General features: G+C 41.6%; 1 protein-coding gene and 1 long non-coding RNA gene across 2 annotated transcripts; both read left to right on the top strand.

Annotated features, from left to right (window-relative positions):
- The first annotated feature begins 19343 nt into the window (after positions 1-19343).
- LOC110121527 (uncharacterized) lies at positions 19344-60953 on the top strand. Its single transcript, XR_002309000.2, has 5 exons — positions 19344-19743; positions 35335-35438; positions 54674-54761; positions 56219-56370; positions 58070-60953. It is a non-coding gene; the product is annotated as an uncharacterized lncRNA (long non-coding RNA).
- SOX2 (SRY-box transcription factor 2) lies at positions 31296-34593 on the top strand. The gene has a single exon (XM_020868729.2). It carries the CDS (start codon positions 32526-32528, stop codon positions 33486-33488), a length of 963 nt encoding a protein of 320 aa, XP_020724388.1. The 5' UTR covers positions 31296-32525; the 3' UTR covers positions 33489-34593.
- Positions 60954-72089: the final 11136 nt, after the last annotated feature.

Here is a 72089-nt window from a genome sequence, read left to right as displayed (position 1 = left end):
TCCTAAAACACCTTTATCCTGCCTTAAAAGACAGGTGGGACCTCTAATATTATGTTTAAGTGGTAGTGAAAATTGTACACATCTTTCTCTTGCTCTTTGTTTCAATGGAAATGCCTCTAATTTATTCCAGTAAGTTTTCTGTAAATTGTCTGAGAAATCCTTTGATATTCCTAATATTCTGTTAATATTTCATAAATAAGTATTAATACTTTATTCTGCAACTTTTATCATAGATAAGATGTTTTTATGTGTCTCATGAAATCATCATGTATTTCTTCTTTGATCTAATACTAAAGTGAAATACATAGATACAATTTTTCTGACACTGAACTATCCTTTCATTCTTGGGATAAATACTACTTAATCAATATGTACTTTTTAGGGAATTCCCTGGCAGTCCAGTGGCCAGGAGTCGGTGGTTTCACTGGCAGGGCCCAGGTTCAATCCCTGATCAGGGAACCAGCCAAAAAAAAAAAAGTACTTTTTAAAACATACTATTGGATTTGGTTAGCTAATACTGTATTTAGAATTAGTGCACTAACATCCATAATGAAACAGATATATGCTTTTCTTATCTTGTATATTCCTTGTCTGTCGTATATCTTCAGTTTCCTTATCTTGACTTGATAATCAAGAATATAAAGCTTTGTATAAAATGAGCTGGGCAACTGAGCAGCTCTTCTCTTGCTCTTTTTTTTCATTTCCTGGAGCAACATATATAAAATAAATACTAAAAAAAAAAAATTAAAAAAAATAAATAAAATAAATACTATTTGTCCCTTGAAAGTTTTTTAAAATTCCACTAGAAAACCATCTAAGTGAGGGAGCCTATTTTGGTAGAGAGGTTATAATTTCTTTTCTTTTAATCATTACATATACACTCACATACTTTATAAACCTTGTATTATATGAATGTAACTTATACAGAAAATCATACACATACCTTTTAAAAAAACACAGAAGACACCATTATGTTTTTAAATTCATACAATGCAATCTGTACCGAATATCTTCCATTTGCCCATCCAGATCCTTTCCCACCCTCTTCTGCCTCAGGAGCCTGCCCCATATAGACATGTTGCCTAGTCTCTAGCTCCCTGACTATTAGGCACTCTGCAATGAGAAATCCGAGAGAGGGAGGAGAGCATTTACGCCCCTGCTGGGCTTGTTGCCCCCCTGACCAAAGTCACAGCCTTTCCCAAGGTAGCTGTCCCTCCTCCACTCTGTCTCTGCATTCCAGAAACTGCTCCTTCTCTTCATTCTTCTCGGCCTCAAGGTGTGAACAGTCCCTGCTGCTGCTAGCCCTGGGATACTACACTAATTTTTGTGGTTTTCCAACACCTCATTCACATGTTTGTAAACAGTCTCTTTATTAACTGTTTTGATTATCCTAATTTGGAAGTACCATCTGTTTTCTCTCAAGACCCTGATACGGACATGAAAAGAAAAATCCAACTCCAACTGATTAACAATTATTAACAGTTTGGTGTATATCCTTCCAAACACAGAACATATTTGTGACATATATAACACCAAAAGCATGCAGATAGACAGTTTTCATTCCAATCCCAAAGAAAGACAATGCCAAAGAATGTTCAAACTACTGCACAACTCCACTTATCTCACATGCTAGCAAAGTAATGCTCAAAATTCTCCAAGCAAGGCTTCAACAGTATGTGAATCCTGAACTTCCAGATGTTCAAGCTGGATTTAGAAAAAGCAGAGGAACCAGAGATCAAATTGCCAACATCCACTGGGTCACAAAAAACAAGAGAATTCCAGAAAAACATCTACCTCTGCTTCACTGACTATGCCAAAGCCTTTGACTGTGTGAATCACAACAAACTGTGGAAAATTCTTCAAGAGATGGGAATACCAGACCACCTGACCTGCCTCCTGTGAAACCCGTATGCAGGTCAAGAAGCAACATTTAAAACCAGACATGGAACAACAGACCAGTTTCAAATTGGGAAAGGAGTACGTCAAGGCTGTATATTGTCACCCTGCTTATTTAACTTATATGCAGAGTACATCAAGTGAAATGCCTGGCTAGATGAAGCACAAGCTGGAATCAAGATTGCCAGGAGAAATATCAATAACCTCAGATATGCAGATGACACCATCCTCATGGCAGAAAGCAAAGAGGAACTAAAGAGCCTCTTGATGAAAGTCAAAGAGGAGAGTGAAAAAGTTGGCTTAAAACACAACATTCAAAAAACAAAGATCATGATATCCAGTCCCATCACTTCATGGCAAATAGATGAGGAAACAATGGAAACAGTGACAGACTGTGTTTTCCTGGGCTCCAAAATCACTGCAGGTGGTGACTGCAGCCATGAAATTAAAAGACCCTTACTCCATGGAAGAAAAGCTACAACAAACCTGGACAGTGTATTAAAAAGCTGAGACATTACTTTGTCAACAAAGTTCTGTATAGTCAAAACTATGGTTTTTCTGGTAGTCATATATGGATGTGAGTTTGACCATAAAGAAGGCTGAGCACAAAAGAACTGATGCTTTTGAACTGTGGTGTTGGAGAAGACTCTTTTGAGTCCCTTGGACTGCAAGGAGATAAAATCAGTTAATCCTAAAGGAAATCAACCTTAAATATTCATTGGAAGGACTTATGCTGAAGCTGCAATACTTGGGCCACCTGATGTGAAGAGCCGACTCATTAGAAAATGAGTCTTTCCTGATTGGGAAAGATTGAAGGCGGGAGGAGAAGGGGGTGACAGAGGATGAGATGGTTGAAGAGCATCACTGGCTCAACGGACATGAGTTTGTGCAAGCTCTGGGAGATGGCGAAGGTCAGGAAAGCCCGGCATGCTGCAGTCCATTGGATCGCAGAATTGAACGCAACATGGCAAAGGTCAGGAAAGCCCGGCATGCTGCAGTCCATTGGATCGCAGAATTGAACGCAACTGAGCGACTGAACAACTCTTCTCTCACCATCTTATCTCTCTGAGACTGTATTCCCCACAGAGCTTCAACTATAATTACAAGGCAAATGATTCCTAGATCTGTCTCGAGTCCCGATTTCTCTCCCAAGTCCCTCTATTTTCATCACTCTCTGATAGCTATCTTCATTCAACCTGAGGAAACTAACAATTCCGATACAATAGGATCAAAACTAAATTCACATCTTTTCCACTAACTCAGCTCCTCCACCTGACTTTCCTCTTTCTACTCCTAATACCATCATTCTCCTTGTCATCCCAGCCCAAAATTTGGTGACATACTTGGTTCTTTTTTATTGCTTTCCACCACTTCTACTTTGACAAATTTTAGCAGCTCCTACAGTCATACTATTCACCCAATATTAATCTCCTTGTTTACCGTCAGAACAGCCAAAGTCCAGTATGAGCCTCTTATCCTGGAATCTCATCACAGACTTCCAACTTAGCTACCCACTGATAGTTTTTCCTTCCCTCATACCTAGCCTTCCAAAAGACTGACAACCTAATCCTCCTTAAAAAAACACATTTCTATTTTCTAAATTAAAAAATAACTGCCCACTATTCCCTGAATTTAAGTATGTATTTCATAGTTTATACTCAAGTGTCTCTACTATATGACCTTAAACTGATACAAGCCTTCATTTCAAAACTTCCCCTAGACTTCTATCATGGAGCTTTAATATGCTCTTTTCTCTGCCTCACATCTTCTGCTGTTTTAAATCCTTCAAGGTCCAGCTCAAACGCTACTTCCCTAATGTGCCTCCCTTGAAACATTAATCATATTAATCATATTCTGCTTTACATTGCATATGTACTGTCTTCTTGTTCACCAGATTAAAAGTTCTCTGAGAACAGGGACTATTTCTTAACCATTTTGTTTCCCTCATAGCACCTGTATAACCCCTTTACTGTATTGGCAGTCAATAAATAGCAACTCTTATGTTAAATCAATGAAACCAAATCATCAGAAACAAAAAGTTTTCTTTCCTTTAATGAAGACTTAGAAACCACTTGCTTCATGGTTTTTTGGTTGCTGTTTTTAATAGTTTTTCTTTTTAAACTTTATTTTTGGCTGTGCTGGGTCTTCATTGCTGCATGGGCTTTCATCCAGTCGCGGTGCACAGGGCCTACTCTCTAATTGCGGTACTCTGGCTTCTCACTGCAGTGGCTTCCCTTATTGAGAAGCATGCTCTAGAACACAACAGCTCAGTAACTGAGTTTCCTGGGCTCTAGAGCACAGGTTCCATAGTTGTGCCGCACCAGCTCAGCTGCTCCACAACATGCGAGATCGTCTCAGACCAGGAATTGAACCCATGTCTCTTGCATTGGCAGGCAGTTTCTTTACCACTGAGCCACCAGGCAAGTCCAATAGTTTTTCTTTTCAAATGAGTACATACCTATACTCTGTAAGTTGTCTATTCTAAATTTTTAAAAGATTATAAATTCTATAAACTACATACAAGAGACGAAATCCCACATAAGGTACGATTGATCACAACGTGATCCATTTGTTGCATGTGTGTGTGTGCTTAGTCACTCAGTCTTTGCGACTCCATGGATTCCTCTGTCCATGGGGATTCTCCAGGCTAGAATACTGGAGAGGTTTGCCAGGCCCTCCTCCAGGCCATCTTCCCAACCCAGAAACTGAACTCAGGTCTCCTGCACTGCAGGCGGATTCTTTACCATCTGAGCCACCAGGGAAGCCCAAAATTGTTGCATGATCTCTAACCAAAATTAAGTGTGACTTTGGCACAGGTCAATCTTTCTTTAAAGAAAGAGTAGAATAAGAACTCTGGACCTTCAACTGAAAGAGTATGTGGTTACTTCCTCTTTAGTAATAATACCATCCAAACCTACTTGAATGGAATTATTCTAATTGTATTTTTGTAGGTAACCAGTGCAAACAAAAAATAAATAGGGGTACTTGTGGCTGTCAGGAACTGAAAGTGTTGAGTGACCAGCTCAGCTTAAAAGCTACATTATGAAGTGTTATATAGTATATATATAAAAGAATAACTTGTAGCATCAAAGATGGAGTGGCACAGGTGGCTGAAAAATCTGTTTATTACTTCAGGGTGAAGAAACGATTGAACATTTTCCTGACTTCCTTCCATCCTTCCTTCCTAAATCCATCCTACACGCTGATCATTATGGTAGACACTAAGGGTATCAAGTAGGATAAAGACATGAGCCCTTCTTTAAAAGAGAGGCACAATTAGAAACAAATGATGAGAAAATAATCTAAATGTAAAGTTTGTGCCAGGTATAGCAGCAACACAGAAAAAGAAAAAAAAATTGTTAACAGTTTTATCCTTTACAGCCTTTGCTAATCTAGTTTTTCTATAAATTACTATAAAAGATCGCTCACCAGACAAAACCAAGGAAAAAAGAATATTTTATAAGACTTCAGTATTTGAATAATGGCTATATTACTCAGAAAACTTCAGTTCATTTAGGCAAATGATGAGATCACTGATCTCAAAATTGAAGAAAAGTATATAGCATTGTCGGAGAAGGCAATGGCAACCGACTCCAGTACTCTTGCCTGGAAAATCCCATGGACGGAGGAGCCTGGTAGGCTGCAGTCCATGGAGTTGCTAAGAGTCGGACACTACTGAGCAACTTCACTTTCACTTTCGTGCATAGGAGAAGGAAATGGCAACCCACTCCAGTGTTCTTGCCTGGAGAATCCCGGGGATGGGGGAGCCTGGTGGGCTGCCGTCTATAGGGTCGCAGAGAGTTGGACACAACTGAAGCGACATAGCAGCAGCGTACAGCATTGTAGGGCCTAAAAACAACATATAATTCCAAGTATTTAAAAGTGATGGCTAAACTAATAAGGACCTATTTACACCACAGGTAACTCTACTCTGTAATGGTCTCTATGAGAAAAGAACCTTAAAAAGAGGGGATATATGTATAACAGATTCACTTTGCTGTACACCTAAAACTAACAAAACACTACAAATCAACCTTGCATGCATGCTCAGTCACGTCCAACTCTTTTGCGACCCCATGGACAGTAGCCTGCCAGGCTCCTCTGTTTATGGGCTTTTCCCAGCAAGAATACAAACAATCCTCCTCCAGGGAATCTTCCAAACCCAGGAATCAAACACCTCTCCCCCATGTCTCCTGCAGTGGCAGGTGGATTCTTTACCACTGAGCCGTCTGGGAATCCCTGTAAATCAACTAGATGCCAAGAAAAATTTAATAATTGTACTTTTACTATTAAAAAAAATTATTATTTTTTTTAATTATTTTCTGTAGTCGGGAGGAAAAAGGCCTGTTTACTTCATATTTTAACAGAATACTTACCTGCCTGAGATTTCTTATCTCTGAGCTAAACAAACATTTTAATTCCAAGCAAAACCACAAAGCATTATTTCTCAAAATATGCATTTAATTAACTGATTATTTACTGGGATTTTTCCTCTCTAAACTGTGAGCTTCTTCTAGGACAAAGACTATTTCCTATTCATCTTTATATCTAGGGCCCAAGCACAATTCCTGGCACATAACAGGCAATAAATACCTATTAAATGAAAAGTGTAAATACAGACCTTTAGATCCTTTCCAGCTCGCAATATTCAAGTTTTTAATGCTTGTTTGCACACTTTTTCTTATTCTCCTTCTACTGATAAAGACAAGGGGGATATTTCCAAACAGCCTAATTTGTGGTTTACTGGTGATTCAACAAACTAAAGCCCCAAGAATTACTGTGTCTGCGTTCAGTAGCTAAGCTGTGTCCAACTCTTTGCAACCCCATGGACTGCAGCCCTCCTGGCTCCCCTGTCCATGGGATTTTCCAGGCAAGAATACTGGAGTAGGTTGCCATTTCCTCCTCCAGGGGATTATCCTGACCCAGGGACTTAAATTCTCAAAAAAAAAAAAAAAAAAGAAAAATTAAAAAGGAGAAAGTAGGGATTGGAGGGAGGGAGAAAAGAAATCTATTTATATTTCAACTCAAAATTGTACGCTTTCTGAAGATATTCATCTTGCTAGTTATCTGAGATAACTTGAGCAAATAGAAAATGGCATACATGGCCCTAAACTTCACCTAAAATAATTGTATTTATTATTTATATTTTTATCCTCACTTTTGCTGTAGCTGCTATGAATGGCTTGGAACATGCAAAATATGCTAAACAAGAAACACAGCCCATACCTGAAGAGTTAGCAGTTGAAAGGCACAAAGAGGTACAATGGATTTAAAAGCCTCTTGAAGAACAGCCTTTTGCTGCATAGATGCCAGGCAAGACAGTATGTGGCAGGAAAAGAGTTGGGGAAACTGCTTTAAAAACCTATTAGCTAGGAATGTGAAAAAAGCAGGGAACAATTGGGAAAGGAGGGAGGTGCTCACTGCTTAAAAGGCTTTTAAATGTGACTATATTTTTGTTGGCTTTTTGCCTGCAACATAAAATGAGGATGGTGTAGGGAATAGCTAGATGGCTGTTGAAGGTGGAATGAATGGAAGCTAGGCTAGGGAGTCAAGGCCGAATTTTGAGATGCCACTATGGACCGTGTGCAGCTTTCAAGACCACTGTCAGCAATGGCTTAGTGAAGTAAACACAAAATTCGGTCAGCCGGTTCAATCACCCTTTCATTCTTTTAGTTTTCTTGATCCTATGAATATTTCCCTATGCAGTCTTTGCAGCAGATAACAAGGAGTTAACAAATTAGGCAGCCAAACAGGCAGGAATGGAGAAAAGCCACAGAACTTAGAATTGAACAGCTGACAGCAGATTCTGCAGGTGTGAGATGAGAATCAGCTCTGCATTTTGCATGTAGCACAATTTTCTCTGTCTGGGCTGTGGCCTGATTTTCTGGCCCCTTCAGGACAAGCTGAGTTATAAGGGGGAGAATTCCAGAGGGCTTTGTTCTATGATCTTATGAACTCTAACTTACTTTAAAAAGGAAGTAATCTCCTATGTTTAGACTGATAGTATTACATGTTGTAAGATGTTAGTTTTATATTAGGGAGGAAAATACTCTAGCTGCCATCCTACTTAAATAAGAAATGGTGGGTTAAACTGCATAGCACAATGAATCATTCCCTGCAATTGGGAGTCAAGGGGCAGCCCACGCATACACACACACACACATGTAAGAAAGGGGATCACTACATGCATTTGCTGGTAATGGACATTCAAGGCTAAACTCCACACTGTGGCAGTTCTTCTAAATCTTTTTGACTAATAGTGGTAAAATACACACACACACACACACACACACACACATTAATTACATAACACATGAAAGTATTCAATATGATGCCCTGCTTAACAAAACATTCCACTATTTCTTTCTGGGGTATCTGCAAAAGTGATTGTGACTGATCAGATTGATAATTAAATAATTAATTTCTCTTTACACTGGTGAACATGGCCTACCAATCCAAACCGTTTTGACCAAACTCTGCTTTTGGAATAAGGATAGAAAAACTCAGCAAGCTCAGGCTTTTTTCTAGATAGACTCTGGGAAGGACAGGTAAATACCTTCAGTTATCAACATTCAGAAGTTGATACCTACTATTAAATCTCATTTTGGATCTTCTCTTTCTCTAAAACCTACTTTATGTCCCTAAAATCTTATGTTTCTAATTTCTTCTTCTAAAACAGAAGATCCTATGATTTACACCATAAAAAATTAGCTGCTTTTCAGATACACTGCCCTTTCTGAGCTCTAAAGTCGCCCCAATCCAAAAATACATTCCTTTTTTTGTGAAGGTATAAAATTTTATCATTAGAGATTTTAATATTTAGGGAAGTCATTGTCCCTTCCCTAAATGACAGATTCAATTTCAAAAACAAAAAAGTAAGCAAACATAAAAATAAAAAACTATGTGTACTACAAATGTAATTTTTAATTATCTATGGGCAAAGATCAGAAAGGAATACAGAAAATTTAAGTTATTTACATTGTTAGGTTGTTGTATTATAGAGGACAGTTTCATTTTAAACTTTCCCTTTAATGTATTTTCAATAAATATCAGTAAGGAAAAATTAATATCACTTTTAAAGACTAATTCTGCTTGATTGCTATATCTAACTGTTGGAGCCTAAAAAATAAATACATAAAATTTAAAAATAAAAAACATAAGATTAGTCTCAATTATATACAACTAGATGTGGGGAGAAAAACATAAAGCAACAAATATTCATTTAGGAGTTAATGTATATTTACTATGGCGAAAACATTAATGAGTGATACTCAGATACAAAAATGACTCTAAGATCTCTGCCCACCTTCTCCTTCAGTAACGAGCAACTTTGAAGAAAGAACACAATGTTATTACCAGTCATTAGTATATTAGGTTGAATCTATTGGCCATTTTTTTCAGATTTTGAAGAGCAGAACGGTGGGGTAAAGCTGGGACATTACCTAGTAAAGATCAGCCAGGATTAAGATACTTAATGAAGGAAGATGAGGGCAGTGGGCACAAACAGGGGAAGCGATAGCAACAAAAGAGGGAAGAAGATGAGAGCATGCTGACAGCCTACTCTCTATTTCAGAGGGTTGATCAGAGTTAGCTGTGACTTCGAGCAAATAATTTTCAACATATAAAATGGACCCTGAAAATGTATTATTCCTATCATTCAAGGAGCACCAAGTAATTGAGGGATATTTAAACACAAATATACCTTTATATTCACAATATAAACTCTGAAATCATGTGTATTTCATTTAAACCACAACTGTAGTGAAGACTCTTTTAATCCAATCATTTTGAAGCTCAATCTGATCTGATGTTGCAGATATCCTTGTTCTACTATTCTGTCCCAAATGTACAAAGCATGATGGGGAAAAAAGTAATATCCTTAAGGAGGAGAATTCATCATTAAAAATAAAGTATTTTCCAAGTTGTTTGGGAAATGGATTACTTTCTCTCCCCCTCTCATTCCAGGCATCAAAATACATTGACTTTTCCTCAATGATAAAGAAATATGGAATTAAGAAGTGTCAAGTGAATTCACCCTAAGAGAGTTCAAAACAATACTACTAAGTAATTGTTTTTAAATGTTTCTCTCTCCAAGACTAAGTTCTTACAGCTGATAACTCTCTTTAGGAAGTGCTGACACTCACAAGGCCCTAAGTTTTCATTTGGTCCCTAATACTCTATTTGCTAATCAATATCCTCTTTTACTCTTCCCAGAAACCCCATAAGTCTTATTCTTCATCAGTATCACATTTTTCTTGTCATTGTCTTTCATTTTTAATCCTTCCTTTTGGGCCAAGTTGTCTGCCTTTTATATCTATATTTATTTTCCCTTCTCTTTCTCATTTGACCCTTTTCAGACCTTTAGATTATAAATGCTGACATTTGTGACTCATTTTTTGCCAAGGCGGCCTTTCATGAATAAAATTTCCCTCCTCCACAAGACTGCTCTAAGCAAGCATAATTTTAAGCATCCACAACTATCGTCCAAATAGAGATTCACTTCATTTGATTCTTCATGTGCTAAATCAAACATGTTTAAGAATATAATTTCCTACTCCTGTTCCTTTTCAATATTTTCTCTGTGTCTCCTTTATTATATCTTTCTATTGCCATGTGGAAACTTTAGCTATCCATGGTCTAGTGTGAACTGTACATGGGACAGTGATAATGACCTTCTGACCCTACAGTTCTTCCTGGCTGTGGGTAGAATTGATAGCACTTTTTCAATTTCTCCCTTGTCTTTGCTTGAACATACTGGAATTACAACCTCTGACAGAGGCAACATCCCTTTTGTAGTGGAAACAAAAGGAGTGTGTAATGAATTGGTTAAGATTACATTGCATGTTTAGATGATGAAATCCAACTGCAGCTCAATTCCTTCATTTTCTCTAGCTGGGCCTGGTCTTTCAATAAGACATTATTGACTGGCATCTTCCCCAGAACAGGTGCTTTGGAATACAGTCTTGCTGCTTCGAGTTCTTTAGACTGAAACACAACAACTGCACAGGTCAAGGGAATCAGATATGAGACAATAATTCCCAGTATCTTATGATGAGCACTGTAGATGATCCATACCCAGGTGGCATTAAAAGAATGAATGGCCCTTGAATTTATATGACGTGCCAACCCTTTCAAATTAACTTTAGTTACTAAGATGGCAAGATGTGAATTTTAGTTTTATAGGCCGTTTCTCTGCAAAATTCTAGGACAGAGAAGAAGTTCTAGAGCAAGGAGAGCGGAGGAAGGCAATTTTTATAATTCATCAACACAGATTTTGCTATACTGACATTATAAAACAAATTAATAATCTTTATGACTATGGAATCAATATCACAATTACGTGGTATTAAAATCTATCTTTTTACCACAAAACATATAACACCTTTGGCTGCTCTGAATAGCAAATTACTGGCCTCTTTCTGCCCTCCCTCTTATTTAACTTGTACTTTTCTCTTTAGTACTTTTCTTTTTCTAACTTAATCTTTTAAAAAAAAAAGCACTTAGAATTTTTCTTTTCTAAATGGCATAATACCAATATTGGCTGCAGAAAATATTTAAAATGTGTGTTTTTCAAATGATCAGATCACTTATTCATTTGATAAAAATGACTATATTTATCTCAATTATTTTTGCCAAGGACTGTAACACTAATTTTACTCTTTCTAAAAATTAAAATGGCAAACAGTTTATATAAGGTGTTGATAATTACCTATATTATTGTACTGCTGTGACAGATGTTGGCAAAAAAAGCCTAAAATGCCTACAGCTGTGCACTCCATGACATCTAGTTTATACTCAGACAGAAGGCTAACAGATGTTCTGAACTGTCACTTTGCCTAAATGTTTTTAAAGTCTAAGGACCTGCTTTATAATTCACCAGGGTCTGGTTTGGTTTCACACAGGTCCTCAGAATTCCCATCTGTGACAATTAGTTTTAAAGACATTGACAAATCAACCCTCGTGTCTTCCCTCCTTTTTAACAAACAGGCATCAGTTTATATATGGACTGTGGATTGTAAAAGCTGTTTTTATATACATCCTAGTTGTTAAGTTCTTTCCTTAAACATAGATTTTATTGGGCTACCAGAATTCATGAAGCTCTATTTTGAGCTGAGTAGATGGAAAGAGCCAGGAAATCACCTATTCTTTTCTTTTTGCTAAATTTGATGCACCATGAAAGTAAAATGTTAACTATTTCCAAAGACAGTTTTATTTTTTCTAGTGATAAAAGTGTTTTGTTATTTTTTATTTCAGTATTTTAATAACTCTGCTCATAACAATAACTATTAATTGCACAGCCTGTTAGGATAATGAAAGAATAAAATAAATGGCATTCACAAAGCATACAGCACATCTTCCCCTGCCTGACACCCTAATACTTCCTCTTCCCAAACATACCTTCAGATCCTTCATACAGAATTACTGCCCCGTGCAAAGGCCATCAATGCCTTATTTGCTGTTGCTCTTAATTTTAACAAGCTGGATTCCTGTAGTACACTTGCTTAATAGTTTAAACATTCTGTTAACAATCAGGTGTTTGGCCTATCCTGTTTCTCTCCCATTCTGTATCGAAATATAACTCCAAATAGTACATCTTTCTGGGTTTGTTTCTAAATTAGTCCCCACACTTAATTATGAGGATGAGAGGGATGCCTTATTCCTCTTTGTTATAGGCTAAGCTCTCAGTAATCCCAAACAAAAGAGCCAGTTCTGGAAGATATAGGATTTGCTAGCAGGATTATGGTCTCATAGATAATGATGTGCAGTCAGCAGAAGCGAAGCTTTATTTTAATTCAAATAAGCTAGTAAACAAACCACTGACAAGTCTGCTGGTAAGAGTAACTGGCTGCTGTTGCCACATTGGCAGCTAAATTATAGAAAATCTATTATACCCTGTTCACCATATGTTTAATTTAATACAAGATACAAATTAAACTATCCACAGTGCCTATTAAAATAACAATACTTTTTTATATTTGAATGTCTTAAAATAATTTCTACTGACCTTTTAAAGGGTGGTTTTGATATAGGTGATTATCTGGGGGGGAAAGGTAGTTAATAGAAGGCAAAAAAAATTAATTGCCTTTGAGAAAATAAAAATATAAATGTTCACTGGCTTGCAGTTGTTAATAAGGTTAATTAGCAGTCATGTGTTCTGTTATTACTATATTTCCCTCCCACCCTTTTCGTTTCTGAGGCTGGAGTTTTAAGAGTGATACTTAGTTTGACCTGAGTCTATCCTCATGAAATCATACCTTGACCAAGCCAGCCTATGGGTAGCCTTACACCTGATTCCAATTGAGACCTAAATGCAGAAAACTTGAGTTTAAACTCTAGGTTCAACTTTGGTATGGCACAGGAAAAAGACACAGAATTTTATATCCCTGCTTCAAATCAATCTCTTCATAGCCAAAAGATCCTAAGGAGAGCCAGAATTAAGACCTTGCCTTCTAGAAAAAGGAGAGGGGGGAAGAAAAAGACAAATGATGCACTGTTCACAAACAGTTTCCACCTGAACCTGCAATAATAATCAGTAACCAATGGTGCTTGCTTGAGTCTATTTAGACTCAGTTAACCAGATTCTAAACACCGAGCTGGGTTTCACAATTATAGAGCTAGATTTCAAACCTATATTAACTATTGCCACCTGTGTGACCACAGATATTTAAACCAGCTGGATCTTTCCCTTTTTTAAAGACTAATAATAATTCCAATTTTATAAGATTATGAAAATTAAATATGAGAAAGTTTCTAATACATAATAGATGTCCACTAAAGGTTAGTTAGATCCTGTCCTCTTATTACCCTCAAGCAAATAGAATGTTGCTCTTTTTTCAACAGTGAGGGAAGAATGTTAGAAAAATGGATTGGAAGGGAAGATATAAGTAGGAATTCTGCCTAGAATCAGTTTCCTTGGATCATTAACTGCTTTCCACAGGCAAAACTTCAAATGGGATGGTCCTTTTTTCCCAAAATTCACAATTTTTACTCTCTTTAAGAATGTATCAGTAAATGAACTTATTTACAAAACAGAAACAGACGCACAGACAGAAAACAAGCTTATGGTTACCACAGGGGAAGGGATAGGGGATAAATTAAGAGTTTGGGTTTAGCAAATATGCACTGCTACATATAAAATAAACAAGGACCTACTGTAGGGCACACACAACCATATTCAATTATCTTAAACTATAATGGAAAGGAATATGAAAACATATATTTATATATATAACAGAATTTACAGAATATCAGAAACACACCACTGTAAATGAACCCATTTAAAAAATATATATATATACACACAATAAAAAAAGAAGGTATCAGTACTCTACCCATACCAACTGCCCATCCTTGGGCCTCTGAAATAGAGAAGCAAAGAATAATCACCACATTCTGAGATACCTTTTCAAACATTTATGTACATACAGCTTTTCCACTGGGTCTTCAAGGGTGTTATGGAGCCGCACTCTACCATTTCAGTTCAGTTACAAGCCTATCAAATCCAACTGCGTACTGGTAGTTATAATACTGAATAAGGTATATGTGTGGAGAATATCCTCAGTTTATGTCATTCTTTAAGTCCAGTAGATGGTGATAACATTTGAACTAAAACGCAAGTTACTTTATCTTGGGAGCATAGTACTAGCATGAATATGCCAAAGGGACACAAAACAAATATTCCACTACCCTCAGAGGTTGAAAGACCAGAGACATTTTCCATTTATTGAAACTCTAAAACTGATCAAGTAAGAAATTTTTTTCAAAAGTCACAGATGTGTGGCATATCTTAAATGTTCAACACTTCTAAATGCTAACACATAAACACAAAACATATCGACTGCATGTATAATTTCATTTCATGTACCTCAAGAAAGTTTGAGGAGGCCATTTATGAATGCTACTCACAGGCCTTACTCCTACCTCCAACTTGCCTCTTAATTACAAAAACACATCCTTCTTAGTCCCTTCTTAACGTAAAACAAAGATTGCGGGATCCTCAGAGAGTTCCAGAAGTTTGAACACGAGTGGGTAGAAAGACCACGCCTGGCATGTGACCAGTGAGGAAGGAGGCCGCCTTGGTGCCTGGAGCCCCGGCTTCTCACCTGGGCGTCCCAGGTCGTGGCCGCGAACCCGCGAGCCGCCTCCCCTCGGAGTGTCGGCCCTCAGCTCCCGACTAAACAACTAAACGTCCCTGAATCCCTCGAGCCGTCGAGATGCCCACAACCCAGGCCCGGGGAGGACACCCGCTCTCCACTCTTCCTGGGCTGTGCCGGGCTCGGCCTCCACACGCGGCGTACTGGGAAGAGAACCAAGCCCGCCATACAGTGCGCTCAAGTATACGAGCGAGTCCCAACAGGCTCGAGTCTAGAGCCCGGGAGGCAGGCGCGCCCGGCCGCGCCTCGGGGCGCCCAGCGTGGGAAGGGGTGACCTGGAAAGCAGGCCTGCAGGCGACCCGGGACCCAAGCTTCCACTTACTCGGTTCGCGCCGCTTGTCCCTCGGCGGATAACCTCCGCCTTCCCTCTCGCAGCCTGAGACCGAGCGGGACCCGGAGGCGGGGCCGCGCGGGGCCTTGTAGGCCGCGCCGGGAAGTACCGGCCGAGAGCGCGGGAAAGGCGGCGGCGCGCGAGGGACGCCGCTGCTGCGGGGCGGGGGTTAGGCAGCCCGGCCGGCCGATCGAGCCTCGGCTCTGCAATGCGAGCGCGGTCGGGTCAAGCAGACCGGTCCCGCAAGGCCCCGACCCGATGAGACTCGTTCACCCACAGTCCCGGCTGTCCTCGGGAGGAGAGGGAAGCGAGAAGTTTATTCTAGAGTCTCTGAAAACCGAGGTTCCCAGCCTCTTCACACACTCGCGCGCGCTCCCGGGTTAGAAGCTCAAGAGCTTGGATTTAAAACACGTTTCTCCCGGAGTCGTGTCCGGCGGAGGGTCTGCCTGGCCGCGCTACCCTCTCCTTTTTAAGTACGCATCAAGTGGCAGGTTGGTGTGGTGGTTTATCTAAGTGAATGACTGAATCATGTTGGGCGAGTTAACGGGAGCAACACGTTCAGAGTCCCCTCGTGATTTGGAGGCACTCGCGGCGGTACCCTCTGCAGGCTGGGGAGGCAATCGCCCTCCGATCTGGAGCGGGCCGCTCCCACCCAAGCCCCGCTTGGCCGGCCCTCGGTCGCCCGCCCGCGCGCCCGCGCCCGCGGAGGGTTCCCAGACCTAGCCCGCGCCGGAGGCCGTCCGCGTCCGACTTCTTTCCGTGTGGAGTGGTGGAGCGGCCAGTTAGTGACTGATGGATTGCCTACGAGAGGGAGGCTAGTTTTCACGGTAGCTGATGGCTAAAGCATGACACTGTGCCATCTCTTTGAAACTCGCGATTTGTAGGGTCATCGGTTCGCTGGAACACCCAGACCCTGATCGTGCGTACAGTGTTTCCTTCTAAAAAGCACTCGCCAATTTAAAACCAGGTCCCGAGTGCCCCTCTTACTAATCCCCTCTGCCATTAAGTCCGATTAAATCCTCTCTCTTTTTTTAAATCTCTTCTCTTTCCTCCTTTCTTCCTTCCCTTCCTTCCTTCTTTTTCTTCTTTCTTTTCCTCCCTCCCTCCCTCCATCTGAGTCGTTCTTGCTGAATGCAGCCTAGTCTGGTAGTGGGGGTGGAATATCCCCCCTCCGCATCTCCTCAGTAGGGCTTTCTGCTTGTAAAGTTGAGCTCATTTGGCCCCAAAGCACTTTTGAATAGTGAAGTTTCCAATTCAGAGGCACCTATAAACGCCCCTAAATCAGTGTACACGGATTCCCCACCCCCGTCAGAAAGCCGGTCCTGTAACTTAGAGTCGTTTTTGAGGTGTGTGTTTGCTCCAACGAGAGGGGAGATGACTAGTCTACTTAGTTTGTGGATACAGACAGGTTATTTTGCTTTTTGGTTTTTTTTTTAAAGCAGTTTCCCAGTTGAAGGCAACTGGTTCTTGATTCCCTCACCTACGAAGGCAGTTAGTCACTTTCCCTTCATCGTCACCCACTCCACATTTTTTAGTCATAGGCTGAAGTCTCCCCGCATGTCAGATAGAATGGATTGCATTACAGCTTTTTAGACAACTTTTGGAGGCTTACCTACAAAACTGTCCTCCTATCCTTAACCAGAGAAAGTGAGACCACCTGAGAGATTTTAAACTTCCTTTTGACTGGGACTGAATAGACTCAGTTGATAAAATGTGTAAGGTTTAACTCACCTTTAGACACTTCAGGGTACTCAACTGATGCCTTCATAGCTTACAGACAAACCCAGTCCCAAACCCCTCCCTTGGTGGAAAAAGGACAAGCAGTTCAGATTCTTCTTTCAGTTCATTATGAAAAGGAAAATAGCTTTCAGCAGGTTGGGACCTCCTTTATAAATTTTGACATTCAAAAGAATGTGACAAGGGAAGTAGGAAGAGATCATTCCTTTATTTCAGTGGATTACTTTTGTAGTGCAAAGTTATGAAACCCTGGAATAAACATTTTACATTTGCCCTCTCCCACTCCACCTTAGTTGGAGGAGGTGTTTCTACTATTGACTTTCAGTTTTGCATAATGCCCCACACATACACCTTTACCCTGGTGAGGAAAGTAACATTCCTCAGCCTATTTTATTAAAGGTCGCTCTTGATTTATACTCTCCACTTGCTTGCTTCACCAAAATACACTTATACAGGCACATTTTTCTTCATTTCTTCATTCAGAGCATGCAGAAATGTACATAACTTTTTAGTATTGCCTTGACTTTCATTCCTTTCAAACTGATATTAAGGTGTTCATCCTGAGATATAAAATGAATTTTTGAGAAACAGCCATGTGGAATACTGTTTAATTTTCTGTTTTATTGTTTGTTTTTCAAGTTTTGCAGGAAAGGCTTTAATTAGTGTCTAAGTAATAGTCCCCAAGAATTCCTTATTAGATTATTTCAGACCAGTTGTAAACAAATAACATTACAGTTTCCAAAAGGGAAAGGAGAAGCTAAGATCAGTTCTGTCAAGAGATTCATTTGAGTATTCATCTTTTATTTTGAATGGTTTGTAGGAAGAAAGGGAGAACTGAATGAAGCAGGGGGCAAGAGAACCCAATGAAAACTTGTTTTTAAGACTAAAGCCATTTCCCCAGACTATTGTCTTGCCACAAGTGACAATACACAGAACAGAAGTCATGAAAGTGGATTACTGTCACTTTGGACTATTGGAGGCCCAGAGAGCCCTGGCATTAATTCCTATAGAAAGGTAGAGGAATCTAGCCATCTTCTCCTGCACTTCTCCTGCGGCACCCTCATTGCCTTAGGGTTCAGGGCTCAAAGTTGATACAAACCTCAGCTGAGTCTAGGTGGCAGGGCTCCCCCTGTGAGGGGAAGCAGATGTCCTCTGTGGAACTGAGGGGGAAGCAGGGTGGTTATAAGAACCCTGAGGGCATGGGGCACTGCAGCAGGAAGGCTGTGGCCAACAGTCCCCTTGCAGTATAGCAATCCATGAGTCAAAGCTAACTAACAGTAAATGAAAGAGAGCCAAGAGTAGGACCCTTTGGGTGCTAAAGACTAACCTCTAGTTTGTTCTAGTCCTCCCCCTGGGATCCCATCCTAGGTTTTCTGTGATTGGAGATCTACCTAGAGAAGAGGGGAAGCATAGTAGGAAAACATGCCTAACCCCTGTCCAACATGCATGCACGGGTGGAGCTTGCAGAGATCAGCAGACACATCTCAAGTCCTCAGTGATCTGTGTGTCTGGCTTGTGCAGTTATGCATGGCCAACAGGGGGTGGGGGTTGGCGGGGAGGAAAGCCTGGTCCCCCCCCACCCCAGTCACTCTGTCTGGGGCTGATGTGTTTCCTCTTCCCCCAGCCCTCCACCTCACCCCATCAGAACTAAACAGAATTCAAACTCCATTGCCTTTGCCTGCACTGAGCCTAAAAACTCAGGATTTGATAAGGTTACTGCACCATTGATACAATTGCAGATTTTTTTTTAAAGCTTCCTCAAAGAGACAGATGTTTGGGCTGATTAAGAATCGAGGAGGAAACCTGCAGCTGCACCAAGGAATAATCTATTGGACAAATATTTTAATAAAAAATATGAAGAGATCAGCCCGACCTTGCAAGGTCTTCTGCTTTAAAAAAATCTTTATCAAACCCCTATTCTATGGCTTCAATAAACAGAACCCATTACCTCACGGCATCTTTTGTTGGCCCCATACAAGAGAGAACAAAATGGTTATTCAGGGGAACGCTTTCGATTTTTATTGTGGGTAGCCTGCACAAAGAGCCGTGTTATTGTATTTAAAAGAACCATCTGTAGCAGAAACAATGGCATCAAATTATCTTTGAATACCCACTGAAAAAACATAAAGCTTTTTTTTTTATTCTTCTTCTGTACGGTGGGGGGATAGAGCAGTGTTAGGATAACTGACTTTTTTGTTGTTCTCTGGGTGCATTCTTCTCGCTCCCCCTCTCTCTCCCCCTCACCCTCTCTCTCCTCTCTCTCTCCCTCTCCCTCTCTCTCTCTTTTAAAAAATCAGCCATTTGGGGTTTTAAGCCATAAACGATTTTTCTTGTTGCAGGGGATTGCAGTGGCAAAGCTAGGCTAGGTCTTGGAGGCTGGTGTAAGGCGAAGCGGGTGAAGGCAGGAGGCTGATGGAGAGACTGGGGGGAAGAAAAGCCGAAATGGATTCATGGTGCCTTGGATGGAGGACGAGAGGGGAATTGCAAGCTCCTTCAACTCGTTCTGTCCGGTGAGAAGTGATCAAGCTTGGGCTGACAAGAGGCTCAGGGAGCCCTCACGTTCTTTTGCTTTTTTACCTGCCAATCAAACTGCTACAAGACAACACCCTGATCTGGCATGGACATGTAAGTAGCTTGCAACCCAACTTTGACATTCACTGCTAGCTCACTCCTCTCCGCCCACCCCCCCCAACTCACTCTTCCTCTCATTCTATTTTTTTTTTTTTCTTTTGACCTTTAAGAGATCTGGAAATACACTCTGTGTGGCAGTCATTTTACACAGATTTAAGTCGGAAAGCGTTAACTTTTGGAATTAAACACTAATTTTGATTTCTTTAACAAATGCAGAAATGAAATGACATTATTTTATTCTCTTCTGAGCAGTTTTAGCACTGAACATAATCAGTTGCCTTGCCTGGTGTGTTTCCTTTTCTATGAAAATGAAGAAATCTGTGAGCCCCCAGAGAGAAATGCAGAATTGAAAAATTCAGGCTTCCATTTCAAAAATACTAAACTCTAACATTTCATCTCTACAAAGAACCTTCTCCATACCTAGATTACACAGAGTAGACAGAGTGATTCGAGTCAAAAGGTATATATATCATTAAGGCGCTGCTCCTGTTTTATCTGGCATCTTACTATTTTGATGGTGGCTGAGGGGAAGGGTGTGAAAAGAGAAGGAAAGGGACATGGCGACACCTTGTTCTTTATGAGAGATTGACACTGAGGAGGCTAGAAAAGCAAGAGGGCAGGATAAGCCGGAAATATTACCTGAGAGAAGGAATTACAGAGCAGGGCGAAGCTGGGAGCTAGGAGGGCTTCTGTGGGAAGTTGTGCGAAGGGGTGATAGGGCTTGCTCTCTGGTGCCCTCTAATGGCAATTTAAACCAACGTTTTACTTTCTCAATTCTACACTGAGAAAAGCAGCTGGGTTTTTGTCGTTACTGTTGGTGGCTTCCCCCCCCCCTCCCCCGCAGACTTAGAAACTATAGACTATTTGTGTAGTAAATTAATTGTTTTCATCCCGGAAACTTATGTACGCGCCTTAAAATTACCAATATATTCTCCTCAAACATTCCTCCTCTTCCGAAATTTTGTTAAGAGTAATAGAAAAGGAGAGGCTAATGGCAAACTGACTTATGGAGGGTGGCCCATGCCCAATTAGTAATTCGGGGTAAAAGATTTCTTTCCCACCTGAACAACATTCTGACTCTCTTACTACACTCGAGAGATGCAGCGGGCTGGGCTGAGGAGGGAAGATTTGGAAATTGCAGATTCTGACACAGGTTCATTATAATACAATTTTAAGGGGGCTCTTAGGAACCTCTGTTATTTCGACATACGGTGGTAAGGGACTTTCCTTCCCGCCTCCTTTTTCTTTTTCTTCTTTCTTTCGTTCCTTTTTTTTTTTTTTTTTTTAAATTTGGTAGATAAAGGTTAATCTTGGGCTGAATGATAGAACTATGATTGACAAGAGAAAAGGTGTTGAGGGCAGGTCGCGCTGTCTTATTTACAGCCCACTGCTTGCTGTAGAGTCTTTGTTAGGACTGGAAAGCTAATTTAGTGCTGATCAAAAGCACCACAGAGTTAAAGGACTGGTAATGACTGCTAATTTCATTTCAGCCTCATGCATCCCCAACTGCTGTAATTAAAGACACGCTATTTAAATACAGGTGAAGGGTTGTTTTTTTTTTTTTTAAGTTAGGGTGGGGGTGGGTGGATTACAATTTTATTTAGATTTCATCTTACACTTGGGCGTTATGGAGTCCAACATCAAAAATTTTTTTTAGAGTCGCTTCATGTCATTTATACCTGGCTTTGCAGAATAGGCAACGTGAAATGTGTCAATCACATAAAAGTCCCTATTTAAAGAAAGAAAATGGGTAAAAAAGGATGCAGAGGAGTAACTGTTTTGGGGGATTTAAATATTTGGGTCTCTTTTTTCCCCCTTCAAATTAATAGAAGGGTCTTCGAAATAGCTGAAGTATTTGAAACTTGGGGCAGGGTGAACAGGCCAAAGGGATCAGTGTCAGCTTTTTAAGTACTTCTAAAAAGATCATGTGAACAGATGGAAAAATATATTTTTAATTAAATAATTTCCCTCACACTGTAGCTGCAGTGTTGGCTCAGAAACCATGTAATTCCCCCACCGATAGGAGTCTCTTTATATAGAACATCAAAGGATAAAAAGCTCTACATTTTCGTAGTTGGTTAAAATTGATAACCCCCCCGCCACACACACACACACATACACATACACACACCCACGCACGCACACACACACACACACACACCCCAAAAAAGAATTTAGCCTTTAATCTCTTTTTATCCACGAAGACTAAAGCTCTGTACTCGACCCTGTGAGCGGCTCTCGCCTTCAGGGGCTAGAACCCGGCTCAGATGTGAAGCGGCGCCGCGCCGCCGCGCAGGTTCGAGCCCAGCGCCCCCTGTTGGACACAGTCGGAGCTGCGCAGCGCCAGTCCTGGAAATCGCTAGAACCTTGCTCTGGGGTTAAAGATAACACGCTTTATTACCGTCCAAAAAGGAGATGGGACCAGGAAACAAGTTCTTGTATCTTTGAAAGATAATATAAGTTTAATTCAGAAAAAAAAACTAAAAGGAGATAACACAATTTTAATTCAATAAAAAATAAAGACCAATCTATTCTCCCTCCTTACATCCCGGCAGCCACATCCTATCCCCGTTTGGATTTGGAACTCTCTTTAAAGATTCAGCGAGAGTGAAACAGGTACAGAAGCATGATTTTAAAGAGAGAGAGAGCGAAAGAGGATTTTCCTCTGTAGCAGTGGAGAACCAACCAAAAGTTACTTCTCCCGTTCTGTACACATTTCAAAAAAGAAAAAAGAAACCGAAGATGCTGTTGCGTGCTCTATTGACGTTGTCAATAGCGTCTTGTTGCCCTAAGAGGTTCTTCACATGTAGTAACAGAGTGTCTGACTAAACGAAATAACTTCCTCCTTTAAAAATTTATTTTCAGAGTGTAATTAAAAGGCCAGTCTCTTCTTTTAATGTTTCCATTCCCCCAGAACAATCTTGATCAAACTTTTCCTTTTCCGGCTAGCGCTTAAATTTCAGGTATTCTTTAAGAAACAGGTGCCTGATACCTCTCTCTCTCTCTTCACCCCTCCTCACCACCCCCACACCCCCACCTCGAGCTGTAGGATTCCAGGAAAGCTGTGCCGACGGTAAAGAGTATTTTCTTTTGAAATTCAGCATTTTCATTGACTAGGAATCCAAATCATCCTAGGGGAAGAGGAGAATTTTTTTACACTTTCAAAAACTACCTGTCTACATAAGAAAGAGCTTTGACTTTTTCTTTGGTTTGGGAGTGAGGGCAAAGGTACACTTTGAAATCTTTCAGAAAGATAACTATAAAAATGACACATCCTCTGAATTTAAAACAGTGGGGAAACATGGGTTTGTTTAGGTGTTTAAGATCAAACTGAAACGATGTGTGTGCTAAATGAACACACATGATCTCAGCAAGGTGTTTAGTGATATGGTTCTTGAGCACTGTACTTATAATTCTAACTTTTAGATAAAAACCGTAAGAAGTTCAAGGCTTGCTTGTTTGCTTTAAGTTTGCCTATTGAAGGAAACTAGCTTAATTTTCATAATAGAATTACTTTTTAAAATATTTAATACTGTGGCTACACAAGTTGTTTTTAACGTTGATCTTACCTTTGTTCTTCTCACCTCCCACAGTCAGCAGATCTGAGATTGTGTTTTCAGGGAAATTGCTGTTCGGTGAGATGAGAGATGTTTTCTCTCCCTGATTCCAGGATCAAATCTTTGTTTTTGTTTCTCAGTGAGTTCGGAAACCGTGGCAGAAAGAGATGCAAGGCTTTTATTCAGTTTTTACCTGGAATTCTATGGAAATGACAGGCAAGCAGCCTTTTGCCTGCCTCCCCACCCCGACTCTTTGCTTCACTGAAAGACTGGTCCCCATTACAGAAATACTAAGTCTGGGCAAACTTTGGTGCCAACCTTGTTAAGGTGACAAAATGTGCCCTGACAGCTGCAGTCCAAGGCTGCCTAAGGCGTAGGGAGGCCAAAACCAGCAGAATCTTGGAGGTGACCAGAATCTTGGAGGTGACCAGCTAAAGGGGCTAGATATATGCTTGCTATTCAGAAGTGATGTAGAATTTGCAAAAGCAGAGGCCGAGATTTCACACACACACACACACACACACACACACACACACACGCCCAAACTACCCCCCACTCCCCCCCCCTGCGCCCCCCCACTACCGCTTCTGCCCCATGGGGGTCCCAACCGAGAAGTCTAGCGAAGGAGCTGCACCTGGCTGTGAGAGGGCAAGCAGTGAGCACCCAAATTCCCAGGACCCAGGGAGAAAGCACAGCCCCAAGTTTAGGAAAAAGAACTGAACAAGTGGGTGGCCTAGGCCTGGGAATACCACCCAGCTCTCCCAACACAGTGTCATTGCTGTGGTTTCGGGCAGCCTCAGCCCCTGCAGGAATCTCACGCCCCACGCTGGCAAGCAGGAAAGCAGCCTTGCATCTTTGGGGCCTGGGGAGGGGGCAGCGAGCGGCTGACTCCTCAGTAGCAGGCAAAGCCGCAATGCTGGCAACCCGCTGCGTTTTCTCTGCAGGAGCTAAGTGCCCTTTAGGGGCGGGGCGGGCATTTTTGGTCTCTTGTCCCAGGGTCCAGGCCAGAGCCCGCGTCTGTTGCCTGGGCCCCCTGCTTTGTAAGTAGTCAATCTTGTCCGTTTCTGAGGGCGATCCAGGAGGATGGGCTGGCCAAGCTTTGGGCCCACTGGGTGCCAAGTCCTCAGACCCCTCTCCCCTCCATCCCTCACACCTTTCCTGGTGAATATAAATCCTCCTTCTGAAAGCCAGTATATGAGGCTTGGAGTTTAGTAGCTATTTGGGAGTGTAGAAAATGAGTATTAAAACTGATATTATAAGGATGAACCTCCTTTATTATTGTTTGCTCTTTTACTTTGTCTTTAAACTTTGAAGATCTTAAAGTTCACTTGATCCAACCCTGAGACAGACAGGGAACCAGAGAGAAAGTACAGCCTGGCTTGGGCAGGAGCTGGGGTATAGACAGATACTCACCTCTCCACCACTCGGTGGGCAGACAAGTGCTGCCAGACTTTGGGTCCTAATCCAGGGCCCAGCTGCTATGTGGGTTGCTGAAGGGTGTTGAAACTATAAGTACAACTTGACACCACTGAGCCCACAGTGCTTGTCAATAATCTGTGAATTAGGTGCAGAGATTGTCACCGTAGATCATAACAGTTTCTGAAGGACTCATTACAGCCTATCGTGTCAATGATCTTCAAATTAAGGAGGGGGGTGGAGCGGGAGGCAAAAGGAGTAAGGAGAGCCTGCAAAAAGAAAGAAGTGTGGGAGGGGAGATAAAAGTCAGAGTCCTAGCTCCGAAGGAGCCTTTAAAGATTATCAGGCTAGCGATCTGAGAATTCCGTTGGGATGGATTTGGAAGCCCAACTTCATCTGAGCCTAAGCCAGGTCTGGAAGCAGGGGCGCTAGGGTTTGAGCAGAAGTGGGCCCCTGGGAAGGCAGACTCTTCAGACAATTCTTTTGAGAGCAGAAGAGCTTTGGGGAGAGTGCTCCAGATGTAGAGGGGAGGCCTTGAGGATGCTAGTCCATCCAGTATGGGTGTATACTTTCATTTACAGTACTTTCCAGGGCTAGACGTTACTGCAAATCTTGGAGAAAAAGTAGGTAACAGTTTTGTTTAGAGCTGATGGTGATTGTACAGTGTGTGTTTGTTTGTTTTTTCCAATGGTTTGCTTTCAGTGTATTTTCATGGAAACCTGTGAAAGTCTTAATTCCTTTTCCTTTGATAGTACTCCTGTCCCTCACACCCTAATTAAGCAGATCTTTCTTCCCCCAACTTGCGTTTTGGTGTGTCAGACACCTCTGCCTTGTGAGGTTGTTGAGTTGTCACTCTTGGGGAATTTGTATTATGCCTGATTGTACTTCTGGAAAGGGGATTTTGCAGGTAACACAGGAGCAGTATGCACCATGAGCTCTCCAGAAGGAAGGAAATTAAACTCCACTGCTATAGCTTGGAAGGGACCAGGCTAAGGGATAGATGTTCTCTCTGCTTGGTGGGCTGCCAGTGCAGGCTGTGAGGAGCCCAGCCCACACTTTGGTGCCATTTATGTGTCATTTAATATGGCCTAGAGAAACTTTAAGGAGGACTTAGATTTGTTCTTCACATAAAAGTTGTGGTCATAGTCAACTGAAATAATCACATTTGGAGAATTTGAGACAATCGTCTTTTTCCTAAAATGGGGGCAACAATCTTAATCACTGGAAAATTAGGATTCTAAGGAAACCCTATTCCTTTGGTATGATTAATTGCATGAGATAGTATGGTCAATCAAGGAGATCAGGGAGTATTTAGACTCACAAGCAATGATTTAGAGGTGGGAAAAGGCCCATGTGTTTTTTGGGCCATTTGCAGTTAGTTCTTGGTGATCTATATGCTGATTTTTATTTTTCATTTGCTTCTCCTAACTTTAATATCAAAATCAGAGGTTCATTTTTTTTCAGTGCAAATGAAACCTCTGGTGGCAGCTGTTTACTTATTTTTAATTAAACTTTTTATTTTGTATTAGAATATAGCCGATTTACTTTGTCGTAATAGTGTCAGGTGGATAGAAAAGGGATTCAGCCACACACATATGTGTATCCATTCTCCCCCAGAATGGAAGCCTTTAAATTTTCAGTTTGTCTTTTTAAAAAAAGAATTTCTATTTAAATAATTAAATTATTTAGTGGCCACACTGAATTTTCCCCTGGACAATAGCTGCAGTACAGAGACTGAATCCTATGTTAAAATTATGTGATAATTCAGGAATAGAAATGAATTGTAAAATTGTGTTAAATATTTTCCATAAAACATTTAAGCTGGAATATATAAGGATGTGTGTGTGTATATATATGTGTGTGTGTATATATAAAATACTATAAGCAATATGGTTATTATTATATACAACCCTAAAGACATACACAAGTGATTATATATAACTCTGTTGCTGTAATTTGAAAGGGGAGATATATTTAGTTTTATAACTATTGAGTTCTTTTTAAAATGTATTTATTTCATCAGTGGGAATTAGATGAAAGAAATGAGTATAAAAAGGAACTGAATGCAGAGTAGCCCTGCATTCCTTAGGTTTCAAGGGTCCTTACAGCTCTTGAGTGAAATTATTTGGTGAAATTGGGTCTGGACTGAAATAGCATTTGTTATCCCCTTATTCATTTGTTATGTGTAATACCACTTCTGAAAATTAAATGCAAGGTGCTGAAGGGACAGACAAGAAGAAAAAAATATGATCAAGCAATTTAAAATTGTCACTCTATCATGCATCCACATGCATATCTATGCCTTAGTAAATAAAAAGGGATAGAGGTATATGCTAGTCCTTTGTATCAGCTAGAATTTTCTGTTTCTGTTGCTGTCAGTAATCCTTCACACTTCCAAAAGCTGACAAGTTTGGCAACAGGAAGAAAATGGGGGAAATACAGGTGAAAGTTTCTATCATTTTGAAAATTGCTTTATAAAAATTGAAGTATCCCCCTTGGATTTCCTTCCTGTGAGGGACCCTTCACAACCTAAAGCAAATGAAGTTTGGTAACAGGACAATTCTATTCTAATTTTTGGTCTTCCTTTCAGTATTCTAACTTTTTCCAGACTATTTTGTATTGATGTTCTGGGGAAATACATGATGCTTTTTTTAAGGGAAAAAAAATCCTCTAATACGTTTCTTTCTTTACCTTTATTTACCTATGTTTGTTTCATAAATCTTGGAGAATCAAGTGCTGATCATTTTGAAAGTCTTGTGATCCAGTTTGGAGTGACTGAGGTTTTTACAGTTTGGAAGGGGGAAGGAAGCATTTTAAAAATTGACATACCAGTTTCTTTATAATTCTGTTTTCTTTTTTCTTGTGTTGGGAGCTAAATGTCAATGAAATCTCACCTTACCAGATTGCACCAACATTGTCCCAAACACTGAAAATCTTCCTTTATTTTTGGCTTTTAAAGTCAGGAACTTTCCTTGGGTTGCCGTACTTCTCTTTTTAGTTGTATTCGCTTCTTACTTCCCACACTGCTGGTATGATCTCTTTCACTGCAGTATGATCACTGCTATGGTCACTTTCCCTGGAGCTGGTTGGAAGGTTAGGATTCGAAGGAAACATGATTTAAAAGAGGAAGAAGAAGAAAAAAAAAACCTTCATTTGGCCAAATCTAGCTCCTAATATATTTAACCAGTTCCAGAATTAGAAATCCTTTCTGTACATTTTCTTCTATTTTTCTCTCTTTTTTTCCCTTACATAATGAAATTAAAACTTTTGGAACCCACAGTTGACATTTTTCAGAAAATTGAGTTATCAAGGCAGTAATTATTTCACGGGGAGATAAAACTCTCATAGCCCTAACTGTCAAATAGGGCCCTTTTCAGATTTTAATTACAAAATAAAATTAGTCTGCTCTTCCTCGGAATGGTTTGTGAGTGGTTAAACAGAGCTTTCCCCCCAATACTGGTGGTCGTCAAACTCTGCTAATTAGCAATGCTGAGAAATTCCAGTTAACAAGGACATTCTCCAAGACTCTGCAGGTTCCCTGCCGTTTGCCTTCATTTCCATAAGAAGATTAAGAGAGGAGGGGAACACACTCAAATGCAGATGCAGAAAAGAAGCGTTTTTTAACAAGCATCATAATAGTAAGATGCCTGGCTAGTTCTCACCTAATTACTGCAAGTTAAACCTCTATTTGCCACTAAGGAGAAAAAATAAGTCTACAGTCCCCCATCTCCACAAAATTGTTAGTTGGCTTCAGATATAACACTTGAGGAGGGATGAGGGAGTTCAGGAGGGAAATATGAATGCAAAAGGTTTTTAAAATAAAACTGAGTTACACTTAATCAGTTAAGGATTTGAAGTTGGGGCCTATAATAAAACAAAATCGAATCAAAATATCCTGGGCATTAAGAATTCTTAATTTCTAAGCTTACTTTGAAACTGTGCAGCTTTTTGCTGCCCAAGGAAGGGAAATGTTACACTATCTTTAGATTAAGCACTTTCAAATTTTCATAAACTGTGCCAGTGGCAACATTTTAAATTCTCAGAGGATGAAGCACCCTCTTCCAAGTCTTATTTTGATTCCTCAGTAGTCAATGGTGTATTGTTATTAGTACTGAAGCCGTCTGTTAGAAGCCTAAAGCCGGGCTGCTTCTGTCATCTATTATGATTGTTATAGTTATTATTATATTTAGGGCCCAGTGATGGTGCTGGATTGAAATAGAGTGGCCGGTGATCTGATTTTTTTTAATGCATATGTTCTAAAAAATTTAATGAGAAAATTGTTTCTGCTATCACCATCTTCTTTAATCTTATTTTCATAGCACATTATTATGCATAAACGCCAGCCACAGTTAGTTTATTGCCTTGATAAGTACAGCAGGCTTAATTAAAATAAAGCTGTAAATAAATGCAACCAATGATAACACAATTGTAATGTATTTCCATAGCTTATTTATATGATAAAAGCAATTAACAAAAGACCTAGCCAGCCCCTTTAACCTCTTAAATGCATTATTATAGAGTTCAGGCACAAACACATGCATCTGAGAATGTATAAAAGCTTTTATATATCATACCAAGGAAAAATCTGTGCCTCTTACTACTACCCTTGAGAGAGATTAATAACATTTGCTTCTATAACCATCCATTATTAGTATTTATTTTAATACATATACACCATTATCCACATCAACCCCTTGTATTTTTTTTCTTCAAACTTAATTATCCATAACCTTTTTTTTTTTTGGTTTTCCGATAATGCTATTAAGCGCAGACCAATGCATACACAATCATAAAGTGAATGCGTGGTCTGCCCTTCATGGCGTCTGGACAATCACAATTCATTCATATGTTGAATCTCATAATTTGTACCTATTTTTTCCCATGGTTTAACCTCCCACTTATCTCGAGGTTATATGTACATTTCTAAGTTAAGCAAATTAAATCCGATTCTTGTGATTTGGTTCCATAGCTTCTACAACATGTTAACTTTTCTTTTGTTTAGATTACGTGTAATTAGTTTGCTCTCACTCCCATCCCCCTCATTTTTTTTTCTTTAATTATTTCTAAACACCTTATTTTAAAGGTAAAAGCAATAGTCTTGGGAAAGCGAATCCACCAGTAGGGGGCGCACCAGCTACATCCCTGAAACCAGACGCGCTGAAAAGCCGGTGGCCGCCTTCTGTTATCCAGATCCTCTCAACCTTTTCTCTTTCCTAACTCCAGGTCCCTGCTTAGCTTAATATTACACCTCGAATAAACAGAAGACACTGCTTTATTTTGAAGAGTAAGTGTGTAAGTTTTCGAACTAGCATCATCCTTCCCGGATTCCTGATAACTAAAACTAATCGTAACTTAAGTACTAATAAGAGAAAATGCAGGGGTAGGAGAGGCTGATTGGAAATAATAATTTACCAAGAAAAGTCTGAAAGTTTTCCACAACTTTTCTGGGTTTCCAGTGAGCAGACTTATCTTGAGTTTGACTAGAACAGAAAAGCCTCGGAAGGCAGGGATCGGAGAAGCTGGAGCAGGGGGCGGGGGTGGGGGTAGGTTATGGGAAGAAGGTTAGTAAGGAACAAAACAATGCACAGTTTTGTAAAGATAATAAATGGAACGTGGCCGACAGATACTATTCAGTACATTTTCTTTGGGTGAGTAAGGGTAGATCAGGGGAGGAGGGAGGCGGAGAGAGTGTTACAGAAGAAAGAAAATAAGTAACCCTGATGGTTTAAGCCCTTTATAAAAAAGAAACGGCATCAGGTTTTTTTTTTTTTTCACCTCCTCCCGCCCCCCCACACACACAACCCCCCACCCCCCCGCTTTGTAGTCAAGTGCATTTTAGCCACAAAGATCCCAACAAGAGAGTGGAAGGAAACTTAGACGGGGCTTTGTTTGACTCCGTGTAGCGACAACAAGAGAAACAAAACTACCTATTTGTAACGGACGTGCTGCCATTGCTCTGCGCATTGAGCGCCTACCTATTGAAATCTTTACGTCGGGACAATGGGAGAGCGGCTAAAATTACCCTCTTGGGTCCTGGGAGGGCAGGATTCCTGAGCCCCTACTCCCGCCCCCATCCCATCCTCCTCCAGCCCGGGCCTGGACGGTTCGCTCCCTTCTCCAGCCCAGGTCGCCTTCCTCTTGCCTGGCCTGGCCTGCACCTGTGCCTGGAGAACACCGCCCCCGCCTCCCAGGCCGGGAACCCCCTTCGAGGGCAGCCTAGACCCAGGCTGCCGGGGCGATGCGGCCACCGCGGTAGAAGTCAGTGGGGGAAATGCCAGGGCTGGTTCTGCTGGAGTCCTGGGAACTCTGCGTGGGAGGGAGTTTGTGAGTGCGGCTCAAAAGCCACCTCCAAGCAGTGCCCGGGGATGCCAGGAAGTTGTGACTACCCTCCCCCATAGCCCGCACTTCTCCGGGCCCTTCTGTTGATCTTTTTCTCCCAGCCCCCCTTTGGAACCCCGCTCCACTGAGATCCCCCCTTGGGGCGGGGGTGGGGTGGGGGCGGGGAGCGCAGGAGAATGGGGAGAGGGGACGAGTGTCCCCTTTTGCACGGACAGAGTGGAGGAAGATGGGTGGGAGCTGTGGCTGGGGTGAGGGCCAAGCTGTGGTTTCCTGCCCCGCGGGCTGAGCTGGGCCGGGAAGAGGGTGGATTCGGCTGCTCACCCAGGCCCGGTCTGACCTCAGCTCTGGAGGCAGCCGCACAGTCGGGGCAGGCTTTATTTAAAAAAAAAAAAAAAAAAGCACATTACGTGGAAGCAAGAAGGTTTTGAGGACAGAACTTGTCGGGACAGTGTGAGAAGGGGGCGAACGAGTGTCCGTACGCGTGGAGCGAGCCGGGCGAGCGGAGAAGCCAGCTTAGGGAGAAGCGCTGGAGCGGCTGGAGTTGGGGGAAGTGTGCGGAGGAGCGGGAGAACAATGACACACCAACTCCAGCACGGCTGGTTTTCCGAAATCCTAGTGGGACAGTCTCACTGAGCCCCCTTCTCTGCCCTGCCCCCACCCACATCAGCTTCTGGCGCCCCCCTCCTCATTCCCGCAGCCCGCAGCAAACGAGTAAATTCAAGATTAAGTTTAAAGAAGAAAATATCGTAGTCTTAGGGCTGTTTACCCACTTCCTCCGAAAAGGCGTGTGGTGTGACCTGTTGCTGCGAGAGGGGATACAAAGGTTTCTCAGTGGCTGGCAGGCAGGCTGTGGGAGCCGCCTCCCCCTCCCTCCCCCCTGCCTCCCCAGCGCGGCCGGCGGCGCGGCAGGCCCCGCCCCCTTTCATGCAAAACCCGCCGGCGAGGCTGGGCTCGAGTGGAGGAGCCGCCGCGCGCTGATTGGTCGCTGGAAACCCATTTATTCCCTGACAGCCCCCGTCACATGGATGGTTGTCTATTAACTTGTTCAAAAAAGTATCAGGAGTTGTCAAGGCAGAGAAGAGAGTGTTTGCAAAAGGGGGAAAGTAGTTTGCTGCCTCTTTAAGACTAGGACTGAGAGAAAGAAGAAGAGAGAGAAAGAAAGGGAGAGAAGTTTGAGCCCCAGGCTTAAGCCTTTCCAAAAAATAATAATAACAATCATCGGCGGCGGCTGGATCGGCCAGAAGAGGAGGGAAGCGCTTTTTTGATCCTGATTCCAGTTTGCCTCTCTCTTTCTTTTCTTCCCCCAAATTATTCTTCGCCTGATTTTCCTCGCGGAGCCCTGCGCTCCCGACACCCCCGCCCGCCTCCCCTCCTCCTCTCCCCCCCGCCCGCGGGCCCCCCAAAGTCCCGGCCGGGCCGAGGGTCGGCGGCCGCCGGCGGGCCGGGCCCGCGCACAGCGCCCGCATGTACAACATGATGGAGACGGAGCTGAAGCCGCCGGGCCCGCAGCAAACTTCGGGGGGCGGCGGCGGCGGCGGCGGCAACTCCACCGCGGCGGCGGCAGGCGGCAACCAGAAGAACAGCCCGGACCGCGTCAAGCGGCCCATGAACGCCTTTATGGTGTGGTCCCGCGGGCAGCGGCGCAAGATGGCCCAAGAGAACCCTAAGATGCACAACTCGGAGATCAGCAAGCGCTTGGGCGCCGAGTGGAAACTTTTGTCGGAGACGGAGAAGCGGCCGTTCATCGACGAGGCCAAGCGGCTGCGAGCGCTGCACATGAAGGAGCACCCGGATTATAAATACCGGCCCCGGCGGAAAACCAAGACGCTCATGAAGAAGGATAAGTACACACTGCCGGGAGGGCTTCTCGCCCCAGGCGGCAACAGCATGGCGAGCGGGGTCGGGGTGGGCGCCGGCCTCGGCGCGGGCGTGAACCAGCGCATGGACAGCTACGCGCACATGAACGGCTGGAGCAACGGCAGCTACAGCATGATGCAGGACCAGCTGGGCTACCCGCAGCACCCGGGCCTCAATGCGCACGGCGCCGCTCAGATGCAGCCCATGCACCGCTACGACGTGAGCGCCCTGCAGTACAACTCCATGACCAGCTCGCAGACCTACATGAACGGCTCGCCCACCTACAGCATGTCCTATTCTCAGCAGGGCACCCCTGGCATGGCGCTTGGCTCCATGGGCTCGGTGGTGAAGTCCGAGGCCAGCTCCAGCCCCCCCGTGGTTACCTCTTCTTCCCACTCCAGGGCGCCCTGCCAAGCCGGGGACCTCCGGGACATGATCAGCATGTACCTCCCCGGCGCCGAGGTGCCGGAGCCCGCCGCCCCAAGCAGACTTCACATGTCCCAGCACTACCAGAGCGGCCCGGTGCCCGGCACGGCCATTAACGGCACACTGCCCCTCTCGCACATGTGAGGGCCGGACGGTGAACTGGAGGGGGCGGGGGAGACATTTTCAAAGAAAAAGAGGGAAATGGAGGAGAGCAAGAAACAGCATGGAGAAAAACCCGGTACGCTAAAAAATAAAATAAAATAAAATCATCCACAGCAAATGACAGCTGCAAAGAAAGCGCCAATCCCATCCACACTCACGCAAAAACCGCGATGCCGGCAAGAAAACTTTTATGAGAGATCCTGGACTTCTTTTGGGGGGACTATTTTTGTACAGAGAAAACCTGGGGTGGGCGAGGTGGGGAGGGTGAGGGAATGGACCTTGTATAGATCTGGAGGAAAGAAAACTACGCAAAACTTTTTAAAAGTTCTAGTGATACGGTAGGAGCTTTGCAGAAAGTTTGCAAAAGTCTTTACCAATAATATTTAGAGCTAGTCTCCAAGCGACGAAAAAAAAATGTTTTAATATTTGCAAGCAACTTTTGTACAGTATTTATCGAGATAAACATGGCAATCAAAATGTCCATTGTTTATAAGCTGAGAATTTGCCAATATTTTTCAAGGAGAGGCTTCTTGCTGAATTTTGATTCTGCAGCTGAAATTTAGGACAGTTGCAAAAGTGCAAAGAAGAAAATTAATCAGATTGGGCATTTTAATTGTTTAAAAATTGTACAAAAGGCAAAAATTAGAATAAGTACTGGCAAAACCATCTCCGTGGTCTCTAAAGGGGCAAAAGTTTTAGATTGTACTAAATTTTTTTAACTTAACTGTTAAAAGCAAAAATGGCCATGCAGGTTGACATCGTTGGTAATTTATAATAGCTTTTTTTGTTTCCCAACTTTCCATTTTGTTCAGATAAAAAACCAACATGAAATTACTGTGTTTGAAATATTTTCTTATGGTTTGTAATATTTCTGTAAATTTATTGTGATATTTTAAGGTTTTCCCACTTTTAGTTTCCGTAGTTGTATTTTAAAGATTCGGCTCTGTATTATTGAATCAGTCTGCCGAGAATCCATGTATATATTTGAACTAATACCATCCTTATAACAGGTACATTTTCAACTTAAGTTTTTACTCCATTATGCACAGTTTGAGATAAATAAATTTTTGAAATATGGACACTGAAATTATGCTTGAGTCTTTCATTTATTTGGATAACATTGTGATTATAACCCAGCTCCTCGGGGAATATACTGTGCTCAGCCAAGAAAGCAGAGTACCTGAGACCTTGGTATTCTAGTCCAGTAGCATGAGCAAATGTTAACAGCAACAAATAAATGGCTGGATGATTAATTGAATAAGTACTCTCGAAAAAATGGAAATGCTTATGTCATTTCCAAAACAGAAACTAGGGACATATATTGTAAATCCACCCCCTCCTTTTCTAAGCAGCATGAATAAGCATGATGGGGACTTAAACTGATTTATGCCACTTGTTGCCAGAAAGGAGTCAATTCTGAAAATTTTCATGTAGCTTAGCAGATGGGGTATTGAGCCAAATCAGAACCAGGTTGGCTGGTTTTGTTTTCGTTTTCTTCACAGCACAATGGCCCTTTGGAAACGTGGTTATAGGGGGAAATGATGCTTCTTGTATAGGAATAATTGCAAACTAGACAAGCAAAGTGCTCATCTGCTGGGTGGGTGTTTGGATTACTCTGGCCCTGCTATTGTCTGAGAAGAAACAAGTGGTTTGCTTCTTTGTTCCATCACTTCATAAACTTTCTTCTCTACATTTTCCTGTTTAGGGACGAGGGAAAGCAAAGAGCGTCTTGCAAAAACTCCCCGACTTATCACAGCTATTTATTATTATTATTTATTTTCTTTTTTCCTCTCTCTCCCTCCACGAATTCCATTTCTTAAATTGACAGCGCGGGTCCAAGCCTGTAGCCCCAAATCGGATAATCTCTGCAGCTGATAACAAGCAAAAGAGAAGCCAGGCAACAGCCATATTAAAGAAGAAAACAACTCTGAGGTAGATATTTTACTTTGTCCGGTCTAATCACATTTAGAGATGTTTGTGCTTTTGATCTGTTAACCATGTTTTACTAGAGCAGTAGAGAAGTAGGGGGAGGGGAAAGGGTGGAGAAACAAGATTGGATTTGTTGTTTTCTTTTGCCCTAGGAAAGGTAAAGAAAGACTGTAGTTATCCTCAGTGGGAGCGGAAAAGTTGGGGAATCGCCACGGTCTTTGAATTAGCAATGTTTCTGCTTCGCAGCGGACCCGCGCGCTTTGGCGCAGTCAGAGAATCTAAGACCGACTCGGGGACTTTTTTTATTCACTACTCACGTCGCTCATCTTTCCCTACCGAAGGGGACCAGGAACCTAGAGTCCTGCATTAGGAGCGTGGGTTTCCTTCCTACAATTTCAAGGGCTTGTTGTGTGAACTTGCCACAACTTTGGAGAAGTTGGAATCCAGCTGCGCCTTTCACCCTTGAGTAAAGTATCGGCTGCAGCCACTGAATTAGTTCATCCCATTGGTTTGCATCTTCTCGTTTTCCAAGAAAGTATTTCTCTCTCGTGGTGTTGTTAATGTTAGTTCTGGGCTCAGCTGGGGATATCCTCATATTTTCTCTTATTATTTCATATGGATTGCTTTATGTGTTGGTTTTTTATTTTATTCCTTTTTTAATCCTCATTTTTAGGGTAATATTGTACTGGGAAAGACAATTATTATGCCAGTTCCCAATTCTAAGTGAGGCATTTCCCCCCCTAATTAATGCAGAGACTCTAAAAGAATTTCCCCTGGCCTGGCCAGCCATTGTAATGCATATACAGATTATTCACGTGGTAATGAGCACATTCGCCAGTTCTTGCTCACACATACGAATAAAAGAAACTTTGAATAAAGATCCAAATGATCTTGCTGGGGGGTGGGGAGAATATTCGCGGAATTTGAGCCAATCAACTATATAGAGTGTATATATTTGAAAAAAAAAAAAAAACCAGATATATTAGAAATATGTATTGGGGTTTGGAGTAATTGCAATGCACTAACCTCCCTGTTTAAAAAGCCCCACAGGATCAGACTAAAAAAGAAAACAACTTACTGGCAAAATGCTCAGATTCAAATATTTTGCAAGAGGGAAGAGAGTGATATTGTGGAAAGTTGAACTAGTTTTGAATGACTGTTACTGTCTGCATGAAAGGAGAGTACTCGCGTTCTCCCTTCTAATCCTCCATATGTCCTAACCAATGAATGGAAAAACATTTTGTTTGCAAATATATATTCTTTTGATAAACTGCATTTGAAGAAAATGATGCATATTTCATCACTCATTGGATTGGGTTAAACGGTTCCCCAAAATGTGTAGTTTCATGGCTAGATCGATGTTGAACATATGATATTTTAATTATAACATGATTTCCAAGAATGGGGTAAATCCATAAGCTTGCCTAGAGATGATTATCTCCCAGTGCTAAAGTTGTTGAGTGTTCAGTTCCTTCCTTGGGATATTATCCTGCTCACTAAAAACATTCACTTTGCAGTGAGAGGGGTGAATTTAATGTTTTGCTAACCTTATACACAGAATAGAAATGGCAGAAGGAGGAGATTATAGTTTGTTCCCTATGCAATTTTTTTCTCTCCCTGCATCCCCTCCCATACTTTAAATAAAGAATGTTAAAATATTTTGCTGAGCTGTAGTAGATTAGCAAGGTTTCTTGCCAATGCTGGGAAGCCGGTATTACAGATGGTCCCAGGGGAAAATGGCTCACATTAACCACTAAATGAATATTTGACAAGGGCTCATTCGGAAGTATTATTACTATAAACGTGTCCCTACTGGACTTTTCAAGGGTCAAAGAGCAACGCTTCAATTAATTATTTAGTCTGCTAGTAGATTTGGTTGTAATAGCTGTACTTATTTCTAGAACCGACACATTCTTACAGTAGGAAATCTCAGGAGAATCTTCTCCATCAGCAGTGCCTTGAATTGAAATACACACAGAGCCCTGGCATTCTAAAGCTGACTTTTTCATAAAACCTTTTCCTGGACTGGGAGTATGTGTATGTGTATTGAGGGGAAAGGGGTATAGTCTCTTTTTCTATTTTATTTACTGATTTTAGGTTTCAAAGTGAAAAAGCAAGAACATAATAAGTTGTCTTAATTTCTGCATCATGTCTGGCATAGTCTTTTAGGGCCTTGCAATTTGGAGAGAGAGGGGAGGAGATTTATTTATAACCTTTGCCTTTTCTAAGTGGAGATGTCACAGAATTGCAGAAACTTGAGCAGGCTCTGAATTTAGAAAGGGTACAGATTCCCACTTGCCAGTAAAATTCGGGTTTTAAAATGGAAAACTCTGTAGATTGAGTACTGAGTTCTAGTTGTCTCACAGTAAATTGGGGTACAAGATAATCCCTCCTCCCCTCTCTACCTATTGGGTCTGAACATTTCCAGGTGTGTGTGTGTGGGGGGTGAATGTTCCATTTCTGCCCTGTCATAAGTTCCTCTGAGATCCCAGGTAAAATGGGAAGAGGATGATTTTGAGAGTAAGATTCTTTGACAATAATATAAGGTGAATGAATAAGAGATAAGCTGCAAGGGGTGGGGGAACGGGATGCAGTAATTACAAACCGAATTCATTCAGCTTTTCAGAACTTTTGTTGTGGGTGCTCCATTGACGGGTTTTGAGCTGCCACTTTTCTCACATTATAAAGAACTGATCAGCACCTCAGGGGGACAAGAAGTACTGTTTAACTGCATAGTGATGGGGTCTTCATTTAGAACCCTTACAAGAAGAAAATTAAACAGTGCCTTTGTGTGCACAAGGTTTACTTTTCAACTGCTAACAGTTTATAGCTAACTGCCCTGAGATTGAAGTTTGATTGTGGTTTGATTGCCTGATATCTGGCATTGTTAATTAATTTATTTGTTGTAATTAAAAGATTTTTAAATATCCTTCCCCTCTGCTTTTATTTCTTGCTTTTGGAGAATTTCCCAAAACAGGCTCTTTCTTATATTTTGCTTTGTGGAAGGAATTTCCTTTGCCATGAGCTTTAGCAGAGGTCTGAGTTAACATTTTCCTGAACTTCCTTTCCACGCCCCCCCCCCAAATATTGCCTTAAAATAATTTGCATCTCACTGTTTTTTATACTGCCTTTCCTTGCTCTCAGAGCAAAGGCTGTTTTCAGGACAACTACAAGTGAGATTGGGGGTAGGGTTGATTGATTTGTTTTCGTTGCTTTTATTTTTTTTGGACCGAATTTGGAAGATGGCTGGATGGATTTCCTTAGGGACCTCCTCGATGAGGTGAATCCCTTAAAGACAGGAGAAGAGGGAGAATCTCTTGACTTTTACTCTGAAAATATGGGTTAAAGTCCAAAGGGAAAGGCTTCCAGAGTTCTAGAGTAAGCAAATGTGGAGAGAGCTTTCCAAAGATAAGGAAATTGCCCAAACCAGAGAATTGGTTTAGTGTCTTTCATAGTTGTTTTCTATTTAAAAACTTTCCTGTAAATATGACCTCTGATATCACCCAGAGAGACGTTGGAACATCACTCCCTTCTGACGATGCTGTCCAGTTTTACAATTTTTGTTTTCAATTTTTTATGTTTTGCTTATGTGGCCTTTAGGATATTATAGATTTGACTTTCTTATTTTAACTAAGAGACTTCTCTTTGGGAGAGTGGGTTCCTAAGACAAGGCCAAGATTTCCCATGGCAGAGAGCTCTCTTTCTGTATGCGGGTCCGAGGGATTTTTATTTTATATTTTGGTGTAACGGTAGTATTTCATATTCCTTGAGCGGTGCACTCAGTTTCTGTTCAAAAGCAAATAGGACATCCTCTTTTTTCAGGATGCAAAGATATTTGTTACTTTTGGGATTTTGGACTTGAGAGGCTTGCTCTACTTTGCAAAGAAGTGCCAGGTGATGTAAAAGCTCCAAGGAGTCACTCGTTTCATTACCCCCGTCTGCCTTTATGTACAGATGAAATGTGCAGCGTTAGTAAAGATTTCAGCGCTTTGATCTATCTTCTGCCTCCCACCCCGTGCTTCTGTGCGGGGCGCGACTCGGGGCTATGAGCGCGCAGGCCTCCCACCCGTCTGCCCCAGGGAGCGCGCCGCGCCCAGCGCTGGGAGCGGATGCGCGGGCAGTTGGAAGCTGAGGCCGCCAAGCGCCGGGCCGGGGCCCTGACGTCACCGCCGCCGTGGCCACGGCCCCCATCCGGCTCCCTGAGAAGGTGCTACTTGGGGCTCAAGTTCTCTCCGCGCGGACCCTGCCCAAACTGCCCGATAACCTCTCTAGGCCCTGGACCGTGCCCGCGTCGGGCAAGTTTGCAGTCTCCCGAGGTGTTGAGAGCTCTCGCCCCTCCACAGAGCTCTAGCTCCTGTACCCCAGCCCTCTCCACGTTGACATCGTGACGCCAAAGACGGCTCTAGACTCTAGACTTCCCAAATCAGAGGCTCACTGACTCAAGTTCTGCCTTCCTCTTGCCTCTTAACCCAGACCCTTATTTTTAAGGAGTTGTTTGTTCCTCTTTGGCGCTGAGGCTCAGCATGAGTTGTCTTGATCTTAGTCCTTCCTAATGCCAGAGGCTGCGGATAGACATGGCTGTGGGATGCTACAAGAGCTATGTGGATCCCGGGAATATTGCCCCCCCTGCCCCCTAGGATCAGAGTAGGTGGGAATGGGAGGATGCAGATCTCTCTTTCCCGTTTATAAAATAGGGATAATATATAGTTACCCCGCAAAAGATGAGTACAAAGTCACTGACGCTAAACAGAACTGATAGCTATTACTTTTCTTACTGGCCAATGGTGATAGGGAAGGCAAAATAGTCTCATTTAGATTCCAGAGATCAATACAGACATTTGGGTTCTTCCTCTGCTTGCTGATCTTGGGCGATGAAATTAGCCTTGTTCGGACCACCCTTCTTCCTTTTCCAGTGCCCTTCCTGGCTTTAGGGTTCGCCTAGGAAGTTATCCTGCAAACTTGCCACCCCTGGGCATCTTTCTGAAGGGAGGGATACAGACATTCCTGGCAGGAGCCGCCCCCACCCATAAAAGGCAGAAAAAATAATTACTGTATTAAAAGGAGCAGCAAATTCTTCCCGAGGGTTCTTATCGCTGGCGGCCAGACCAGTAGCAGGACTACGCCCCCACCCCCACCTCGTGACGTCAGGGTCTGCAGGGCCTCCGGATGAGACGATTCGTTTGAGCGTCCCAGAAAGGACCATCCGAACGCAGGGCGAGGCCAGGGGAGCTGGCCCCCTTCCCCAGCACCCAGCTCCAGCTTTTGAAGTCTCAGAGGCTCTCCCCGTCAGCACAAGCAAAGACAGCAATAGCAGAGTCTTCACTACACATACAGTCAGGCACAGGACAACCATCTCCATCACCTTGGCACTCTATATATTTAAATATATATTTATCCATTTACATATATGTAAAGAACAATATTTATAGATTTTTTATTTGCTAACTAGAGTTTGTTGTGAGGTCTGAATGAGTTATTTTGATTTACATGTGTTTTGAGGTGATCAAAAAATTACACTAAATGCCTTTACAAAGTACACCACATCCTTATTTTATTTGGCACAGCATAAGTTTCACTGGTGGTTGGCGAACCGGACTCCCAAAAGTTTTCTGGTTCTGATATGGAAAGGTGATTAGGACAGTTGCTTCTGGCTTGCCATTACTATGCCATTTCCATTTTCCCTTTCCTTCTCCATCCCTAATAATTTGTGTAGCTTGTAATAATCTTTTTTTAGAATCAAAAAAGTATTACTGAGAGAACTCCTTGGAACAGTGATTTAAACTGTAGATAAGAATGACATTTGGTCTGTGCACTCCATATGAAATGGATAAAATTATGTGTTAGGTGAAAGCACCTCTGCATCTCTCAAGTTTTATTTATGACCCAATGTAATTCATTGAATGCCCTTGCAACAGGAAGGATCGCAGGGCCTTATATTGGTTAGACTAATGATTTGCTGAGAATTAGCCAATATTTCACATACAGTCAGTTTAGTATCAACTTACATTCAGGTTGATTTGACGATCACATGTAACTCAATTCGGGGTTATTGCATAATATTACAGTTTAATCAGTCTGAAATACTAACTGGCAAAGTTGTGCTTCCTTCTGCTCAAAGTCCTTTTCTCTTTCTTTGTTTCCCCCTTACTCCCACCTCCAAGGAAAATCTCATAAACTCAAGTTTGCCTTGTGAGAGTTTGTTTATTCCAACTTCTGTTAAACTAGACTAACACTCTCTCATCAGCTTTCTAAACACTCTCTCATCAGCTTTGTAAAATGGTGCAAAAACATCTTGGAGTCTAAGATGGCAAAATAAACCTGAGCATATGGGAGGAAGACTTCATTGTTAGAAAATTGATTTAAATGTTTAACTCACACTTCAGCCTCGATGCCTCCCTTACTACCCTCTCTCACTTTGCTCACTGCCCACCCCTGGCTCTTGGGTACCTCACCTCTATTAGCAAGTTGGTTCACCAGCATAAATTATGAATGGATTTCCAGCCACCCTTCTGTAAGATAAATCAGGGGCTTTTCTCTTTTGCAAATTTCTACTTTCGTTCCCATTAAAACTTCTCCGTGAGCCATGCTGCAGTGTCTCTTTGCAAACTTACTATGCCAGTGTAAAATATGGAGGCATGTTTTCAATAGGAAAAACCAGGTAATCTTTTCTCAAGAAGCCTTACACATTAAGGATACAAAATATTTCATGGTTAGTTGTGTGAGCTTCCAAATTAGCTGCATATAAAGTATTTTAAGATTTTTTTGGCTGTCACTGGCTGGCAATACTCATTTTGTGTGTGTGTGTTGGTTTGAAAAGCAGGAAGAAATGTAATGAATTGAGTGCTGTCAGAGATGTCTTCTGTTTGAACAATCTGCGATGGGCTGAATGGCAGAGACTCCCTCATCCAGTGCAGGTGCAGTAGAGCTGGGGAAGGGGGGGGGGGCTCCCTCTGTTCAGTCAAAAAGCACCATTCTCCACAATAGACCACACACTGACAGCCAGCGTGACATCAACTCACACTTTCATACTTTTCCCCCCATCCATAGTTCTGAGTTCACAAAGTGGCCATACAGTAGCCTTGGTTAGGTTCCTTTAATGAACATTTTTGTGGCTCCATGACCAACATTGAAATCTGCTGAGCCCTGGGAGGAACAAATAGATTTTTAATCGAGAGTTCCAAATCAAAACGTATAGCCATAGATTTTTCAAGTTAAGCTGGTCTCTCCACTCTCTCCCAATATCCATGCTCACAACAGCCATCGCACCCCCCCCCAACCCCCACCCCCAGATGATCTGAAAACTCTGAGTTAAAAGTTCTTCTAAGATTCACTAGGATCCAAGACGCTGTTTTCTGATGTCTGGAGAGAGAGACCAAACAGGAAAGGAGAGACGGCACGAATTTGGGGTGTTTATTTAAATTTAAAAGAACCTCTAGTATTTTATTATGCTTCGTAAGAGGGTTAATCCTGCAAATGAACGGACATTAATCTGGTGGAGTGGAGTCTGTCTCCTTTTGAATTGGTTTTACTGGGAGATAGAGAAGGGGGTTAGGAAAGACAGCAACTGTTCCAAAACTCTCGACAAAGATGCGACCACTCTTTGGCTGCCCCGCCGCTGAAGGGCCAGACCTTCTGAAGATTTCATTTTTACATTTGTTTAAACTCAGGCCTCGGTGCCTCAAGTTTTAAATGGAATTATTCAAGGAGGGTTCACTACTAGAGAAATTCTTCTCGTCCATCCCTTCTTGCCACCACCCCCACGCGGTTCCTACTCTTCTCCGCCCCCAACCTCAACCCCCCGACTCCCCCGCACTGCTTAATCTGGGATCCGAGCGTTTGGTGGAAAGAGGGAGGGGCGAGGAAAGGACTCTGCGGACCAGGAAGGTTCCCCCAGCACCGCCGCCGCGCGGGGCCAGATTCCATGGCCCTGCCACTGGCTGATTTCCCTCTGTGCCCGGACTTGCTGAAGCATCGCGCCGAGGAAAATTGCTCCCCTGTTTGCTTATTTAAAAACCATGTAACCGTATACATTTTTAATCGCGGCAACAAAAATATCAACTTTCCAGCCCTTGGAGCAAAACCTTTATCATTCGCCTGAACATTGTTCAGTGGGGTGGGGGCGGGAATAGGCAGACCTCTCAGGGCCGAAGTCACAACCTTACCCAACACTCGCCTACGGCGTGGAGGCAAGGAGTTGGGAGTCCGAGGATTTGGTGAGCAGGGTAAATAAGGACCAAGTTCTCCAAAACCTCAAATAACACAGAAGAGATGTATCTTACCATCTCCGTGGCGCCCTTGGCTTGGGACTGCAACGAGTTGCCGATGCCCTGCGATAAGTATGCCTACGGCGCCTACTAAAGTCTTGGCCTCGGAGGAGAGGCGTCTCCCTCCCCTCGACCCGCTGCCCGCCACCACTTGATAACTGCCGCGTCTTCCGGCAGGTACACACCCACAATTAATCTTTCTTATTAAAGCCTCCATTCTGTACCCAAGGGGCGACTCAAACCTATTTAGATTTCCTTGGTTGGCTGCACAAATTTAAGTGGGCAAAGAGTTATAAACCTAATAATAGAGGGCGAGACAGAGTGATTTGAGTAGAGAAGACGCAAAGATCCACCAGGGGTGTAAGGATGCTGCGGGCCTTGCCCGCCCCAGGCCCCCGCCTCCGGTTGCACTCTAGGCTCTGGGAAAGGCAGCGAACCTCCCGCGCACACACCACACGCAACCCCGTACACACACCTTCATCGCTCACAGGTACACTTGCCCTGAGATTACCTCTTCCCGATTTCTTACAAACCCCTCCCAGAAAGGAGGAATTTTCAGAGCATCCCAAACCAGGGAACTCCCAGAGAACCAGGGAAGGTCTGCACTGTTTGGGATTAATTGAGAATAATTAACACTGGAGACCGTTAATCACCACTTTGCTGCTTTCTCCCTCCTTTCGGGTCTGCGGCGACTGCCTCTATCGCTCCGGCTGCCGGCGCGGGTGGGTTCGCTGGTGAAAGTGAAGACGTCGCGGTAGCTGTCACCCAGTTCGGCTGTACTTTTTTAAACGCTCGCATATTGTTTGATTACTAATTCGAGTTAATATGATCTTTATGGCAACATAACAGTGGATAATTGGCCTTTTTTTCTGAACAACAATGTAAATCACAATCGCTTTATTATTTAATAACGTCAAACGCTTCGTTGGATTGGCCCCGACCGAGAAGACCTTTTCTTTCTAGACAGTGTTGTGGAGGAAGAACAATGAAGATCTAATTGTGGAGATTTCATAAGTTGGCTCCCGTAAATGAACAGCTTAGATATGGAAGTTCCAGCAGATGTGGGCACTACTCGCCGTAGACACTCTGCCCCCACCCCCCAATGCACTCAGCCCAAACACTCTATTGGAGGTTTTTGTGGTGGTGGTGGTGGTCCTCAGATCCTAGCAACCACCCAAATCTTCCAGTAGCAATTAGAGCTTTTATCGGGCTTGCTCTTCAGCCCTTTATATTGCCGGTTTAGCATTAAGGCATTGAGTCCACATACCAAATTAGCGCAGCTCCCGAAGAGCCACAACCACTAATGCGCCCCTTCGGTTACTTTGGTTGTTGGACACGGAGAGCACCGACTCGGGGCTTTCTAAAAGTCTTATTTTGTTTTGATTTGATTTTAAAAACGGCTTCACCAACGCAGTGTCTTGGAATATACTTTTTCAGGTAGGGTTTTGCAAGAGGCACGAGCCATTATTTTGCTAATGCCTGCAAGAGCAGATGAAAGCCAGAGACCCCCAAATGCAGATGGCAACGCTTGGAAGGATGGGCCCTCGTGGCCCGAATGAGAGATGAGTCACATTTGCTCCCAAAGCCCCAATTCTAACGGTTCTCTGTCGCGGCTCTTGCAGACTCAGGAGGACCGCTGTCTCTGGGGGTCTTAAGACTTTGGAGTTTTTTGCAAATGGGGAACCTTCACCATTTGCAGTTCGGGTCAAGGAGAGAGACTCCGAGCCTACAGCAGGTTTTGTTTTTTTGCGTGTGTCCGCCTCTCCATTTTATTCAACTTCTACTGCTTGTCGGGAGGAAGAACAATTCGCCTCCCTCCTGCCCACCCGCCTCGCTTCTAAGATAAACAAGAGGTGCGAAATGCTTCGCCCGCACACGCGCCCTCGGGGCCCCTCTCCCCTCTCCCCCGGCGTACCGACTGTGCAGCTGTCCTCCGCCCAGACCTGAGTGGAGACACCCCACCCTTCTCTTCCCACCCGCATTTTAAAACCGTCACATCGACGGTTCTAGAGTCATGTTCACATTTTCGGCCCTTCTTCCAATTTTTTTCCGGTCCACTCTCCCCCTTTCTGAGAACCGAAAAAGTGACAAAGAAAAGAGTTGAGAAAGTGAGAGAAGGCCATGAATTTTTCAAAACTTATTCTCCCATCCCACCCCGCCCTGTTAAAAGTGTATTTTACCACAAGGAGTGCATTAGGAAACTTTCCCTAACAGGACTTGGGCGCAGTGTTATTCTTCTCCAGGGGCCCGCTGGCCTCCCCGCCCCCGCTGGACAATGCGCGCTTTGAGGCTCGGTGGCCTGCAGGCAGCGGGAGACGAGGGGACTGGGCGGCCTTCCTCCAAGGGGCCCGCAGCTGGGGGAGCGCCGGGCAGGGAGCAGGGCCGGGGAGGCGGGCCACGCAGAAAGAAAAACCATAAAAGCACAAGTTTCCCCCCCCCCCCCCCCCCCGCCCCAGCCCTCCGCAGAAGTCGGCTTTGAGGACGTGGGGGAAGGGCGGCTGGGGAGGGGGATGTAAGAGGTTTTGCATTTTGTTTCTTTCTTATCCTGCCCCCACCCCCTCCCAAACATTTTATTTCGACACAGAATTGTGCAGCCTAGGGTTTCCAACCCTCGCCTTCACTCTTGGGTACCTGGTCTCTGGTTAATATCTCAACCCGGGTCTTTAACGCTCCAATCGACCCGACGCCCAAGCCTGGCCCAAGCCTTTCTCAACGCCGACTACCCCCCATCCCCCACCTCAAGCCTCCCACCTCGGGGTGCCGGGCCACAGGGGAAGCCCCCTTGGCCAGGTACTCTGGGATGCTAGTTTCTAGTTTGGGGTCTTTTTTCTCCCCAAGAGAACACCACCACACTCCCTCCGTGCAGCACCAGGGCAGGACCGCTGAGATCAGCAGAAGCCCTTGAAGGGTTACTATATTGGTGCAAGCGTTTGTCTGCTGTTTTAAAAGTTATAACAAACGGGGCGCCAAGGCCACGTGCTGTGCCTTCGAAACGCCGCCGCGGGCCCAGGCTTTCAGAGCCGCGGACGCCGGGCTGGCGCGGAGCGGGCGCAGAAGCCCCGCGAGGGCGTTAGGGGCCCGCGCTGCGCCGTAGGTCTGGCCGCAGCGCTGAGTGAAGCGCATTATCTGGAGCGTGTTTGATCTGGGACTGCGTAGTCAGCTTCTGCTTTATTTGTTTGTTTGTAATCTCATATTTAGCAAGCTGGGACGGTGGCAGCAAGGGAGAAAAGGAAGGGATGGAGGAGGGGGCTTCGCAGTAACCACACCCCTTCCTAATGAGTTAATTTCCATATTTGCGCCTCCCGTGTCTAGCGCCCTCTTTTTCGCGACGCTACCGTGCTGTTGCGTCTTGCGCTGCGCAGACGCCTCCTCTCAGGGTTGAAATGAAAAAGCTCGCGGTGGGAGCAGAAAATTGGTCTATTGATACATTCGCTCCGAGTCTTGGTTGATTTTTTGGCATCACCGGCAAGCGGTTATTCCCCCCGCCCCAAATGGTGTGCACACGGATTGCAGAGCTCGCAGACACACAGGCAGGCAGCAGACAGAAACCGACCTTCCTGCTTTTTCCCGTGCTCCAACTGTCCGACCCCCACGTCCCTTTCTTTTTACCCAACTCCAGATTTTTTTTTTCCTCTCTCTCTATCTCAAGGTGAGGGCAAGAGAGGGCGGGGTCGCAAAGAAAGGGAGGACACAATCCCAAACGAATGAATCAAAAGTGAAAGTTTCAAAGTAGATCCCCGGTCCTGATCGAGAAAATAATGTTATCTTGCACTCGAGGGAATGTGCTGGCCCGAGTCGTGTGTATGTCAGAGAGGAAAGGAGAGAAACTGACGTTGTGAGAACTGTCTGTTCTGTGAGTCGGTTAAAAGTTGTGGCAAAGATAGTGAAGTTTTGGAAGACCCTCAGTCGAAAACTCGAGGCAGGTTGCAGGTGCTTCTCACCTGGTTTCCCATACATTTTTGTGGCACGCCTGCTCAGGAAATTGGAGAAACAAACTTTTACAATGTGCTCACAATCCCCCCTTACCCGCACCGCATCACCCTCCTTCTTTGCTGCGCGCGAACTAGGGTGTGGGCTCGGGTTTGAGCTCCAAAATAGCGTGCTTGTCAATTGCGAACTGTAGCAATATCAAAGTGAACTGTCCCAAGTAACTCTTGTCTAGAAGCTGGGAAGAAGCTTAAGTAGCTCGCTTTAATGATGATTTGTAGCTCGGCGAGGGACACGGTCAGCAAACACCCCGCAGGTGTGTGCCGTAACACCACCATCCGGACTTGAATGTAGATTACTCTGGCGATCGTTTGATCGGCCCTTTGAAACCCTTCACAATTGCCTGTGACGAACAGCCAGTCTCAGTTTTTCTCGGAATAATGCCTTGAGGGTAAGTCCTTCGGGCTTTTAAAGAGCTCCAGTATTTTTTTTTTTTTTAAGAAGAAAAAAAACCAAAAAACGTTCGATTTTGGCTTAGACGTTGTCAACTTTGAGTCGCTAACAGGCATCACTCAAGCTATTCAATACTTAATGGACGTTTACCTTTGCTGCTTTATATATATATATACGATATATATATATATATATATATATATATATATATATATATATATATATAGTATATAAGAGAACGAAGTCATTAATTTTGTTACAAACTGCCCTGACTGTTTACAGATGTTTGTGTGGGTGTTAATTTTAGACATGCAGTATTATTATTAATGGCATTGTTAATCTTGTCTTAGTATGTTCTCTGTATTCTCTCTGAGTTATATCTCTTTGAGCAGGTGGGAGTTTAGCTTAAACATTAAGGCTTTCCAAAACTAAAACTGTAGTTTAACCTGCCACCGACACCTTCACACCAACCCCCATCACCCAAATGAAAAAGGTAGTGCCTGTTCAGCCTTTAATATTTACTTTGAGTGTTTATATAAGGGGAGGAAAATGAACTTTTGTCTGAAACATGCAACAAGCGGCACTTTGATTCCATAAAATAAATGTCAACAATTGCAAGAGCTTATCAAACTAGGGTAGGGGGTGGAGGGTGGGAGTTGCAGTTGAATTAAAGGCCCATTCCTGCCATTTCAGACTACAAAGGGTTACACATAAATAAGTGCCACATTTGCCTATTGCAAAAGTTTTCTCGGTGCTTTCTAAGTCACAACAGGGGAGGAGGAAAGCTGTCGTTTATTATCAGCTCTGGGCAGGAGCAGACCCCAGAACCACGAGGCTCTTAGCTTTGGCCGGCAGAAGAGGGGTAGCCTTTCAACAGCAGCCCCCTTTGTTCTCCCGATCTCTTTCCCAATTTCAAGCTTCACTTGCACATCCCAAGTTTGTGTGTTAATGACGCTATTACCATCTGGCTCGCCCTACTTTCCAAAAGATATAAATCTCCTAGCTCCATTGCCCGCATTATCATTTAAGTGCCACCATAGCCAGAAGAAAAAGATGCTTTCAAGACTCCAGATTCTCTTGCACGGACTACCCCTGGCATGACTCTTCCACGATATTTATAGACTATACATTGGGTGCGGGAGAGCTCCCCGAGAGCCCTGATTTCTCAAGAGCTGTCCCTCCAAGCCAAGGAAGACATGCTACTGGGTGAAAGGAGGACTTCAAATAAATTTTCCCATAATATATTTTTGGTTTGTTTATAGCAAGCAGATCATTTGCCCCAGCATAGTTTTACGTGCCTGTGTCTCCCTTTCTCCTGCTTCAGGTTTGTAAAAAGTCGAGGTACAAGCTCCTAGACATTCAAGATGTGCCACTCTTCAAACCCTATTTTGAGTGGGAGAATAGACTGACCTCTTTATGGGAGTGGGGGCAGGGGTGAAGGAAAAAAGTGGAGGAAAAAAGTCCTGTGAGGCAACTTTTGGGAGCTGGGACAACTGCATCCCCTCTCTTAAACCCTCACTTTTATAGTGCCTGCGTAGAGGTGTAGATGTTGTGGGATGTGCCCACTTCTAGCTATAGATTTAGATCCAGCTCTTTTTTCCCAGGTAATCAGTGATTTGTGTGTTTTGAGTGCAAAAGCTGAGAAACTACAACAAAAAGATTTGGGCTGGCTTGCGAGTGGCTCCACAATGACCTCATTTATTTGGCCAGGACTGAGTGACCAGAGCAGAGCAGAGTCTGCCTCCAAGGGCACGGAGTTTAGACTCAGGCTGCTAGCTGATTTGAACAGCTCATTTCCCTCTGAGAGCGTCTCCTGTCTGTGGCCCTAGATGGCCATATCCAGGGGTATCTCTCTCCTTCCCAATGCCATTTCCACGGAGGTGAGTTCCACTAAGATCAGCCAACCCCACAGGTGGGAAGTGGAATGGAAAGGTGAACTTCTCAGGTTCCTAAGAAAAGCTTTTAAAATCAGGATTTGAGCAGACTCCTCTCTCTGACTCTTAAAAAAATATCTTGTCAGAGAAAGAAGAAATTATATTCTTCTGGAGGGATGAAAAAACTCACCTGAGTATATTCCTAATACTTTGAACTGAGCACAGAAGATACCCAAAACAGTGATTAATTTATATCGCACCCGTGTGGCTGTTTGCATGCAAAACCCACTTTTTTTTTTCCAGTTCACTTTCCTGCTTTCCCTTCACCCCAAACTCAAAAAAGATCTTGTTTAGAAATGTGTATCCCTATTTTTTCCTTTTGAGAATATTATCAAGTTGATATGAACAAATTGCAGAGGATATACCATTTAAGTAAGATGCACTTTTAATCACTGATCATTAAAATGGTTATGTTAAATATACTCAATTACATGCATGACTTAACTCTAACAGTACTTTCTATTCTCCCAGCTGCTCACGTATTCCTTAACGATAGTCTGCGGTAGAAACTTGATTATGCTGAATTCATACATTTCGATGGATTTCATCAGCCTAATTAATGCCTCAGTGTGGTCCTGGGGTCTGAATGAACCCTTTACTATGTTTGAGGTTAAAGGCAGTATTGGAATGTAGTCGGTTTTTCTTTCTTTCAAAGTACTCATGGATTTCTTTCCAAGTACTCAAAGTACTTTGGAATTCCACTAAGAAAGGTAGGTAGCAGTTGTTAAACAGAAAGACAGGAAAACAAGGACACCCATCCTGATGACGGAAGAGAGACGAGGCTAATCTCTCATCCTTCCTTCCATGTCAGTGTTTCTGGATTTGATAGACAATCTCCAAATATTTAGTAAACAGGAAATTACCACCTGCCCCCCTTGTACCTTAAAACTATGCTAAAAAGGAAAAGTTGAACATAGAGTTATAACCAGTGGCTAAATAAATTCCCTTTAATTCATCAAGACTGTCCCTACTCCCCACCCTTCTTCCTGCTCCCGGGCCGTAACTTTTAGACAACTTTCCCCTCCATTTCAACTTTCACATTTCCCAAGGAAGCACTCAAGGCCAGCATTCATGAGAAACTCCAGTCACCCCCCATGTGGGTAACTGCATTCAGCCTTTTCAGGTGTAAATTAACATCTGAATACATCTCAACCTTGCTGACCCTTGCCACCACCACTGCCATCCGGGCCTCAGCAGAGTCTCAGCTAATCTACAAGGCCACAATTGGCAGGGCATGCTGAGGTCGGATTCCCAAACCCCACCCCCAACAAAAGGACCGAATAGTGTTTGTGTTGCCTGTGAGAGCAGGACGGATATCTGCCCATGTCCAGTGAGACACCTGTGGAAGAATATCATTTAAGACATTTTCTGGGTGGTCAAGGAAAGAAGTGTACGGAAAGAGGAAGGAAAAAAGAAATGGAGGCATCTGTAAGAAACGTCCCAACCAGGGCAGCTGACACTTGAAACTTTTACCTCACGTTGAGTTCCCGAGGACAAACGGTTCAGGTCAGAAGAACTTCCCTCCAGCAGGGGATCCACTGACTCGGATCCTAGTGGCGTGGACGCAGGGCAAGCTCATACCGCAACACCAATCTGATGGAAGAGGAAGGATTTGAGATCTATAACCAAATTACCACTTGGAACTTTGTGCTTGTTATGCTAATGTAATGACTTCTGTAGTAAGAGTATATTTTTCAGAGTTGAAAATGAGCTTTTTAGAATGCTTTGTGTAATGACAGACATTAGACAGAAGAGACAAATGTGCCAGCAGTGGTGGCACAGTACTCCTGGCAAACACCCTGAACCATTTTAACAGATAAGTGGAGACCCAGATAGTCCGTTTGTAAAATTGAGCTTAGAGTGAGTTCAGGAAACTGCCTGAGAAAACAGGTGCAGCCAGAACACTGCAATGGTGAAGATGCTCTTCAACCCCCACCTTTTCTCTCAGACCTAGTTGAGTAGCACCATGCATCACTCAGTCCCTTGGGGTGGATGCCTGGGTAGGAAAAGAGAAGTATTTCATAGATAGATCTGTGACCTCCAGCTCATGATTGTGTGCTCTTAAATTTAGATTGTAGACAGTAAAGGAAAGAAATATTTTCTGTGTGGTGGCGGGGGTGGAGGGGGTGTGTCTGAAATTATATATGAAATTTCTCTATATGAAATTATATAGAGAAAAATGAACAACTTAAAAGTTTCAGAGCCATATACACACTGAGGTTGTCCACTACATCTGTATCCAATGTGTCATATCTCTGCACTGTGTGATTAAAGAATTCAGGCAAATCCTCAAATTTGTTATATTGACCTCATGTGATTTATGTCTCAAGAATCAAGGACAAGATTTCTAAATAGGCTGGGATGGGATCAGTCATTTCTCATAATCGTGAGTAAGATAATTTCACACACTGAGCAAGTATCCAAGAAGAGATCTTGTTTCATCAGTTACCTGAATGTCCTTGATCAGAACTCAGTTACTCCCAGCCTGGTTATTTTGTGGCTATTTCTTTTTCTCTCCTGCCCTGCTCTGGCCTTGCCCGCACTTACCCATGGCAGTTACTTCGGAAATAAGGGACTTGGTTGCTGGATGGATTTTCATCCCGTCTGCATGTCACAGGTTCCAAATGTCAACTTGCAGCTATGGAGAAGCCTGTGAACTATGATAATGGATAAACTCTACTGTGTTAACAGTCCTGTTTGGGGCTGGAGCAAGTTTGCCAAGACATAGTCTGAATGAGTTGGGGGTTTCTGAGAACTTGTAAAATGAAGCCAATTTGAAATGTTGGCACTGAATGCTGAGCTTTTTATAATAGCCCACGTTGTCCCATTTTCTTCTAGAGTTGAATAGGAGCAAAATACCTGGCTTGATGCAGTGGTTCTCTGATGACAAATGAACTAATTAGAGGTGGTGTTTCTTAGTTTACCGCAAAGATCTTAGCCGTGGTAGATGTGGGAAATGCGGACTCCAATAGCTTTAGTTTTAGAAAAGACAAATTTTACGGCTTCATGCTTTGAATTTATAAACTGAATTTGTCTAACCTAGCTTGCTACTGTCTGATCTAGTACTCTGCTTTGTAGCAGTGGGTCTAAGTAGGCTAAGGGTAGCTGTACTATTTAATACATCATTTCATTGACAGAGCAAATCTATGAATGAAATTACCTTTCACCTTTGGTGTGTAAAGGATTCCAAGTACAGAATGGTATGCAAATAGTATGTCAAGGTCATGAGGCTTCTTAGCAAGGTTCTTGTGAGATAAATTAACCTTTTAATCACACAATTTAATCTATCAAGTGGCATAGATTCCACAGTAGGTCCACCCAGTACCACTTTAAAAACACTGCCAGTGGTGAAAGAAGTCATTGAGTTGAAAGTACTTTATCTAAGATAAAAGGGGAGAAAATATAGATAAGAATTACATCTTCTTCATGTTCTCATATGATATGGCAGCATTTGTACATGGCAGATTGTAGAAAGCCAAAAATGCAACTAGAGACAGCAACTTTGAGGCAGAGAAAGAGAGATTATGGGTTCCTGCTACTTATGATCAGATGCCATTCAGTTACTTTTGAGCCGAAAGATTTATATACTGCAGAAATCCTGATCACATTGATGGAATGATGTAGGACTTCAAAGGATGGGTGTTGAAGTTGTTGAACATTTAGTTTCAGATTTCAACTCCAAAATCCACATCTGAATTGCTCATTGGCTCAGGGAGGAAAATGCTTGATTTAAAATTCTCTCATAAACTCTATGAGAGCAGACAAACTTAGATGAGGTTAGAAATAGCTTTGAATCCCAGATCCCAATGTTCTTATACTACTGGATAACAGAAGAAAAAAAGGAGCACCTGGTCTCTAACCAGGAGAGAAGCCTATGTGAACTATCTTAGCAGGTCCATCCATAGCCAATCATAGAGACCACGACATTTAAACCGCCTGGGTAGTTCTGGTCTCATGTCATCCAAACAGCATATTTTTCAAATTCAGAAATGCCAGATCGTGTTATTTCTGTGGTAAGGAGTTGCTTAGGATCTGTGACAGCTGAGTTTTTCCTATCGATTATGTGACAATGCAGTTTATTTATAGAGCTCAAGGAAATGGGAAACGCCTTCAGTTTAACAAGAAGACCCTAAATTCAAATGCTGTGTGGTATTTACATGCAGAAATCAGAATTCGACTTGGATAAAGTGGAAGAGTGGCTTCAACTGTGAACTCAAACTTTAATAGCTAAATCAGCCACCTAGGTGGGCTGTGATTGATAATGGAAACCAAAGCCTTAAGTTTACAGATAAATCACATAAGAAATCATATCTTACATAGATAAGTCATGTTTAGATCAATGTGTGTGTTTGAAATTACTCTTAAATTTGAAACACGAGTGAATCCAAAATGTAAAAAACAAATCAAAGGGCACTCTTGGTGAATCTGGTGTGTGTGCGTGTGTGTGCGTGTTTGTGTGGGTGTGGGTGGGAGAACGTGTGATGATGTGTGTGTGGGGGTGTGTGGAGGCACTAACTTGCAAACACTTTGAAAGATCTTTTTCAGATTTATCTTAAATTCTGAAACTATTTAACGTGCACACCTTCTTCCAATGCATCCACAGGTAAAAGTAGTATTATTTCTCTTGAGCCTCAATTCCTAATCATTTTCTCTGTCGCAGGATACAGACAGGCATGCAGAAGTAACTAGACGTCCCAACACATGCCAAAGTCTTGCGGGCCCAGGATTTCAAACAAAAGAAAACTCGGGTAACGTGACTGTAAATCAAGGGCGCTTGAGACCATAGACACGCGCACCCAGAAGGGTTAATCGGCGGAGAGGGAGGAGAGAGGTTCCTCCTGCGGTCTGTGTTGAGTCAGACTGCAGAGAGAACCGGAGCTCCAGCGGGCGAGTGGGAGCCCGGCGGTCCTGCACCGCGCGCGGTCCCTGGCTGGGGGGCTGGGGTGGAGCCGGTCTGGGGCGGGGCGCCACCTGGGAACCGCGGACCCGCCTGCGACCCGCCCGCCCCCTGCCCACCTCTTGGTGCGTCTGCTTTTTTATTGCCTGCAAGTCATTTTGCACGTCGAAGGCGCGATTATCGACAATTTGTCAGCCCCAATTTGTCGCTGGCAATAACTTTTGGTGACGTTTCACTCGCAGGCATTTGAGTTTGGGGATGAGGAAGCTGGTGGTGGGAGGGCATTGTCGTGTGCACTGCTTCTCATTTCGACGTGGCCCGGGAAGGCAGAAGGAAAAGGAGCGTTAATCCGACCACAGTCACTCCAGCATACAAGTCATGGGGATCCAGTAGAGAAAACTGGTTCCTCCTCCTACAGAGCTCTCCCCTTTTCCCCAGGTCCCTCACAAAAGGGCCTCACCTCTCTCTCTCTCTCTCTCACACACACACACAGACACACACACACACACACACACAATGTGTGTTCTTGGGCCCACAAGTCATTTCAGCAGCCTGGGACTGAGTGATAGCTGCTTATTCGCTCACCTTTTCCTTGGCGTTTGTGGCTGTGGATGTCACTCCAACACTCAGGGCCAGGGTCCTCTCTCTAAACTTGCCCACTTCAATTCGTTCCCCACTTCTTGCCTCCTTCTGGGACGAGTGGGTGTGGTGCCCAAGAGGCTGGCCCTTCTCGAGGCTGGAGCAGCCGGGGCAGCTGCTTGGGAGCAGCTGCCCATGCCTCACCCCTCTTTTCTCAGTCATTACAACTCAATTTCAAAATTTCTGTCTTCAACAATTTCCTAAGGAGCCTTTGAAGGATGCCAAAAGAGTGAGCCCCTTTTTGTGTGGTCCTGCCTCAGCAGAAGGAAGGCACTGGCCAAGTTGCCTTAGCTAGCACTCCCCAACCTTTTTGGCACCAGGGACCGGGTTCTGTGAAAGACAATTTTTCCACGGACCGGGTCGGTTGGGTTGGTGGGGGTGGGGATGTTTCAGGATGATTCAAACCCGTTTATTGTGCACGTTATTTCTATTATTATTACGTCAGCTCCACCTCAAATCATCAGGCATTTAATTAGATCTCAGAGGTTGGGGACCCCTGCCCTAGACTGTGCCCTTCCAGGAGCAGTGCAGTGGATTGTTATAGGAAAGGAGGCTGGTGTTTGAGAAGACAGTTATGTGTGATTAAAAGGTAAAGGCAATGAATCATGTAGTCCTTAAATGCCATCTAGAATTTCAAAGAAGTGCTATATCCTTTCCATGGTGTTTTAGACAGGAGTGCTGTGCCCACCTGGACTGAAGGAACAGCCCTGGCAAAGTTTCAAGACAGGTCAAGAAGCTGGGGAAGGCAATCAGCTCTTGCATCATCCACACTGTTCCTGGAGCAGAGCCTGGCTGATCCTGGGGCTAGAGCTCAGAACCAGGTGGGAAGTTCTCACTCTTTAATTTCACAAGTCCCCACTGACTTTCTTGGCTGGCTTCTCATCCTTGATTCCAAAAAGAAAAAATGTTGGTATATAGGAAAGTTTCTGTCTGCAAAGGAATTTCCCTTAACAGCTCTTTCTCCTTTGAGTGAAGTCTGCTTCTGGGAAAAGGGGAGACGACTGAAGTGTTTTTGAGAAACAGAACGATAGATAGACTCACACACATAACTGCAGGATAGGTAGCTGAACTTCATCAGGAGCCTTGAGTAGCCAAGCAAACATTCTTCTGACCCTCAACCTCAGAGTTGTTTTTCATTCCCGTCCCCTAACCACCACCCACCTCCAAAACTTTAACAGTAATTAGTACCCAAAATGCCTCCCTTAACTAACACCCATTAGAATCTATGGAAAAGATATAGCATTTCTTTGAAATTCTAGATGGCAGTTAAGGGACTACCTGACTCTTGCTGCCTTCACCTCTTAATCACACATAACTGTCTTCCTAAACACCAGCCTCTTTCCATATTAAAATATCTCAGCAAAGCTAGTACTTTTCCTCCTCCCCTTAAATTCTTATCCTTTACTCTTTTTTTCCCCTCTGGAGCCCTGAACCAGACTCTCAGGATTCAATCATGATCTTCTCCCAAACACCATGACAAGTTAGAAGGGAACTTTGATGATTGCACTGAAAATACGTGATATAGAGAATAAATGTTATAGTTGAATGCAGTTGACAAATGGCAGTTTGGGGTATGAGCAATGAATTCCATATTTTTCTGGGGGCTTCCTTTTACTTCATTTTTAGGATCCAAGGATCCTAATAGAAACAAGTTAAAACTAAAGCTAATTAGAGAAATATTAAAGAAAAACCACATTAAGCCCTTTCTGGAGTGGCAGCCATCAATCTTCCATAGCTCATGGTTATTTGGACAGACCTTCATACCACTGGAAGTTTAGACTAACACCTACCTAGAGCCCTTCTTCTCAGTATTTAATTATAAACCTGGCAGAGTGAAGACTCCATACTGATTAAAAGAAAATCAATCAGTGCCTGTTAGCCATAACAAATCAATAAAAACAATTAGCTGAAGAAATAATATTAACAGCCTACCCTGTTACCAAAGTTCCTGAAAATTTTGAAGCTTCCTACAGCACACATTATTGTGTTGTTTCCTACCTGATTTTGTGTAATTTTTGCTTATCTTGTACCTAAAGTTGTTTCCTGGAAGTGTAACTTGAATGAGTTTTACAATCATTTTATACCACCGTTCCAGAGTAATTCTGTCACTAAGGCTCTGAATAGGTCTACTGGTATGGGGTTTTAACATCCTTTCTACCCAGTGAAGCGACCACACATTATAGTGGAGAATCCACTAAGCTAGAAGTGCTGAGCAGGATCTAAATAGATAGGACCAGATGATCTCTCAAATCCCTCCCAGTCCCTGAATTCTATAGTTCTATAACCAACTGATGAATTTTCAACAAAAGAGAAGACCCAGGTCTATGGATCTTCTAAATATCTATTTATTTCATTGTCCTTTTAGTAGAAATTTATGCAGAAAACTGATAGGTGATTTTTGTTTTTTTCCTGGGAGAGATCCTAACTTTGACTTGAGGAAACCAAACTAGTAGACTTGGCACTGTTTTTTTACGTACAAATGAACCATTGTCTCATACTTTAACTTCTTTTCCTTTTCAGATCCAGCTTAGAAATAATGTTTCACTCAAGATAAGGCTTGTGGTTTAGGAGATTCTGGTCTGGCCTGCCTCACTTTAAGACTTCTATCATCTCTTTTCAAAACCTGAGGAGGACCTCATTTCCTGTTTGATAGTTCTTCATGCTTTGCCAGCCTCCGGGTCTTTAACGAAGCTTGCCAAGAGTTCCCGGCTGGGAAGGACAGTCTGAGTTCATCATAGAGAATGAGCTGGCACCACAGTTGTAGTGACTCACCAACCTCATTGCCCACTTTGCAGTGGCAAGAACCACACTATCTAATTGAAAGACCTGTGTTTTAACAAAGTGCAATTGGATCACATGGCAAAATCTTCTCAAAATATATCTCCAGTCTTTCCTTTCACTGGATGTTTTGAACCCGGAGGAAATTATATTCTGAATTATATTTGTTTTTTTGTTTTTAATTGAGATTAATTAACAGATACTTGGTTTTATGTCCAATTCTGTTCTAGGAATTTAGCGGTGATTACAAAGCAGTGAAAATAGGTCACAGCAAAATGAACATTCAAGATTAGGTTAAAGCATTCCTCTGAAATTTCAGTATTCATTTTTGGAATGTCAGTTACTACATTTCTGTAATTCATCATTTTTTTTCTTTCTTGGCTTACAGTCAAGATGAGAAATGATATTGAGACCAAAGACATTGTTTTGTTACATAGCCAATGCTTTTTAAAATGCAAAACCACCCTCCCCTCACCAATGCTTAATCATTTGTGTGTGCTTATGTTCACACACACACACACACACACACACACACACACATATGCTGGAGAAAAATCTTTCAAGACTTCCAGGACCTGGGCCGTGTAAGAGGCAGATGAGAAAATTAAAGGAGGGCCAGAACAGTAGCAACACTAAGAGTCAATGATTTCACTTTACAAAAAGTCCTTATATAGTGCACAGGCATTTTTTAAAAGCAAGTATTATTATAATTAAATAATATACTTCTAAAGTATTATGATTCTCATCTAATTTCAAGATGTATATGGGAGCCATTTAAAACTATTTTTTATTATAATCTGTCACCAAAAATCAACTAGCAGAGTTTTATAATGTGTGTAGGTTTACCCAATAGGAATTAAATTTTAATTTATAAGTCTTTCTATCACTGTAGAAATTTCAGACAAGATAGCATTTGGTATTAACATAGAAGAATATTCTATAGCTTATTTTTTTTTTAGCTTTGAATTTATCTAAAAGAAAGTACACCTTGAATTTTTCCTCCTAGTGTTCTTGTGTTATATTAGAGTATTTTCATGACATTGTTTTTAATGTAAACATTATTTTATTAAGTCACTAGGTAAAAATTTTTTAAAAATATATAATAATCGTCACTTGCTTTTCTCTTAATTTTACTATTTCAAGTAAAGCAAAAATGGACATTTTTCTCTCAGGAAGAAAAAATTGAGTGTGTTTTTGACACAAAAATGAATATTTAGTTACAGTGTTCTCCCCCCCCCCCCCCCCCGACTAAATTAGCATTTATGGTGGATCTTATTTAAAAGCTGATTAGTCTCAAAGAAGAGCAGAGAGATAATAGAATTTCCAAGTAAATTATGTTGTTTAAAAAGTATTTAATACATTATTCAAATTGTTTTCATTTATTGGTTTATTTAAAAAAAAAGCAGCTTCTGTTACAAATGTGAAATTTGGTTTTGAAAGACCTTACAAGTTCCAATTTCTTTAGGACAACAGTGGAAATTAAAGTCATAGACAATTTAGAACTCCTTCAGTTTTTTCCCTTTAAAAAAAAAAAAAAAACTTGTGATAGGCATCTCTGCAAGGTAGGTTTTAACATATTTTTTTCCTAATTTTTTTTTTCCTTCTTTCAGTAAGAAGGATAAGCTTTTAGAGTACCCAGTCACCGTGGTAACTGCCAAAAAAATTCTCCTGAAGTTTGAAGAGGTCAGCTAGCAGGGTCAACAACTCTAGCCTCTCTCTGAGCTCGGTCTAGCATGCCCCAGCCTGCGGTTGGAGTGTCAGGCCAGATCTGACCCTGGGAGGTGGACTATTCCGGCTCTGATATAAATTTTTTGAGTCAGTTCATGGCCTGGACTCTCCAGGTGGCCTCCAAAATCGATTTTGACCCCCTGACCCTGTCTCACGGAGGCATAGCATCCACCCTAAGTAAGGATTTAGCCAGGAATGACAGCTTTCCACTGAGTGTTATTGGGACAGTATAAACAGTTTGGAAAGCAAGTAAGGAGGTGTGAGAGCTAGAAAGCATTAAAAGTACATTAAAAAACAATTACAATTTTTTCTTAGCTTAAAAAAGTTTAAAATGTTTATTGGTTGTGTAATTCTTACCTGATCTTTAAGATTTTTTAATCAAAAATTTTTGAATATAAATAATGAACCACACACATCTTCATCCTTTTATATACTTTGTTACAAATATGCAAATAAGATAGCCTTACTTACAACAAAATAAGTACAGCAGGAATGCAAAACTAGGGAAAAGAAAAGCTAGTTATTAAAATACATAAATAGATAAAGAGTTTCAGGTATTTTATCTTATTTTCTCAAGTATTTTAAATATTACATTTCATGTGCTTGTGTCTTGAAATGTTTAAAATGTGAAAATACGGGAGCCCTAAAAAGAAACAACCACCATCTGAAAGAAGATAAGCTTGTATTTCACTTCAAGTGCCTTGGTACTTTGTAAAACAACTAGCTGATACACTCATTTGGATATAAATGAGGTGAAAATTATAAATAGGGAAAGTTAGATCTTTAGAGGAGAAAAGAACAAAGTTATAAATGTATAGTATCTTAGAATTAATTTTATGTATTTTCAATAGTTTAAGATATTAGAAGCTTGGGAAATAAATATAACATGTGTAAATCATCAGTGATTCTTTTTCCTTCTTTTTCTTCTCCTTCTTCATTTTTTTTTTTCTCCCAGATGCTATCCTGAAAATTTTATTTTCTCCAAGAAAGTGGACTACTCTTTGAGAGTTCTAGCCTGTGAACTCAATATGTAAATGTGGTCATCAAGCAAGACAAAACTGCCAAGAGAGAAGATTTTATCCTACGAACATTCCTTCTGCCAGTGGTTCTTTGCTCAAAGTTCCCCCCATTTTCCAGTGACGTTGAAATGGCTCCAGAGCAACTCTATGGTAGCTAAACTGAGATGCCATTTCATTTGAATCCTTTGTAAAAATTAGATTTTAAGTAGGGGTGAATGTCCTTTCCGGAGAATAACTCAGGAAGAGTGGAAGCAGGCGGGAGGAGACAGCAGTTTATACACATATATAGTCTTTGTGTTTGAAGGCCTCTGTGTCTTGGCTTCTCACTATGTTAAATCCCTATTATAAAACTTATCTTCACAAAGCCTATTATAGTATTCTGAGAACAAATTGGACCATGAATAACTTAGTTGGAAGTGTAGATTATTTTCTACTTAGGGAAAGTTAGAGATGACAACAGCTTAACTAAAAGAATAGTGATTAATCTTAAATAGATGGATTTCAAAGTTTCACTCTTGATAAAGAGTACCTTTGATAGTTCCCCTCTTCAGACTCATGTTTCCACTTTCTTTGTATTAAGAGCTGTCCTAGTGATTACACTGTCCACCTAATACAGCATGGCTCTAACTGTGGATCCTTTTCTTACAGTTTGTTAATCTGTCTGAGAGGCGATCAGAAAGATATTCTACTTCCTATTGGTAAATGTATGATTTCAAAGTGGTACCCATGCCTAGATATCAAACTCACTGTTAGGAAAGATATGTTGCATAAATCATAATTTCTCAACTAGATAAAATTATTAAAAACATCTTCAATTTGTTATAATGCCCTGTAACTTACAAAGCATTTCTCAATTCATAATTTTGTTTGATCCTTAGAATAATGTCATGAAATAATATCATTAATCTCATTTTACCAAGAGGCAGCTGAATCATTGGCATACTGTGATCCAGCTGATAAATGGAACAGCTTGGATACCAACTCAGATTTTATAGCTTCTGCTTCAAGTGATTAACCTAGAGCAATAGGCTTTTTAATTGTTTTTATGTTCTATATCCCTGAAAACCAAGATTTTGTATTAAGGAGCAGTTTTTATATTTCACAAAAAAGTTATGACACAACTTAGAAACATTTTTTTCATTTAGAAATGAATTTTACTAATTATTATTTTCTTTTGTGTGTATCTATCTATCTATGTATCAGTGGTCTTTCAGAGTTAATCTCTAGAAGTCAAGCATGGGCAGCCCTACATAAATTAAATAACTACCTGGAATTTTTTAAATGAACATGAAAACCATCGATAATACAATAGGTGAGGTTTCCTGTCTAGTGTTTTTTGTTTTTGTTTTTTTAGCTCTGTTGAGATATAAATGACAAATAAAATTGTTAGATATTTAAAATGCACATCATGATTTGATACAGGCTTACATTGTGAGGGGATTCCTCCAGTCAATTAATATATCCATCACCTATGCATTTACTTATATATTTTTTGAGGAAAATATTTAAGTTCTACTATCTCTCTTTATGCATTTACTTATATATTTTTTGAGGAAAATATTTAAGTTCTACTATCTCTCTTTTCTTTTGGCCACGCCAAGTGGCATGCAGGACCCCAGTTCCCTGAACCATGTTTTGAACCCATGCCCCGCCACCAGTGGAAGCTTGGAGTCCCAACCACTGGACCTCCAGGGAAATTCCATTAAGTTCTACTCTCTTAACAAATTTCAGTTATTCAGTAGAGTCTTATAAACTATAGTCACCATGTTACACATTAAATTTTCAGACCTTATTCATCTAATAGTTGAAAGTTTGTACCCTTTTATTAACCTCTAATTCCCTCACTCTCCAGCTCTGCCTTCTAGTGTTTATAAACTGATACTTTTAACATCAAGTTTGGATGAACAAAGTTGTGAAGGGCTACTTCCTGTTTCTCTTGTAGTTTTTACTCTATGTGTGTAAAAAAAAGTTTGCAAACTACTTTACGAATGATAAATGAAAGGTTTAATTCACCTGATGTTGATGTAACTGATCTAAACACAGAAATCAAAAACTACAAAAGGATTACAACATGTGATTCTAATTAGGATTTTGATTATATTGTTTTAATTATGTAATATAGATGTGTGAATGTTATTGATAATATGAAAAAATCCTTTATTTCTTAAAGTTTATATACTTAAATTAGTCACTTTATATATACTTAAATCAAAGTTTTTGCTCCTGAATTTTGCTAGCAGCTAGACAAATCCAGTCAAAGTTTTTAGGATTAGGAAATAATGAAAAGGTATCTGGAAAAGGGAAAACAAGTGTTCTGGTTGAATGTGTATCAATAATGACATACATATATTATAACCTTTCTTGGACCAAGGTTTTGCAATTAAAACATGACATTAGACTGAGAATTGTTTATTGTGATTTCTAAGTAGATGTTAAAGCTCCCAACTTCAAACTTCTAATGTCTTCTCTAGAATTTGCAAATTAAGAAATGCAAAAATAAAGACTCTCATATTCACATTGATATGTTTGCTTAGATGCCCTTTTTGTTTTGTACATTACCAGTCTAATTAATTTTATTCATATCGGCCTTTAACAGCTACCATTGTCCTAAACAGGCTTTTCCCCGCCTATCTTCCTCCCTTCCTTCCCCACTTCTTCCCTTCTTGCTTTCCTTTCCTTCTTTCTTTCTTGTCTTCTCTTTCCTCCTTCCTTCCCTCCCTCCCTTCTCTCTTTTCCTCCCTTCCTCCTTCTTATGTTACTCATCAGTTTTTAAGTAGTTTTGTTTTAAACCCAGCTTGGGTTAAGAGGCTTATCTAAGGCAGAGCCTTATGCCAGACAAATATTCAGCACAACACAACACTCACTGCAGCTGAACCTACCAGTCAGAGAAGCTAAGTGCAATACCAAGAGTTTCCTGACAACCAAACTCTACCCCTAGGGGTAAACTTCTAATGTTAGAGAGTCTGGCAGTGTCCCTCCCTCTTGCTGTCTTCATAGTATTTCTAAGTCAACTAAGTTATTGGTTAGTTTTCATGTAAACTTCTCATGTTGCAAAAGAAGATAACGAAGAAGGAGGAGGAGGAGAATTATTTTAGGAATCCAAAAAGAAATACTGTCAATTGCTACATAAAACTTGCATATAAGTACATAGAAGCACCACACTAACATTGGGAAGCATAAATAAAGATGAAAGGTTTCTCATTTTTCTTTTAAGTTACTCCTGCCCAATATACTGAGGTATCAAAGATATGTTTTCTTTCTTCTCTCTCTCTCCCCTCCTCTTTCTCTCCTGAAGCTGTTATCAATCTGAGCAACTTAATATAATTTTGCAAAATAGGATTTTCTTTTCAGTGATACAAACATTTTCCCCAATGAGGTTTTTAAGCAAGTCAACCAGGCATAAAAATGTTTTATATTCTTCTGAAAGGAATATTATTTATCTATGTAGTAGAAGATCACAGTATATAGTGAGAATTCAGTCAGTTATTTGTGTATTATTTTCTATAGTATCGAATTTTTCTCTGTCTCAATATTGTGAATATATATTACATAATTGCTGATAAATGCAGTTTCTGATTATGGTACTTAATTTGCTAGAGTAACCTGTTTATGTTGAGTATTGTTGAGTGCCTACTATCCATTGAATAGGCATAATTGACTACCTTTAAGTAAGTATAAGGTATTAGTTTAAGTTATTCAAAGATGAAAAGTATAAATCCCTGCCATCATGGAATTTTATGGAAGTAAGGATTAGAATTAAAAAATATTTTAAAAGCTCAGGATTTGGGTCCAACAATCTGGGAAAGAGAAATGGGCATGTATATGTCTGTTCAGAATAAGTTTTTGATAAAGGCCTAAACAAATGACTGAAAACATGGAGTAGCCGGTCGTTCCTTTAAGCCCCGGGGCAAGACTTCTTTCTCTCCAGGCGGCCGGGAAAACGAGGCCTCGGGCGGGGGTTGGCGGCACCCGGTGGAGACCGAATGGGACCAGATGGCTCCCCCAGGGGCAAGGGCGTCCTCCTCGGGTCTATAGACCCCTCCCCTGATTCCTAGCCCGGTGCCCAGACAGTTTTGAGGTCCAGAGGTCGTCCAGTCTCATCTTGGCGCCAGGCCTATCTCAAGGGCAGTGACTGGGGGAAGCAGCCCTTCCTAGCGTGGCACAGCGCTCTTTGTTTTAGAGAATTGTTTATTTATTATTAAAAAAAAAGAAAAAAAAAACATGGAGTAGCCTGGATAAGTTTGATAGAGAACATGCCTTAGAGTGGAGGTAGGGCTCTGATAGACAGACACAGCACCATATTCTATATGAGAGGGGAAGGTAGGGAAGTGAGGTTGTACAGTGTACCATAGAAAATGATTTAATGGATTTAAAACGTTTCTAGAATAACACAAAGTGAGGCTGGATTCTGTTTTAATGGTCCATCCTATACTTTATTCATTTAGTAAATACTGTCATTAAACATTTTATTAATAATAAAAACATTTATCTTAAAGGGAGTTAAAATTCAATGACGAGAATTAAGTGTGAGAAATCTAGTGCTTTTCATATTGGCTTATTCCTGGATCTGGGTGCCTCTGTGTTCCTCAGTATCTCCATCTGGATATCTCTTTCTCATATTTGTGAAATAACCTATCAATTATTAAATTGAAGATTTTTATGAAAAATCAATTATACTCTTTCAAAGATATTTTGTGGGTCACTTCCTATGTGCCACTTGAGCTCAGAGTTCCAATATATGATTACAAATAAATACTGCATCTTAAAATGTATCATTATTCTTTTTTTATATTTATTTATTTATTTGGCCACACCAGGTCTAAGTTGTGGCTTTGGGGATATTTACTTGCAGCATGTGGGATCTAGTTCCCTGACCAGGCATCAAACCCAGGCCCCTGCATTGGGAGCTTGGAGTCTTAGCCACTGGACCACCAGGGAAGTCCCCAAATGTATTATTTTTTAAGTTAGTGAACCTTCAGCTTGAGAGGAAAAAAATCATTTTTTAAATTATCCATTAGGAAGTTCTACATTCATGCTTATGTAAGTGAATGAAAGTTTAGAAATACATTTAAATATGTTTAAAAGGCTACTGAGATATCTTGAAATCAGGAAGTATCAGCCAATTGTATAAACAAAGTCAAAATCTCTGATAAAAAGATACTAAAAGGCACAGAGGCAAGGAATAAAAGCTCACTGAATACATTCTAGCAACCTCATACTCATCCTGCAATAATCAAAATAATAAACTAATGCAAATGTTTTTGTGATGTAATGCACAAGAGTCCAAGAATGGAATGCTTGTTGTGTCAATCTTCCTAACATGAAACCTCAAGTCAACTGGAAATTAAATCTTAGCTCCAAAGCTTAGAAATCCAGGTCCAAGAAATATTTTAAGAAGAAAGTGTAAACACCAAACTCGAGTAAAATATGAGGCAAATAATGAGGATGGGTGTGAGGGTTTGTGAGGGCAAAGTGAAATTCACTCAGTCGTGTCTGATTCTTTGTGATCCCGTAGACTGTATAGTCCATGGAATTCTCCAGGCCAGAATACTGGAGTGGGCAGCTAGTCCCTTCTCCAGGGGATTTTCCCAACCCAGGGATGGAACCCAGGTCTTCCGCGTTGCAGGCAGATTCTTTACCAGCTGAGCCACCAGGGAAGCCAGTGGGGGCAAAAGAAAGCTTTATTGTTATCTGTGGCTCTTTAATCAAGTTGGATAAAGCACTGGTTAATTGTCCAGAATCATTTATTTAATTTCAATTTAATTTTGCCCTTCTCAGTTCAGTTCAGTTCAGTTGCTCAGTCGTGTCCGACTCTTTGTGACCCCATGAATCGCAGCACACCAGGCCTCCCTGTCCATTACCAACTCCTGGAGTTTACTCAAACTCATGCCCATCGAGTCGGTGATGCCATCCAGCCATCTCATCCTGTCATCCCCTTCTCCTGTCCCCAATCCCTCCCAGCATCAGGGTCTTTTCCAATGACTCAACTCTTCGCATGAGGTGGCCAAAATACTGGAGTTTCAGCTTCAGCATCAGTCCTTCCAATGAACACCCAGGACTGATCTCCTTTAGGATGGACTGGTTAGATCTCCTTGCAGTCCAAGGGACTCTCAAGAGTCTTTGCCCTTCTACATACCCCCAAATTATAGCCCTGCTCTAACAGATATCCTTCACATATAGTCTCCTTTTGGTCAGGAAACAAAACTTTTGAGTGCTCATAGGGGACAAGGCATTATGTAGGTTTTATTGAAGTAAAAAGGTGTTGTAATTAAAGGGAAAAGTGTCATACCCACCTCCCCCATCTCAAAGATACAAGCAATATTCATATTTAAGGCCCCAAAATAAATTATTGACACTGCTTTTAGTGCCCACTTAAGGACCACTTGCTTGTAAAGCTTTTCCTTTATAATCACTGCAGCTCTAATCAGATCTCCCCAGTACTGTACTTCTAAACTTGACTATGGAATGGCAAACAATGCACATGTTTATAGAAGTGAAAGTTATGTATAGAATAAAAAGTGAAAGTGTCCCTTGTCACTTTTCCAAAAGTGTGTAACCTTCCAGATCTCAGATAGATAGATGGATGATAGCTAGATGGGTGAATGGATGGATGGAAAGATAGGCAGATAGATGATAGGGAGTTGACAGATTGAAAGAGAGACAGGCAGACACATAGAGAATGAAGCACATAGATTCTTGATCTAGACAGTTAAGGTTTCGGTTCAAACTCTACTACTCACCCCAGGTATGATCTCACCTGAGTTTTCTCATCTACTAAAGCGAAGATGACAACAGAACAATTGCATTGGGTTATTGCAAGGATTAAGTGAGTTTATATGTGAACTGCTTAGAGCAGTGCTTGGCACACAGAAACCATTTTATGTGTAGTTAACTACTCTTCTTATTATGACTACATATATACTAATTGTTTAAAAACAAATGAGATTTTATGATGTTTTTTTCACTTCATAATATGTCAGGGAAAACATTCTTATAAGATAGATGGAACTGGTTCACTCTTTTTCACTGCTGCCCAATATCCCACGGGAAGGTTGAATCAGAATTTCTTTAACTGTTTTCCTACTGATGATCATTTAGGTTGTTTCTAGTATTTCCACTTCAAAGCCACTACTCATATCTTGTCCTTGAGGATAAAACAAGAGATGCAGAAGGGGCAGGCAAAGAGGTATTCCCATTTTATACATGATCAAAATGAGGCTCAGAGAAATTTAGTAAACTGCATAAGGTCAAACAGCTAATAAGTAACAGTTCAGAGAACTACTTTAACACAACTTCACACTGCTGTATCTCAAATTTCCCCATTTGACTTAAAATAGTTTCACAGACATTGTGGTCCTTATGTCACAATAAGACATTTCTGCTTTCTGGAATAAGCACAGGCATAAGTCAATGTGCTGCAAAAGTGGGCATGGACAGAGAGATATAAGAGAATGTAGTAAAAGACTGAATGAAATAGTAAACCTGGTAAGGTCCTAAGTACTACAGATAATACTGAATATATGACCCCAATCTTAAAATCTTAAATGGTTTGAAATCAGGATAAATAAAACATAGTGGTGGGAGAGGTAGTATAAAGGATGACTTGCTATCTGACTATTTGGTAAAATATTATTTGGAAAACAGCCATATTGACCTCTAGTCTTCCGAGATGGGACACATTTGATTAACTCTGATCTGGCATTAGTATGACTGATATTAATACTTTATACCTCCCACACCTAACATCTATAACCTATCACAGTCTATTAAATAATAAGATAATCAAACCTTCATTAATTACAAATCTGAAACTGACTTTAAATTATTGTGCTCTTAGAACATATAGTCCATCTATAATACAATGAAGCGTTAGCCAAATATATTCCTCTCTCAGACAAGAAACTATTGTACAATGACTTCAAAGTGTACAGAGCTCATTGTGGAAATACCCTTCTAGTAAGCCACATTTTTAATTCCAGCAGTATTTAAATTCAGAATTTTATTCTCAACTAGGTCATTTACTGTCTTTAGGACTGGGAAAAAGACTTCTCCAAGTTGAAGTTTTCCTCCTATAATAAAACATGGTTTGTGTGTTTATTTTGTTGGGAAATAGGTGAATTCATCTTGTTGGTGTTTATCTGAAAGTTTGAGAAAGCCTCAGAGATGCCAAATGTGACCTTTTACTGCAATGCCAACATTTAGAAATGTGAAGGACATAGTGTGACTTTTATAGTAGAGAATGGATAAAAAAATGAAGCACCGTGGCCTTTTCCAGATATATTTCTTAGCATGAAGTATGTTTATTTATCCGTCTGTTGTTTACCTTCTGTCTCTGTTTCTGAATTATGATAAGGTGTAAGCAGCTTACAAAAATACTTATCAAACTCAGTAGGATACAAGGCAACAATTTAACCACTAATGACAGCCACCTTTAACTATGAATGACATATAATAAATTATGTTTGAACTGGATTTTCAGCTGCAGATCCTCATTCTGCCACCCAGACAGCCCTATAAAGTTGCACTTGTGGCCTTAATCCCACTTGGATGTGTGCCCTACTGCCTCTACTTTCCATCATTCTAGTGCTTTAGTCTTCTTGAATAAGTGAACAATCTTTGTTTCTGTACCTTATTAGGCCAAAGACCATAACAGCTAGTGATGGCATCGGCAGGCCCTGCGGGCAGGATTCTCTGCAGATCCAGCCAACCTCCAACAAACCCCTTTTTATACTCCTGTTTCTAGGAAGAATTATGATGGCGGTGCCCTGCTGTTGATCAGTCAAATCTGTGGTAGGCCTAGAGATAAGTCCTGTAAGTGTGGTGTACTGTAAAACAGCGGCTCCCATTCATTAGTAGCTTGTGTGTAATAAACCACCAAAAAGGGGGGTGGGGTGGGGAAGCAGCTGCAGTGTGCAAGAGCAAACAACGCATCTCATTCTTGGGAGCCAAAACTTTGTAATTCGCTACTGGGCAGCCTGCTCTCGCTGACATTCTTTCTGATAACAGACTAGTGCCCTCTCTTTATTTATAGCTGGACTACTAACCCAAGAGACTCTATTTGGTAACTAGGTATACATATTACAACAGACTGTTATTAAGGAAGAAATGAAAAAATACCAGCAAATTGCCTCTGGCAAACAAAATTACTGGGTTCAAGGGACATTTTCCTCTACCAGCTGATAACCTTAAAGACATTTCTATTAGCCACAGTTTCACAGTACTAGTTTCATAAGGATGACATTTCACAAGACACCAACTGAAACACACAGAAGGAATACTCTTTGGGAATGAGTTTCTTTGGTAACAGTTTTTAGACATAAAAGTGTTCATTGAATAGAGAAATGTTTGGAGGATGCTTGTCTTTAAAGTTAAAGAAAAATCTATAAAAATGTAAAACTAAATTTTATGTTTTGGTTGTTAAGTGTCTAAGAAATTCTCTTTTGCAACAGTACTACAAGTGACTCATCGGCCTGAACCAAAACGTAGGAGGCAATTTAATTGTGAAAGGAAGACAATATACTTGTTGCGGAAGAAAAGGGAAAAAATTCTCAAGAAGCCCTTTTAATTCAGGATGGGTTAACCTAATAAAAGGGAGACACACTTGAATTTGCTCACGACTACTTAATGAGAAGATGAAAAATGCTGCAGTTTCTGTAATAAACCCTTTCTTTTTACATCCAAAGCAGGTGCACGGCATTGTGATATCAACACTGTACTAGTTCCTCATCAGCCCCCCACTGCTCTTCCAAATAGGAATGGAAGACTGTACATTCTAGGCATTTTTGTCTTTACCACTCCGAACTCAGGGTCAGGAGAGTGGCTATAGCAGAGTAGAAGGCTTGCCAGTTGTTTTGGAATTCTTGCAGGTGTTTAAAAAGCAAAGGATTCTTTTCAGAGGCACATCTGCATTTGTCATATGCCATTTGTGCTAAAGCCTGTGGTGTTTTTGTTTGTTGGTTTGACAGATTGACATGTAATGGCCAGGACCGTTGGGCGGCTGCTCCCAACAAAGTCATTCTGATGGCTGGAGTCCTCTAGAAATCAGCTCGCCCGAATTACCCATGATTTTTCTCTGCCCTTCAAAGGAAAATGCGGAGTTCTAATGCTCTTTTGGCTTTTTGTTTGCTTTCACAATTCTTTTTCTTTTTTTGTTTCATTGTTTTAAACTCTAAATTAAGATGAAATATGGATTTTGATGGGATAATAATATCTACAAAGAGTTTTTTTTAAAAAAACCAACCAGTTCTTAACATTTACTTAGAAGTGGTTAAAGAGATTTGTGCATCTTAAATAAACATTGGGATATCATAAAATTATTATAAAAATTAAGAGAACATAACTGTCAGTAGTGGATAAGGGAATTTAACAGAGGTAAAAACTGCCACTTTTGAAATTTTTAACATTTTTAAACAGTAAAATAAAATTCCTTTTGAAACCATTTTTCCTTTTACATGTTAGTGAGCAATATACCTGAATTTATATGTAAGCATGCATCTTATCAACATGTTACCACAAAGCCTAGTACTTATGTGCGAAAGCACATTTTAGTATGGTGTCTTTTGTTGACAAAGTTAAGTCAGATATTCTTATTAATATTCTCTATACATAGGTAGTATCTCACAAAATTAATAGCTCAAAGCTCAAGCTTCAAGTATTTAACTTTATTGTTAATGTTAAGTTTCTGATTTCATTAAACTGTGGGAGGCTATCACCCTGTCACCCTATTTGGAAAATATAAACTAACGAAGGACTACCAAGAGTTAATCAAGCAAATGCAAAATGTCATAAACATGTTCACTGCACCCCTTTACACTTACTTGGTTGACGTGAACATTTCCTGGACACACATCTTGCCTCACTACACAATGCCACTTTACTGGAAAGGACCATTCTTTTTGACAAAGCATCTCAATTTGGGGTCTTATTTGTCAGTTTACTCTCAGTTCCACAGGTCTGTCTGCATAATCAAGTTTCCATGGAGCCCTGCACTGGAGAAAGAAGAAAGACAAAACAAA

This window comes from Odocoileus virginianus, chromosome 4 (assembly GCF_023699985.2).
Source record: "Odocoileus virginianus isolate 20LAN1187 ecotype Illinois chromosome 4, Ovbor_1.2, whole genome shotgun sequence".
Classification (NCBI taxonomy): Eukaryota; Metazoa; Chordata; class Mammalia; order Artiodactyla; family Cervidae; genus Odocoileus; species Odocoileus virginianus.
This window is presented reverse-complemented; position numbering and strand designations above follow the sequence as displayed.

Excerpts from the sequence above, each read along its gene's own strand:
- SOX2 (XM_020868729.2), top strand. The coding sequence starts at position 32,526 with ATGTACAACATGATGGAGACGGAGCTGAAGCCGCCGGGCCCGCAGCAA.